This window comes from Stomoxys calcitrans, chromosome 5 (genome assembly GCF_963082655.1).
Source record: "Stomoxys calcitrans chromosome 5, idStoCalc2.1, whole genome shotgun sequence".
NCBI lineage: Eukaryota > Metazoa > Arthropoda > Insecta > Diptera > Muscidae > Stomoxys > Stomoxys calcitrans.
Genome location: NC_081556.1, coordinates 161,575,088 through 161,647,176, shown reverse-complemented (window position 1 = coordinate 161,647,176; position 72,089 = coordinate 161,575,088). Strand labels below are relative to the sequence as shown.

Sequence of the window (72,089 nt, the reverse complement as noted above, 5' to 3'; positions counted from 1 at the left end):
GCACGCGAACTTATGTTTGGATGATCTGCAACAGAATAATGAAAATCCCTACAACCTGGGCGTATATGCGTGCAGCAAAGAAATCTCCAAAACGCAATTCTTTTCGCTTACTAACAACAAGGTTTTGCGCAACGAACTGTCTTGCGCGACTGTCCAACATAGTGACTCGGCTCCATTCCAAATTGTAATGACAAGTTGTTTGGAAGGCGATGACTACAATGAAAAGTGGCAATATTTAGGCAATCGCCTGCGACACTTGCGAACCGGACTGTGTTTGGATCATCGAGGACTTCATCAAGGTGATTATGTCCAAGTGGCTCCCTGTGACCCGCTCAGCAAAACGCAGCGTTGGACTATAGATCACGGCGAAGATCCTTACTAGTCTTTAGCATTTAGCAGATGATCCCTTTAGATGCGTAGTGTAATCAAAAGAGAACTGGATATGATATATTTTGCAGTCAAATGTCCCGATTGCCATGTTTTATAGGGGAAAGAATCGCATATCCAAGAACTATACCTAAAACCTCCTCACCCAGGAGATCTTTTGCACTCCCTGCCAAGTAATAAGTGGAACAACAACGTCAATCCACATTCATTCCATGTATTTGCCTCTTTTTTTTTTGTTTTTGTAAATATTAGTGTTAATATTAATGATTAAAATGTATGTACATGTAAATACTGGTCGTTTCCTAATGACCCCGTTTTTTTTTATAAATCTTTCGAATAAGCTTTGACGGCATTTACTTGTAACAACACGTCGCACATGATTTCTGTTTTTTTTTTTTTTAATTTAAACATTATTTTAGATTTATGTTTGTGAAATTGCCGGCCATTTGGGGGGCTTTTTGAAATCCCAAAATTGACTCCATATGACTATTGTTTAAGTAAAGATTACGCCAGAGTATAAGTGAACTGTCAATAATATTTGCCATTCCATTGCAAACTGTGAACTACGGAAGGATCGCAACGCATCGCATCGCATATAAAAATGCTTCCTATACATAGTCATTAGATAGAATATTTTTAATGAGACACACAAACTTACAAGAATCGTAACACTAACGAATGAAACAAATTAAAGAAAGAAATAATTGTAAGCACATCACATGATAGATAAAACCTTATAGCAGATAATCAAATGCAAATCATACTATTTTTGTAAGCCGATGTACTGTCTGTCCCAAGCATACATGTATGGACTACTGCTCTATATACACAAATACATACATATATTTTAGTATGCTTTTATTTTTTTAAACGTATCCAAGATAACTAAACGTGCACCGAAATAAAATGCTGTTTACGGCAAATATTATATACATACATATACACATTTAAATAAGTATACATAGATGTACTATGCGACAAGTATATTAAGTCTCTACTATGCAAACCACCTATTGTGAATAGGTGTGAATCTTGAATCTCGATTATTTGTCAATTGTACCCCTAAATAGTAATGTAATTTTTATATACTCTCATATCATAAATAGAAAATAAGCTAAGCAACTTGATGACTAAATATTGAATAAATTAATTTATTTGCAAAACAAAACTATTTAATTTTAATGTTTTATCAGTCCGGTGCGACGAGCCGAAAGATACCGCACCAACTGAAAAAAACGATTTTACAAGTCGTAGCCTTAATGCTAACTGGGTGCAACTTGTGCCTTCAAAACACAAACCTTTAGAATCTATAAAAAATGTGACGTATCTGATTTAGTTTTCGAGCCGATTTGGTAGTGTGCGGCGGTCGTGGGTTTGATTCCCGGCGGTATGAAATGAGGCCCCAAAATTTTATACATTGGGAATGCAGAAAAATCCCAAACACACATTTTGGGGCTTAATTTCATTTGGATAAAATTTAAAAGAAAAATGGTAAAATTTCGAGCGATTTACCAGGCACTAGTCAACCGGGGTTTGTTATGCAATTAAAAGTCGCATAGGAAGTATAATGAGTTTTGAAGTTTTTGGGCAATTGCTTCTCACACATTTTCGAAATAAAAAAGAAAACTTTATATAAATATTCCACTGGAAACAACGCTTATAAAACAAAAATGTACGCGTGGTTTATAAAAACTTTTCGACTTTTTCTTTTTGATTATTTATTACTTTAAACTTACTATACTATTTAGAGATCATAAAATGTTATAAGAGCAAACGATGAACTAAAATAAATTAAGAAGAAGGTATTGAAATGTCTATAAAACAGATGAGGAATTAAAATAAAACAAAAAAATTTACCATCCCTTTAAATATTATTTTCTCTTGCAAATGTTTTTTTTTTTTTTTTTGCTTAAAATTCATCATTTGGTCTTACAAATATGAAACATCAAAGTAGTAAAATGACAAAAAAAAAAAAAAATTAGGTGAAGTATGCAAACAACTTTCACGAAATCACGCGCGCTATTTTGAGAAATTTTTCACTATTTTGACAATTCAGAAAATTCAAACATATTGATATTTATATGATTATTCTCAGCTTCGTTTTTACGAAAGCCTTAAAGCCCTCTTTTAGCAAATTTTGCCCATGAACATTCCACTAAGGAACAGGGAACAAACTCCTCACATATCAATGAGTGCAGTCCGATTCAAGTTTAAGCTCAATGATAAGGGGTCTCCTTTTTATAGCCGAGTCTGAACGGCGTGCCGCAGTGCGACACCTCTTTGGAGAGAAGTTTTACATGGCATGGTATCTCACCAATGTTGCCAGCATTAGGAAGGGAAAAGCAACGCGGAAGATTTTTTCTGGTGGCCTCGCCAGGATTCGAACCCACGCATTCAGCGTCATAGGCGGACATGCGCTACGATGGCCTCCTCATTTAGATGTCATCTTTTATTTTTTCCTTTATTTATTATTATTTTTTTATTCATTTCAATTTCAGTAATATTACGCCTTATTGTCCTTAAATACGTATTACACAGTAAGAAAAACCTATGTAGGCAATTAATTTAATAACAAAAGAAAAAATGTAGATTCTAGCAAAGAGTTGAATAAAAGGTTCAATATAATTTTAAGTGGCTCCCCAGCCACAATTAAATAAAATTTTATATATATTAAAAGAAAAGTCCCAATCAGCACAATAACGTAAAAAATATAACAATTCCAATAAAAACAATATATCCTATAAATTTTCAAAAGTCGTAAATGGCTACGAATTTTTAGGCGGAAAACATTGGTGGAATGGGAATATATTCGAAGTTTCGCGGGTAAGGCATTCCAACACCTAGCAACACGAACGACAAAGGATCTTTCAAACGCAGCTCTATGAATTCGAGGTATTATCTCCTGCGAGGAGAGGTATTCTCTCCTCGACCGTAAAAAGTGGAATAAAGTGCAAAGTGTCATTCCACTCCTGATGACTTTGTGAAATAAATATAAAACCTTGCAAACCAAAAATCTGTTGAAGGATGATCCCAAAAATATAACAACAAATTCAGATATATGTTCACGAATCCAAACATTATGCACAAATTGACCAATACTGTTTAAAATTCGACTGATCTTTAGTAAATTACATTCAAAGACATCAGAAACTGGAGTGTTTCCATACAATGTCTGTGGCATTAAAATTGCATGTGCAAGTCTGGTTTTAAATCAGGTTGGTAAATAAACACATACTAAATACAATTTACGCAAGGTCGCAAAGGTCTTAGAATGAACAGGGTCAATATGGGATCCAAAGCAAAGAGTTTTATCTAGATAAATGTCCAAACACTTGTGTTGCTTTGCAAAATCCACCCTAGATCCCCAATTCTGGCTCATAGCTTTGGTCTTCAGAGGATTGACCTTGAGGAAATTGTTATTCGACTACTGCAAAATATGATTCAAACTTAAGTTAATCTTGTCTTCCAAACGTCGTGTGCAATAATGATCAATCAGTATTAAAAAGAAGAAACACGTCATCAGGAAAAAGAAAAACACTGCACAAACTCGAATCAAAAATGTCAGATATATCATTTATTTACAAAATAAACGAAAGGGGACCCAGAACAGAGCCCTGGGGTACCCCGAGAAGTCAAAGGGAGAGAACCAGATATAGCTTGATTCATTTCAACAAACTGGGTTCCGCCGCTCATGTACGAAAATGCAAGTTTACAAGCGGAAACCAAAAATTTTAATCTGTCCCTGAGTTTCTCAACCAATGTCTCATGGCATATAGAGTAAAGTGCCTTGGACAAATCTAATGAGACAATCACACCAGACCTGATACAATTCAAATCATCTCTTATCAATTCTGTAAGATGAACCAGCAACGATTTAGTACTATTACCGACACGAAAAGCGTACTGTGAATCAAATATTCTATGCCTAGTACTAGCAAGAATCTGGTCTTTTACAATGTGTTCAAACATCTTAGACAGTGCAGTCTTCCACGTATAGAAAATATAGGCGTTGTATAGGGATATATTAGAGTGAGAAATCTTGACGAGATGCCATCAATGCCAACTGACTTTGATTTAATTCTACTCAAAGCAATAAGAACATCATCATTATTGCAAATTGTCATTGCCAATGCACACTGTGCATCTAAGAACCCGCCGAAATCCACGTGAGCCCAGATTACTAAAATACCGCGAAAAATGTCTATTTCTGCATTTCCGAATAGCTGATTTGACCTTATTCCGATATTTGCAAAAGGTGTGCCAATTCTCGAAAGTACCATTCAGCAGAAAAGTCTTATACAACAAATCCCTAAGAGATTTTGCATTGATTTTGACTCGATTTCTGCCAATCATCATTATGCATATAAACTCTTCTCCTAACAATGGGGGCAAAAGCATAAAGTTGCTCAAAAAGTACAGACACCATAGAACATTTTCTGTCAACATTAGATTAGAAGTAAATAAGAATTAATCAAAATATGCCAAACAGTTCAAAATTCCATCCTAATCAATGTTATTATAGTCGTTATATTCAATCCCTTCCTTAAGAAAATTTCATACAAATATCAAAAGACGTGTTTTTTTTTTGTAAGTGAATAAATATTTTTTTTCTTTTACCTATTATTTAAGTTGTTACGATCGGATTTCATAACCCTTTCTTCATAAATATTCTAGTGTGTTCTGTGTTTCACCTCACTTTCACTTTTCGAAAAGTTTTCACTTTCCCGCTGCCAAAGTTAGCTGTTTCGTGATAGTGGGGAAAGGCAATTTTTCGAATTCCCGTTCGAAAAATGAAAACATGATTTTTCTGCAAAGTCATATGACTTGCAGTCTGAAACGTAAAAAATTGATGTGTACGGCAGCAGAGGACATTTTTTCAAATAATAAAAAAAAATAAAAGGAAGTAATTACCAGCTGTTTAAACTAATTAGCGAAACATGAATAATAGAATTCCGACAGTAATGTATTTTGTTGTTTTAATTCATGAAATCTCTACAAACCATCATACAAAAGAACCTAAAAAGTGACTATTCTGGGAGGGAGTGAGAAAGTCACTTCAAAATGTTTGGAGGGGATGGCTGTTTTACATCCACCTTGGTACCGGCAACAAAAAAAAAAAAAAATACATTGCTTGCTTTGTTTTATTTTAGTGCTATCCAGTGCAAGTCAGATGTTCTGGATAAAATGTCAGTAAGTAAGTAAGTAAAAACTTTATTCGAGACTTATTCTTTTCTTTTCGGTTGCAATGAAGACAATGGCATCAAGAATTGTTAAAAATGCTCTTAGAACTATGGTTGTCTTGTTCTACTACACCGCGAATGTGTAGATATGCTTTATGCTTACTTTGGCATTGAGATTAGTAGGAGAGAAACTGAATATAAGGCTTGCTCCCGGCCGTTTTATTTTGCTCACAGAAGGTAAGACTTAAAAAACTAGATAACTACATAGGCTGTTAATATAATCGACAAACAGCGGTAAAGCGTAACGGCCACAAAATATGCTTAATATCATACATTGACTACATCGATTTGTAGAAAAGGAGATAAATATATCACATATGCATTTGCTTTAAAAATATACATATGGAGAAGGAATGCTCTTCAGGTACTTGGTAGAATGGTAGCAGAATAAGATGATCCGGTATCTAAAAAAAGTAATCATGAAAATTTTTTGCTAAAAGCGAATGTAGTACCATCCTTCAAAGCGAATTTTCTCGCTAGTTTTTGTATGAAGACAAATGCTTACTAAACGGCTTGGCTTATCCCAGCTTATTATCGCCGTTGACAGGATGCACTTGAAAACAGGGTCATTTGAACAGCTGGATCATTTTTTTATTCTTTTATTGCGTTTTGTTTTTGTGCTAATGATTCTAAACCCCCGTTTAGACTGCTCATTAAATCCGGATTTAAGGCTCTCGTCTGCTGATTTTATAAAGGGAAAACATATTCGAGCCATTAAATCCGTATTTAAAGAGCAGTGTAAACGGGGGTTTAGAGCAGTGTAAACAGGCCCACATGCCACTATGGACAAACACCTAAGCCAGTAATCGGTTTGTTAGGTTAGGAATTCCGTGCTACTTACAAAATCCTTGTTTTCCATTACACTCCCCTAAGTTGGTTCATTTGTGGTATAGTGTCCCAAACTAAGAGTTAGACGCGAAAGCCGGGCAATGACAAAGAAAATGCTCCAACGTCTCATCATCTTTCCTGCATGCCCTACACAAGCTATCACTTGCCGCACCGATTTTACATAAGTGAGCTTGTAGTCCTATGTGTCTCGTCATAATACCAATAGCTATACTGACCTCCTTATTACTTCCTTTCAGTAATAGCCTCGTCTTCTCACGATCTGGGTCCCCCCTTAGGAATTTCGTCGTCCTAACGACCGTTTCGCTGCTCCACAGGGTTGCAGCGCATTCGTAGCTCACGCACTTAACTCGGACTGCGTCGAACCGAAAGACTTTACCAAGTTTAACCAAGTGTATTGACAGTAGTCCTCTGCCCTTTCATTCCCCCTTACTCCGTTATGGCCCGGCAGCCAAACGATGCGGATTTTGCCATCCTCAGAGAAGACGTTAATTTCCTTCTAACACTGCAAGACTGTTTGTGACCTTACCGTCCTGGTTGTTATTGCCCTTATGGCTAGTTTACTGTCCGTAAAGATGTTCACAAGCGACGTCCTCTCGTTAGCACCACACGACATCACGCATTCCCTGGTCGCCCGAATCTCCGCCGATCGATCTCCCCGGTCATCCAGGGTTTTTCTTGGGCTGTTTCCTTTACTAAAGAGGACAACTTATTTCGAAGAACCACACCAGTGTAGTCGTAATGCTGTTGACGTTTTCGTCAATGTCTTCTATGCTTAGACAATCTAACTTATCTTGCCCAAGTCTTCTTCTGAGTAGCGAATTTTGTCCAGTTGGTTTTCAGCTTATTCCGAAAGCTTATCGGGTTCGGCGCTGGCCGAGCTAATCTAAACCTAATGTAGCGATGGTCAGAGAAAGATAGTTCCATGGAGGCCTTCCAATCCTCATCGATTAGATTTTCCGAACACATCGTCACATCTAATACCACCTCCATAATCCTACTAACAAAGGTAGCGGTGTTGCCAATATTAAATGATATTAGGTCGTTAGTACTCCAGGGGTTGGGCCCGCTTATTAGTGTTGGTACTACCCTACGAAATGTGCTGAGAGTTCGCTTCGCACCCTATTAGTAACTCGTTTCCTGTTTCTTTTGCTTTACGTCTCCCTGTCTCACCACTGTTGCATCCGACGTTGACAACTTTGGGGAAAATATATAATTCAAATTTGTATGACAAATAACGCAGGTCCCCGGTCGAGTACCAGTTTTAGCATAGAATAATTGGTAGTTGATATGGTTCAGTCCAGAAAAATTGTTCCGGGTCGTCCACAACTCCTGAATTAAGGCAATATGAATCTTGCCCTTGTTGATTTTTTCCATCAGTGCGTGTGTAGCTGTCTCGCTCCGGTGAAGGTTTATATGGATTCCCTCAATCATTGGTCCTCCAGTAGATGGGCATCTTGGGATTAGGTGATGATCTCATCGTCTGCTCCCTGTTCTTTAGACTGCATTGACTTTCCTCCGGGATGTGCCTCTCCCATGACGAAAAAAGACGAACACGTATACGGAGCGACAGCCCTTGCCCATGAAGGATTCCATCGGGTCAATCCGGTGCATACAACCGGCTGCTATGGGATTGTTATGATGTTGTTGTAGCCACAAGCAAGCTTGTTCCGTTCCAAAAGGCCATTGGTTATTTAAAGGCGCCAATTACTCGCCTTGTCATATCGAGCATCATAGGTGAGAATCTCCGCGACTGCCGTTGCAGCTACTCCGCATTGAGCATTCCACTATCCGCAACCTGTGTACGCGCCCGGTAGCTCGCAACTAAGCTTCTCGTGAGAACAATGAACACCCCACTGATTGGATCGCAGCCTGTGTGGTGCTCACAACTATTCGGTGCCGGGTTCATCCTCTGATGATGTTGTTGTTGTTGTAACCACATTTGCATCTTATGATGATTGTTATTAGTGAGCTAAACTAAAATAAGAAGAAAAACCACAGATGTGCTCGATTGTATAATTAATATTCCTTTATTTAATATTTTGTTTTTCTTTTTTTAAGTTTATTTTGTATTATGTTAATAATATTCATTACTTTGTTGTGTCTCTTTAACCTCTTCTTACATTAGATTTATTTTGTTAGTTGCAATGTCCTTCCTTTTATCGTTATTAGTTCCATTATTATTATATTTTTTTTTTTTGTTGTGTTTTTTGAATTTTTGTAAATATAACACATTTAAATGAAGGTATTCATTTTTTACAATACTTGTTTAGAATTGCGATCTCATTGGCTTGTGTAACAGATGGTAGGTAATTAAGTTGAATTCTTTAGATCAATTGAAAACATCTGTGCGACAACAAAAATCAATTATGCCAATGTGCAACTGAGAAAAGCAAAAGAACATCATACGAGTAAAACACCTTTCAAATGCATTCTGCTTTAGATATTTGGGAGGGTCGTCACCTATTCCGCATAACTTCTAGAGGAGAGGTGTCGCTCTGTCGCACTTTGTATGGACTGGGAAATATTACATTCAAATCGAACAGCAGCCTTAGACATGAGAGGGAATCTCCTACGCCGTGCCTTGAAACATTCGAGGCATAAAGCTTTTGCGCAAATGTATCGAGATCCTCCGGAAGCTGTTAATATATGAGAGGGTGGCCCATAAACGTCGTAACAAGTTTTGCGGATCGGATCACCTTGTGCGTGCAAAAGTTGAACGAATTTTATTATATAGGGAACGTACATGTGGCCTATTTCGTCTGTTATCTAAACAAAATACAGAATGCAACTCCCGAGCACATTATGGCAAAAGCAACATAAATTTCAGCGTTTACTAACGTGAGTGTATACAATTCGAACATGCAGTTTTATTATCCAGTCTTTTATTGCGAAATTTGAAAATACGCATACGCCGGTACCATGTTCACTTTTCGCAGCAATTTTTTCGCTACATACTATTTTCATTATGCAAATGTGCCTCTCAAACCCGCCAGTTTTAGAAAGGGAAAACGACCGCTGAAAAATGTAATTAAATTTTTCCATCAAGATTCGAACCCCTGCGTTCAGCGTCATAGACGGGCATACCAGCCTCTGCGTTACGGTATAACGATTCTATTTTAAAGATCTATGCCCAAATTCAAACTAAATGCTAAACGCAGCTTTAAAACTTAATGCAGTTTTTCTTTATAAATCTGTCGAATTAACCTATAGTACAGTCGGGATAGATGAAAACTCGAAGTCGAGTTAACGCCTCTTTCATATGAACACATTTTCTTCTTCTTCTACCTCCAGAGAAAGAATTAATCAATAAAAATTTAAAATTTTACTTAAATATTTTGAGGATGTGTGATCCTAAAAACCACATATGTACAAATATGTTACTCAAAAATTGTAAATTTCGTAAAAAAAATCAATGCTTTAAGCCTTATTTTCCCACCGCGGGTAAATTGAATTTTCCGATTAAACTGAACAGGCGTTGCAACTATCCTATACTGTTAAGCTGCATTAAGTTTTGTGAATTCTGGTATTAATGTATTCGATTTTTTTGTAGACACATTTGCCCAACAGGAAAATACAATTCTTTAAAAAAAATCACATTTTTCCTGGTTGCCGAAGTCGAAAATCGACAGCAGTCGTAGGCGAATTTCACATTTCCTGGTGTTCGGTAATTTATTTGCCTTCGACAGTTTAGTAGTAGCTTACAGTAAATAAAATAATGATCTTACACTTGTTACAAATATGTAAGCGCGATTTAAGAATGTCATTAACTTTTATACTAATCGTTTTGCCACATTTGTAAGTCGAATTCGACGGAGGTGATACCAAAAGTGAAACGAACAGAATTTTCGTCTTCGACAACCGTAATATCATTTTGTGAAAATATGGAAATTTGACTATGCCATCGACAATTGAAAAAAGATGATTAGTATGTTCAATTTTGATGTCCTTTTTAAAAGCAGAATTACGCTAGCGAAAAGTGAACATGCCGACAAATTATAATCACATGGTGGCCGAACCTCATGCGCATTGTAGGTGTGATCAACATGACAAACCAAATATCTATTTGGGTAGAGATACGAGTATGCCACGCTAAATGCAGAAAAGCATCAGAAGACAGGAGTCCATAAAAAAGGGCCATAGTCCATTGGATAACAGAAGGTAAGCCGTTGAAGCCACTGCAGCAGAGATGTACTCTGTGAACAATTTTTTTGCGGTATGTAGCAGGAAACGGAAAGGGTTTTCTGAAATAGTAGCCCATCATGTGCATTATTTAAGTAATTCATCAAAGAACTCGTCGCGTTGCCTTTTGTTTGCAAATATGTACATATACTCGTATTCAAGTTATATCTCTTCGAATGAATGCAACTAATTAAACCTGGAAAGGCATCCTTGTTTTGTTTACAATATAATAGCCGTCGCACGTCGTCGTTTTGACGAAGGATGGCTGCCCAGGGTTAAACATTTAAGCGTGTTTTTGCCAGTAGATGTCCTTAAACCTTTGTAATATGTTAATGGGGGTGGTGGCATGGTAGGGGAATTGTGAATTTGTGTTTTTTTTCGGAAACTCGAAGCGCTCTAATTTGAATGTGTTGGTTTTTGAATTTTGCTTATTGTATGTTGCTATAGCTCATAAAATTTGTGCTCAAGTGTGTTGAGTAAGAACATGTCATTGTGATTAATATCTTGGCTTGTGTCCAGCAGGGGCCGGGTCCGATCGGGCCGATTGGGCATCACACCGTGTTGGCGTTAGATTGGTGCTGGCCACAAAATAGTAAATCTCATGTACTCTGTTGCACAGGCGTGTCCTTATATTATTATTATAAAATATAATATTGTACATATGCATGTATGTAGCTACATATGTATGGGTATTGGAAATAGAAATTCGAAAAATTCGGATGTGGATGGAGGGCATGGCATTCAAATGCATTTGCATGTAAATATGTATATAGTTCGACTTTGCCGAATATACATTTTTGTTTTTGGGTTTCTTTAAGATGGTGTACTTAAGTATGGACAATTTTATTTGGGTTTCGTTTTTTGACGTTCCTCATCGAACTCTTAATGGACAATCTTGTTTAGTTTTGTTTTTGTTTTTGTGTTTTTTTTAGGAAACGCAACATTTGAATAAAAATATTCCTGTTATACATATGTATGTATGATTGCTTGTTGGATCTTACTTCCTGGGGTAAAGATAAAAAGAGAAGCGAAATTTGTAATTGGTTTGTGTGGATATACAACATATGATGAATAACAAATTAATTTGTCTTTCGATTCCAGAACGAGCTGACAGTTTGGCCTTTGTAGGTTTTGTTTGTTCAAAGATTAGCACGGTATTATGTATAAACGCGCGAGCGCGTGTCTGTGTTTGTGTGTGTGTGTGTATATATGTATGAATATATAAAAATATTAAGAAATTTCGTGTAAAACACTTTAATGTTTAAAAGAATAATAATAATAAAAAACATCTGGACGTTTTGTAAGATTTGTATGTTTTGCTTGCATTTGCATTTGCCTTTGGTATTATAGTGAGTTCAACACCCATTCGTAGTTCATTGGAATACGATAAATAGGTATATAATTATAATAAATGTTATTGTTGCAGTTATACTTTTGTTTGTTTCAAATCATCAACTCTTGTATGGATGGATACTTACGTAGAACAGTTTTGTTGTTTATTTGGTATTTCTTTTTTTCTTCTTTTGTTTCACATTACTTTCGCTTCGATTCGATTTTTTTCTTCATGCTGCGGAATACCTTAGCAGTGGGGAGTAACCGTTAGTTAGTGTTGTTGCTTGGTTTTGAAAGTTTTTGTTTTTTTTGTTTTCTTTTGTAAATCTTAAAATATGTCTGAAGTCTCTACTTGAAGATTTCTAAAGGGTCGGAAACTTATTTCGCTTCTTGTGTTCTAGATTGTTTTTCCTACACTATAGTCTATACGACGATCCTGATAAATGCTCTTTTAAGCTGCTGCGTTCTGCAATCAACGTTCTCTCCAGTGTCTACTAATGCGCTGCGCCACTACATCTCGTTTGGGGATAGGTTCTTGTTCTGGTTATTTAGATCTACTAAATACACTGATGGCTGCTGGCTTGTCCTAATGCAATCGATAAATCCAATAGCCATCGCCTCTTCTTGCCTAATTTATAGAGTGCTATTATTGCTTATCTAGATTATGTATCGTCGTAATAATAATAGTAATTTGTAATAATATGTAGTAATAATACAAGATAAATTTTTACTTTTCGTTTTTGTTTCTTTTGTTTCTCTTTTTACGGCTTAGTCATCAAATCTGCTCCGATCAATTTAAAATGACACAAACATTTTTGTGGTGTTATTGAATGAACATTGTACGTTCATTCTTCTTCTCTCTCTCTCTCTCTCTAAACCACACACGCACACACACACACCTCTTACTAAATCATCTCTTGAAGCAACGTTTGTTCAATAACACCCAACTATATTGCGATCTGGTGCTTTGGTATGTGGTGTGTGCGGATAATAATTAAAAATCCTTTTTTTGTTGTGAGATTTAATGCAACTTATTACTAAAGACTAAAGTTATGTTATTTTTTTTAAGAGTTTTAAAAAATATTGCACACATTGACTGACTTAAGCATACGTAAAGGGAAGGGGGAGAGACATATATGTATTAGATATGTGGATGGGAGGAGGGCGGGGAGGGCGCGGAGGAGTAGGGACGACACCAAAAATAAAACAACACAAGGTAATCAAATCAAATCAACACAAAACAAAACTAAATAAAAATAATAACAAAATTTCATATTGCACTTTGAAAATTAAAATTTTCATAGTTTTATTGCAAACAAAAAGAGGAATTTTTTCAAGTCGAAAACCTTGACGGCCTTGACTTTAGATCACATTAAAATCCATCATACATTGTAACTGTAATATACTCTAGAATAATTGTTGTATATATAAAAGAAATTACATATAAATATCTTATAATGCATAATAAATCGTTAAATTAGAACAACTTTCGTATGTATAATGAAAATAGAGAAAAAAATATTAAAACTTTACTTGCGCTGGTTTAATATTTGCGTTTGTATGAATTCCAAGTTGTAAAAGATTTCATCATTTGTCAACACTTAACACACTTACTATTCTTACAATATCCCAAGGGGAAGGGCACGTAAAAAAATTAAAAACTGACTGGCTAATTCGTTGCTTACTTCAAAAGAAAAAAAAAAACAGAACTATTAAAAATGGAATATAAAATAACACAAAATAAAAGCATCACAATGATCGTATGTAAGGTATAATTACATAAAGATTTTACAATATTCGGCATAAGAAATATGAAATACAAAAATTGTCTATAACTAAGAAATCGATTTTAAATTATGTTTTCTTTTTCTGCTATTGCTTGGTAGAAACACAAAAATGGAGGTATTTTTTTTTAACACACACATGTAAAAAATACATACAATAAAAATATGAAATATACAAATTTGGCTAATGTAAATGAAAAAAAAAAAATAAAAATGCACACTCGTAAATATTTTTACAATAAACGCGTGTTGGTGGGCATTGTAGGCCAACCAAAACGCCCAATTAAATGGAAACGAATAGTAAAACAAAAGGCTATTACACTATTAGGAGTACAAATAAGGGATTGGGTTAAATTGGACCTGGATATAGGTTGAGGACAGACAGGGGAGGGGGGGGGGGGGGGGGGGGGGGAGTTCACCTAGGCTAGCATAAACATATTTTACATACATCTGATTTAAAACCTAATACAAAACATAGATAAAAAGTCGATCTTTTCATTTGAAAGGAAGTAGATTTTAGATTTTGTTCTTTTTGAAAGCAAAACAATACTTAAAGATATATTGTTGTTGCTATTGTTGTTTTTGTTTATCGTTCACTTTTTGTTTTTTGTTTGTTTGTTTTATTTTTGTTTTTGCTCGTGCGCGCATAGCTCGTGTTTGCATCGAACGACATTTTTAAGTTGGCAAACAAGGCCTTCAAAATGCCGTTGAGCGTCGATTATATTTTTTCGTATTGGTAGTAATGTTCGCATCGTTTGTTGGCATACGCATTATAGAACAAGTGCGCTTGGTGGAAATTTGAGTTCTTTCCATTGCAGCTGCTGAATCAGACGTCATTAGAACAGACATAGTTCTCTGTGTGAGTGGGAGTTGCTTTTTATTTGGCACGGATAATCCATTTGGTGTTATTATTGACGCGGTCGTATTCTGCCTTGCATTTGTTGTTGTTGTAGTTGCCCACCTTTGCATTTGATGCGAACATTTCGGAAATAATCATTTGCGCCCGCCGGCTCCACTCAATGAACTCAAAGCCTCACCGCGGCTCTTAGAACGTGGTAGAGGATTCTCTACGGAGGCTATTAAATATACAACCAATAAAAAAGGATTCGCCACCATATGGTTCTTCTGACTTACCTTTGCTTGTCTTTTCTGCCTTATATGCTCTCATTGCTTTGCCACGCTTGTCCAATATCAGTTTGTCAAATCGGACAAAGATGCCATGCTTAGGTTTGCATTGGAAATACTGAATTCCCTGAACTGTGCCATCGTTTTTACCAGTCGGTGTGTCAAGTTCAACACCAATCCATGTGCCGGCCTGAAAATGTGTTGTACCAACATAACTTATCACGCCGCTGGTGTTATATGGTCTTATTAAGACTGATTCTCCCACTACAACCCAATCGGGTAGGGTAATATCGACATGTTTAGATTCGTCTGAAAGAGAGCAAAAGTTCAAATGCTTTTAAATGAATGCATATTTGCGATAAGGGCTATTTGAAATAAAGCTAAACTATGATCATAACGTAGACTTATAGCACCATCTGTCAAACAGATATGTAATGACATGCTAAACATCAACCCCCCTATAGCTTCGGCAAGAACCCTTTATGAACGAAACGGATTGCAAACTGTAATAGCCGAGTTCCCAAATGAAAATGCAGTAGTTGAGGTTCTGAAAAATACTAAAGCTTTAGCAGGGTCTGCAATCTCAATTGAAAGAGATCTGAACCCTAGAAGGCAGAGAAACAAGATAGCTATGCTGCTCATAAGAAAGTCAATTCTCGAAGAATCAAGAAAACATAAAATCGTAGTTAGAGATGATAAATTAAACATCAATAACAAGTGGTTCTATTGGAACAGCGAAAGAAAATTAATGTGTGGGCGAGAAGAGGGGGAGTCCGTATTAAAAGAATTATATGGGAATGAACTGACAACAGCATTCTACAATAATATTTTTGAAAAAATTGCGTCAAAAAACTAGATGATCTCCAAGGGAGACAAAGCTCAAAGAAAAAACAAAATAATATGGAAATTAAAATTATATCGTACAATGTAAACGGAGTATCAAATAAATATTTGTTCCCTAATTTTTTTAACTATCTAAAGGAGTTTGAAATCATTATCCTCATAGAAACACATATCACAGCACAAAAAAGATCTCAAACCGAAAAATACTTCCCCGAGTATGAAATATATTGGGTAGATGCCATAAAAATAAATAGATTTGGTCGTGCTATCGGCGGAGTATTCGTAGGAGTGAAAAAATCTTTAAATAAAGCAGGCATAAAGCATACATTTATTCTTAATCAGACACTCTGTGGATTACAGATTATAACAGAAAATTTTCAACTGTTGATAGTTCCACTCTATATAAGGGGCTCAGACTGGATACGAGAGTTTGCCCTAGCAAAATTGTTCATGGAAGAAATGAAATGCGAAAACCTTATAGTGCTAGGTGATATAAACGTTAGAATAGGCGAATCACAACAAGGCATTGTTGATCTATATAGAGATTCGTTCCACGCATGTACTGGGCCGAGAAAGTCTAAAGATAAAGAATTAAATACGAATGGACGAAGGTATATCGACTACTGCAATGAACATAACCTGGTAATTCTAAATGGCCAAACATTAGGAGATGAGGACGGTAATTTTACATATTTGAGCAACACCGGAACCTCAGTAAATGATATATGCTCAGTATCCATAAACATGCTTCAATATGTGGAAAGCTTCAAGGTGGTAGACAAAATCTGGTCAGATCATTTGCCAATAACTCTTAACCTAAAGCTAAACAACACAGTAGTCCCACAAAATAGGCTCAATTTACTACCGAAGCTGCATTGGAAAGATAGTCATAAATTGCAATACCAGGAAAACCTCACCGCTAATCTGAGCTTACAATTAATGTCCAACAATATAACATGTCTCAAGCACATGACAAATACAATTGTTGCATCGGCAGTTCAGCAAAACAAAGCGCAGCAGTACGTACCACAGAAAAAGTGGTTTAATGATAGATGCTACTGGGCAAGAAGGAAAACATTTGAAATCTTATCGAAATTTCGGAAATCATCGTCGGAAACAGATAGACAGGCATATTTGAGCGCAAAAAAAAGATATAAGGACATTTGCGAAGTATCTAAAAGAATGTACTACGCCAATATCTCTGAGAAACTAAATAATACATCGAATGCAAAAGAATGGTGGAGTTTAGTAAGAGAGTTAAATGGCCAGGACTTTCGTATCAGTCATACTTTATCCGCAGAGATACTTAGAACCCATTTTATGGAACTGCTCAGGCAGGAACAATCGTCTTTGAGAGTTCATTACGCACCTGCACTGATCGTAAACGACATTCTAGATAAAGACATAACATTAGAGGAAATTAAGTATACCCTTGCCAAAACAAAACCGAACAAGGCGCCAGGTGAAGACCGAATTCCCTATGAATTCTATTCAAATGCTACTGATGAATTCCTGACCCAGCTTGCAGCAATTTTCAACAAGATCTACACCGAGGGCAAAATTGAGGAAGAATTTCAGAAAACAGTTATATTCCCTATTCATAAAAAAGGCAGACTCGATGATGCATCGAATTATAGAGGTATATCCTTTATGAATTCCGTGGCTAAAATATTCATGGGTGTACTAAATGATAGACTGGGACAATGGGTTGAAGAAAACAATATATTGGTTGAATTCCAGGCAGGTTTTCGAAAAAACTATTCTACGGTGGACAATATATATAATTTAGCTTCGATGGTCAATATCAAGCTGGCGGAAAAGAAGAAGGTTTACGCGTTTTTTGTAGATTTTCGAGCGGCATTTGACAAAATTTCACGAAACTTACTTTTCTACAAATTAAATCAGATTGGCATCTCTTTCAAATTTATAAAGATGATAGAAGCTGTCTATCAAAACACTCAGTCAGCAGTGTGGACTGGAGAAGAGCTGTCTGGTTATTTTGATACAGAATCTGGTGTAAAACAAGGGTGCTTACTATCGCCATTATTATTTTCTCTTTATATAAACGACTTAAGCGATGCACTGGAAGGAGGTGTAGATATAGAAGGCATAAACATAAAAACCCTGCTGTATGCTGACGACATAGTAATTTTAGCGGAGGATTCAACTACCCTGCAACAAATGATAGCAAACTTGGAAGAATTTTGTAAAAAATGGAGCTTAATAGTCAACACTGAGAAGTCTAAAATCATGGTATTCCGAAACGGGGGAAGACTATCACAGCAGGATAAATGGTTCTTCCATGCAGAACCATTAGAAGTGGTATCAGAATATAAGTACTTAGGGGTGGTACTAACGCCCAAAATGAAGTTCTTGAAGCATATTCAGTCCCGGACAACACAAGCTAAAAGTGCTATAAAAGCAACATGGAAAAACTTCTTAAAGAAAGACGAAATACCCCTGCAAGATAAATGGAACTTGTACATGGCGGTTTGCAGATCGGTACAGTCGTATGCAGCGCAGGTCTGGGGCTATGAATATTTTGAAGAAGTTGACCAATTGCAGCGTTTTTTCTTAAAAACTGTTCTTAATTTGCCAGACTCTACACCAAATTATGCTCTCTATATGGAAACAGACTTACAAGAAAGTCATTTATACACACTGGGACTGCATTTGAAGTATATATCTAGTACGCTGTACAGATATAAAAGGGATAGACTGCCGCATAAACTTACACTTATAATGGTCCAGAAACAAATATTTTGGGTGAAAGCTTTAAACGACATTCTAAATGAGCTGGATATGCAACCATTGGTTGGAAATATAACGCAAGGTGAATGGAACAGTATGACTAATTCCATCATAGATTCACTATCGCAAGCTAACAAGCAAAGATTGCTGCAGAAAGCTTTACAAAGCAGGTCACGGTTTTATAAAAACCTGGATTTCACAAGAGGGTGTTTGTACCTAAATGGCGAATATAAAGTTAAGGACATTACGTGGATATTTAAAGCACGGGTCGATTTGATATACCTCAATGCTAATCAAAGAGGCTTAAATTTGGTTGACAACGATTTGTGCACGCTATGCAATTTGAGGGAGAGAGAGACAATATACCATTTTCTTGCCGTATGTCCCATACTAAGAAGCCAACGCATGCTTTTCTTTCACAGGCCGACGCTGACAGAACCTGAATTAATTAGCATCTTAGATGGAAGAGAGGTAGCAGACTGGGATAATCTTATAAAATATACCAAAAATGCCTTACAATACCGAAAGCTAATATTAACCGAGTACGCCTAATACTATTAAGCATAGACTAAAATGTCCCTTAAACACAGCTTTGAAAATGTTTCTTTAAATCCGGCTGACGACTTGAAGTCATAGCCGTAAATCTTTATTTTGATGGATTAACTCTGAAATACGCTAATATATTGCTTTTATTTTATTTTAAGTTTATTTAGACATTATTGTATTGAAAAAGAAAATAATGAAAATAAAGATTACTACTACTACTACTACTACTACTACCATCTGTCCTAATTGTAACAAAATCGGGTGAAAAACAAGTGACCATCTAACGCAAACCTGTACAGTCCATATTAACAAGGTTCAGTGGGGGCCTGTAAGCCGGGCCTATATCAAGAAACATAATCTAATAGGCACACTATTCGGTTCAACACTAGATGACTTATCGTTTAAGGGCGGTTTGATAAAGGTTGTAGGGCGGCTTGTTAAAGGTGACTACAAAGATGATGTCGTGTCGTTGAAGTTAAAAGTTAAAGTTTTAACTTAATATATGATAATATGATGGATTTATCATATGATGGTGGACTCCTTTGTAGTGTGTCTCATTCACACCAGAGAAAGTGTCTCATTCACACCAGAGAAAGTAGCATTTGAGAAAGTGAAGTAACATTTGCCAGAGCTTAAGAGAGTCCAAGCAATTAACTGACATTGTATGATGTGGCAGTGAACAGTGGGACCTCATTGTTTTCATTTATCCTAAAATTTTTTTACGAATGGCGTTTTAAAGAACATCCGGAAAACGTCGGATCAATTAAAAGGAGCGTCCATCAAGTTTAAGCTGATTAGGAATCTCCTTTTTATAACCGCGTCCGAATGACGTGACGCAGTACGACACCTCTGTGGAGAGAAGTTTTCACAAGGCACAGTACCTCACAAATGTCGCCTGCATTAGGAGGAGATAACAACCTCTGAAAAAATTTCTTTCCATGTTTTCGCGAATGGCATAGTATCTGGCATATGTAGCCAACTATTAGGAGGGGATAACTAGTTCTGAGAATTTTTTTCTGAAAAGTATCGTCAGGATTCGTTCAGCGTAATAGGCGGAAAAGCTAACCCCTACGGTGGCCTCCTTCAATAAAGTAAATATGAAGTAGAAATTAGACTCTGTTGTTGGTACATTGACTTACCATCGATTTCCATGCTGGCACTCATGGAAGTGACATTGAGATAATCATTGGTTGTATTGGCCAATCCTTCCATTTTGGCTATCGAAGTTCGGTGCAAAGTATTTGTGCGATTGTTGTTAAAAGTTGTAGCATTAGTTACCGTGTGGTGTGGTGCATCGTTCCCATTACTACCACCACCTTGTGGAGGGGTTTTTTTTCTACGCACAACTTTTCCAGCTGGAAATTGTGTTTTTACAACACCGGTTCCCTCAAAGGATTCATTTCCATTGTTACTATCGGCGTTGTAGGAAAAACTGCTCCCATTGTTGTTGTTATTGCTGTTGACTTCAGTTTGATTTGTAATGCAATTGTTATTCAACGTTTCTGCGGCATTTTCATTTTGGCAATCCCCTTTAGCATCCTGTTCCATTTCAATTGTTTCCAAATGGGGATATGATTGAGGCATTTCATTCTGTTTCAGGCTACTGCTGACACTTACTTCTTCTTTTTTTGGCATCTGGTTTGGGGCATGTGTATCGTCTATGGCCTGCTGCTTTGGTCTCAGCTGGTTGCTTGGCGATGTCGTATCAATTGATTTACTGCTACCAGTAGATTGATTTGGCATATCTTTTAAGAATGGATTGATTCGGTGTGTTGTAGCACGGTTGGGCGGCGAATTCGAATTAATGCGATCAAAATCTTTGACAAAAAACAAAGGTAAAGGTAAAGCTTACTATATTAGGCATTTTTTCATTTGGTACCTGTTGTCTCGTCAATGCTCATCGATCGCATTGACGCAATATCATCGTTGGTAAGATTTGTACATGATACGGCCTAAAAAGAAGAAGGAAAACATTTTTCCTCATATGCTAAAACGCTTATATTCGAAGGATTATCTCACCTGCGACCCATATCCACTTGACGTGGATGAACTCATGCTCGGTGTGGCCAAGCCGGTCAGGTGTTTCAGATTTGTGTTCACATTCGAGGTATAGCTCAAATAGCTATGGCTTGAATTTGAGCCAACGTCCATAAACGAGTCCATCGTCTTCGAGGATGTTAGGCGTGAACGGGGTGCCTGATAGCTATTGCTGCGACTTTTATCCAAATCATATTCGTTGTTGTACTCAGAGTCGCTGTAACTGTCTTCGGGCTCTTCGGCAAGCGAGCGATGACCTCCTAAAGGCTCCTCGTGCAGTGTTGTCATACGCATTCCCATCAACTTGCTTGTGGCTGGTGAAGCTAAAAAATTATATTTCAAAAAACAAATCGATTACATTCGTATCAATTCGTTCAGACGAATGACTATGAATTTCGAGAGATGTTCTGCTGCACCTACGTTTTGTTGGTTGTGTTCTTATCGAATTTGAATTTAAATTCAAATTTAAAAATGTTGGACGAGCTGCATTCCAAAATGGCCAGAATGAAACCATTGATGGTTTCAAGAACACGATTAGTATATATTGCTTATTTAGGATTATTTAAACAGTTACAGAATCTCAACTAAAAACTAAACGTAGGGGTGAATCTCTAAATAGTATGTAGTAAATTAATTTTACTCAGCATAAAAACTAAGAGCAAACATGTGCGCATTTGTTAAACAATCGTAATATGCTAAAAACTAATATGTGTGAATGTGGCTGTGTGCGTAGGAAGTCATGTTGGCAAATGGATGATACTAAAAGTCGCCCTGTGGTATCCATCGAGACTTTGAACAACTCCGTGTCATGTGGTTGATGAATCCATTAAAAAAAACTCGTCATGCATTACCTAGAAATGTTCAGTGTCTCCCAAAGCTGGCGATGAGTTTTAGTTGAGGCGATTTCAAAATTATCAACAAACACAACAAACATCTATGAACTAGAAAAGGAAAATACGATCGTGTCTAACTAGGATCTAAGATCTAGGCTTATGTACACAATAATACCAAAAAACAAGTAACAACACAGTGTAATCTTTTTAGATGTATGCAATTATGTAGCTCTAGAAGGCTATATGCTGAATGATGAGCAAATGAGCAGATGATAGATGGTGATAGTCGCTTGAATGGTGGATGGTTAAAGTTGAAGCATTGCCGATGAAGAATGGGACGAACTGAGATCTGATTTTTAGTTGTTTTATGAAACACAATAGTAACAACACAATACAAACATTGGGAACTAAATAAATGTAATAAGTTAACTAAATCCAAAGAAAGAGAGCGAGAGAGAGAGAGAGAGAGAGTGGAGGTGTTTTTCCCTTCGGACAGAACACAAGTATAGTACAACCAAACAAACTGAATATTAACAATATAATACTAGATATTTGTTAAGTGGGAGGGGGGGTGGACTATACTACGCCGCTGTTCCGATTTTTCCTTGAACACAAATTTGTGATTCCATAACATAACATTGTTGTTGACCGGTTGCCAAAGCGAAAAATCAGAACAGTTGCGATGCACGTACGAACAACGAGTATCTGAACTGCATTCGAAACCAAATCGCAGCGGGAACACTCGGGAGGCAGTGTCTCTCAAAACACAAAAAGAAACGGTTTCGTTTGTTAAGAGGTGTCAATTCTCCTTGTTTTTTTTTCTCTTTCGCAAATTGCAAGTCAAGTAAAAACAATTAAATCAAACTGTGTGGGTGTGTGTGTTTTCAAGAACAAATTACGAAACGAGCGTCTCTTAACACAAATGAACTAACGAAGAATGAAACCAAAATAGTCCAATAATTTACAATTCAGTGTTGTCAATAATAACTAATTTATCGATAATTTAGCATGTTTGTTGTTTTTTTAATATTTTGTTTTGCTTTGGAACATTTGCGTTTTTTTTTTTTCTAACAGTTGCATTTGTTTTAAAAGTCAAATCATCCTTTTTCTATTACCTGACAAATAGGAAGCTGTGACGATGGCGCATTGGTCGTGTTTTGAGAATTGAGAATATACAAAAATTATTCAAAAGACGATAACATTAAACAACAAAACACGCATACCAACAACAATGCCCTTAAAGTTTCAAGCATTCTTGTTGGATGGTGGTGTCGTTGTTGTACCGAGCCAAAGAAGTAGAAGAAAAAACAAACAATGGAAAAACGTCAACTAAATACGCGTAAACAGACAGACAGTTAAATCAGAATATAGAAAAAAAAAAAACAAAACTGCATTTATTATGTCAATGCACACGAGATGTGACAAAAATATGATGAATTTTATTGGTGATTGTTGATTGGAAAGTGTAGACTCATCATCGATATGCACTCCTCCACAATAAGACTTGAGAGATACAATGTTGGACCGCACCAGCCGGTTCCATGAAGAATGATGAAGAGGCAGAAAGATTAGAGATTTAAATGGTGAGGCTTAGGGTGTGTTGTGGCCGGCCTTACCGATGTGACCAAAAACTGATATAGTATTTGATGAGAACACAAGTTTGATGCATTAAGGAGTTGTTGTGGTGGTATGGTTGGGCTGGGGGTTGGGGGGTGGGTGATCTCTCGATAGACGATAGAGTGTGCAAATGTTCTATGATTGACTGTTGTTGTCGGTGACGCATGTGATACTTTGATTTCTTTGCCAAATTGTTTTTATAAAGAAATTACATTCAAATAAAGCTCAAAATTGCAACAAAGCGGAACGTTTCTCATTTCCCGAGCAATAGCTGTGGTGATATAAAAACACGGTTGCCTTCAGTTGTTGTTGTTGTTGTAAATAGGAAACAAAAGCTTAAGCATTTCTTATACGAAAATGTGTCTCATTGCTACTGCAATGAAACGTGTGGCAAAATGTGAAATGAATTAAAATAAAAAAGAGTAACTTAAAAAAAAAAACAGATTGCTCTCAGAGTGCATCAGGAGAAGAGAAAACTATTTCAGTTCAGGTTGCCAACTTCCTCATAGTTTTCAGAAGGAACTTCTATTCTAGGGAATATGTCAAACTAACTATGTTTACAATTCGAAATGAATTTAAGTAAAATAAAGATCAAATTTGTAGTTTGGTATCCAAAAGTTATGTACGTTCAAATCAAATCGGTTAGAATAGTGTTTAGGATTGTAATAAACGATTGATATAAATTTACACTTTGAGTCACGAATGTTCCATTTTTTCTTTGTTGCTAAATACGATTCTTTTAATGCTAGTGGAAGGTAAAATACCGCCCACGTTTTAGCAAAAAAAAGTTAAGACATTTTTCCAAAAAGGTTGGAAAGGAATATCCTAAAATTGTGAATGTGTGTGCGGATTGAGAGTACGGGAGTCAGAATGAAGTCGGGAAATTCTACCAAAGAATTTAACATCAAACCGATGGCTTTGGTCCAAGTACCAGTGACCCGACTAAAGAACAACAAGGCAGCAGGAGCCGACGGATTACCCGCTGAACTATTTAAGACCAGAGGCGACACGCTGATAAAGCATATGCATCAGCTGATCTCCGCAATCTGACTAGAAGAACGCATACCCGATGATTGGAACCTCTGCATACTATGTCCCGTACACAAGAAAGGAGATAAGGCGGAATGTGCCAACTACAGAGGAATCGTCTCCTCCCCATCGCATACAAGATAATCTCGAGCGTACTGTGTGAAATATTAAAACCTAAAGTCAATGAGATAATTGGGCCCCATCAATGCGGCTTTAGACCTGGTAAATCCACCCTGGACCAGATATTCACACTGCGCCAAATACTGAGAGAAAGATTCTTCGTAAAATATATGGACCAGTTAGCGATAATGGAGAATACAGGCGACGTATGAACCACGAGCTGTATGACGACGCTGGCATAGTTACACGCATCAAAATACAACGGCTGCGTTGGCTAGGTCATGTTGTCAGAATGGATGAAGAAGCTCCAGCAAAGAAGTCTTTTGAAAGCAAACACGGTGGTACACGAAAACCGGGAAGACCAAAAGCCCGACAGAAAGATCAAGATTTTGGAATCAGAGCAGATGATCGAGGCGCTACGTTCGGCTAGTGGAACAAATATTCTGTCATAGCCAATTAACATAAAAGTAAGTAATATATATATAGGTCTCCATATATGGCTGCTAAGGAAAGGGAATATTAAAATGCAGTGGATCCAGAAGAGTTCCAAACCGTGTGGTGCTCACACTCATCCCGGCACGGAAACCCGTTTTTTTCACGATTACTTTTTTGAAACACCATAAAAATCCCAATGAAATAATATCACCAAAATCGACTATTTAAAAAAGCAATGGTTAACATTTTTGATATTCATCGCAAAAAGGGAACATAGTACCCGCCTTTAACGAAAAGATGACTGAGGTGATTATTTAATGGTGTTTTCCAAATCCACTTAAACTTGGGACTACAAACTACATATGTATATGATGATACCATGGCACTCATATAACTTTTTTTATTTATTGGAAAACAAAAATTCAATTATTTATTTGAATTACATGCTTGCTTCAATTAGTATAATGCTAATGACGATGCCGCCGATGATGCTTCATCTTGCCATCGATACTTATCGACAATTTACGTTGAGAGAACACAATTATTTATTTTTCATATATTGTCTTCAGCCTATTTAACATTATTTGTCCTTGTTAACGTTATTTAACAAAGGTGGGATATCATTCGGGACTCAAAGGTTGATCAAAATATATATTTTTCTACGAAATTTGGTGTATAAAAGGTTATGGGTTGTCTTACTGCCTAAAAAATTCAACGCAATATGGAATGATGAATAAATCAAATACTCTATATGTTATGCTGGTGGTAACGGTTCGAAATATTGATGCAATTAAGTCAAAAGTTCTTATCAAAGAAAAAAAATGAAACAAATATGTAAATAATTTAAAGAAAACCAAAAAAGTTGTAAGAAAAGGAAAATGTACAGAACTCACCAATGCCAAAGGGTTTGCAAGGAGAATCGTCGTTGCTGCCCTTGCCGCCGAAACTGTGACGGGAACGTGTACTGAAATCTCGAATGCCAGAGGGCGTGGTTTGTGCTGCAAAGATTAGCAAGGAATTTACATATATTGGCTGAAACGGGGACATATGTACATCCACATTGTGTTGGACGCTTACCTTGAGGCATAAACTTCGAGCCCAATGATTGATTGAGGTCCACAAACGATTCGGATCGGCCTACATTTAACAAGGACTCCATTGAGGCGTCGAAGCCCATAATCTATTTGAAAACGAAACATGGGATGACTTAGTGAAATTTATTCTGGAACCTTGGACAAATGGTTGGGTTGTGAAAATGACACAAAAAGTAAACAATCCACATACACTTCCCCCAATTGGGGGAAATAAAAAGAGGAAATTAAAACGAAAACTCTAATTGATTGAAAGTAGATGAGCATATTTTCTACGTTACAATTGGAGTACTTACTGTTCCAGGATTGGGTGTTTCTTTAACCGCCTGATTGATCATTATTATACAAAGAATTTATAGTGCGGTGGTTTTTGGCAACGATATTAATGTGTATTAATAGTTTTGTTAATTTGGTCGATAGTAGTGGTGAGAGGTGGTGAATTTCAAAGATCGGATTAATGTTAATTTGGTTAATTGGTTGAGGCAGGTGGTGAATATTTTGTTTTGTTTTTTTTTTTTTTGCACCAATTGGACATATGCGTTTAAATACACACACACACACACACAACATACACATTGAATATTTTGGTCATGATTGAAGTGAAAGCACAAAAGAAGTGAGAGAAAGAATAATTTCAGAAAAATACAAAATTTAGAGTTTTAGTTTGTTCTTAAATATTCGACGGTACAAATTACAAAGAAGAAAAGCAAATGTAGATAGTATAGTGGTGAATACATTTCGATTTGATTGAATGTGTTCAAGCACAGATGGATGGCAGACGTATTTTCTCGCTCTAATCTGCGGCTACATTAAGACGACTCAGATATAATAAAGAATAACAAAAACCGTGTGGGCGTGAGGATATTGACGATACATTACCTGTGAGAAGTTGGGGACACTGACTGTCTTTCGGATCGACAGTGGCTGGCCATGGGCAGTCTCCAATTCCTTGACAGCAACGTTTTGTCGTAAGCGATCCAGAGTTAAAATACTCTCTACGGCTGACACTCCACGGGTATATTTCTCTGTAGTAGGGAAAAGAGAATAGGGGAAACACAAGAAAGTGTTACTATGCTGCGCACAAAGGGAGTACACATTTGGAAATTATACCTATATAGGTCTCGCCATCACTTGCCGAGCAATCATCGCCGCTTGCCGCAAGCTGTGCCAGTGACTCTCGATCTTCCAACTCTTCAGAGGCCTTTGGTATGTTGGAGACGACTTCGTATGTAACACCTGTGCTGGGAATGGCCGTGTCGATCCTCACAAGACGGAATTTCTTCAGACGATCCGTTATGCTGGGTCCCTTTTTAATGTTAATGCATAAACGCTTGCGTAATACCAAGTCCATGGGAGCGGGGTGAGAGAGACGAACAGTGGTTCGCAATATCAGATAGACTCTCTCATTTGCTTCAGTTACACGATTCAGTGCCGGGCTGTCGTGCATCGACGAGTCCCAACTCGAAATGGCACAAACGTCCTTGTCAAAATGCTGCAGAATCTGCAAGGTGTAAAACTTGTGTCCATGCTCCTTAGAGAGTATCGAGTTTATTCCGGCGATGGAGAACTCATCATTGGTGTTTTGGGCTGATAGATCGTCTGCGTTAAGATTGAGGAATAACACGGGCACATGGGGCTCCATTCCGGAGGGGGGGTCCCATGATGCCGGTGCCCCAGGTATACCAGAACCAGGCGCTGGTACTAATACTGCGTTACGTTCCTCCGTTAGCGACACCCACTGATGAACCAAACTCAACTCGCGGTCTCGCTCCTCGTCGGTTTTGTCTTCTTTTTTGATGAGTTTTTGGATTTGTTGATCTAAATATTGACGTCTTCTGCCTAAGGCTTCGCTCCATTTCTCTCGCAGTATAGTCAAGTCTTCCTCTTGATAGGAATCCAGAGCCCTCTGCAGGCGAGAGCGAACACTGACGCTTCCAATCGATATGTTTACAATAGACTGACAGATAATTGGTAGTGTTCCCGAGTTCTGTACTGGCTTAACTCGCACATGCACGCGTCTTTGTTGCCCCTGGCGTAGCTGATAAATACCGCCCGTGAGTACTTCGGTGCGATTGCTAACCTCAACCGGAGCATATTCGCCATTATCGTTCAGCTCGTGTATCTCCACCCACAATTCAATCTTCCGCGATAGTTCTGCCCAGCGGTCAACCAGGGATCTGGCTTTGGCCTGTTGTTGCTCAACTTCCCAACCTTTAGATTTGGAGAAGCCAGCACTTCTATGACCCCATACCTCGATGGAAAGAGCTCCTTCAATGCAATGCTCCAAGAATTCCTCGTTTATCGTAACCGTAAAATCTTTAGTGTGTTCGAATTTGAATACCATGTTTTGGTCCCTTGGTGTCGTTTCTGCATTGATCACCGGAACGACGGTTTCCTGGTGGCCCCAAAATGTGTACTGGCAAAAGACAAAGTTTGAGAGAGACAAAGGCAAGCCCGAGGCGCATTTGATAGTAACTCGGCAAGTAATTTGATTAGCCATAGGATCTGGGGCATCTTCGTAGTCATCCCGCGAATCGGACGACGATTCGGATATTGATTCACACATACGATCCTGTGGCATTTGCCCGGCAATGCGATGAATTTCGACTTGAAGTCGGCCAGCAACTTCACCTTGTTGACTTATGATGGGCGTGTGGTAGTCAAGCTTAACGTCATGAAACAGTACCTCCAGGAATATATTGGCTACCCCAATGAGGTTGTGGTTTTCTTGTGATTCATAGAATGGATCTAACGATTTTGAGTTTTCATTTTCCTACAAAAATACAATAAAATTTTTTGTGAACACCATGAAATACCAATTTGGGCTTCTTAATTCACACAGTGCAGTGCTTATATTCGCTATGTGTACAATTACCTCGTCGGAATCTTCCTCATCTGAGAGTGTCTCAATGAGAGGCTTATATTGGCAAGATAAGGTGAGCAATGATTGAAAGAAAATGATTATTGATAAAATGTTAGTTTTGAGGATTTGTTTTCTATTTACAACAGGACGTTATAAGAGCTTCATAAAACACACACACACACACACATCATTGGACTTTCTCTTGATTTTAATCTCCGACAAATACGTATGTACTCGTAGAAACAGTGGGTTTTTTTTTGGAAAATGTCGCTCAGTCACGAGTTTTTTCCTGCATTTCATTTGACATTTCTCAACATCAGACTTAGTCAATTTAAACCATGAAAGATCACAATCGAACAACGCGTTAAAGTTATTCAAAATCAACATTGGCCCTTCAATTCAAACATGCTTTATTTTGAAACATGCAATGAATTCACTCTCTAAGTATTTGCGAAAAAAAATCATGGTTTTTTGTTCGTTTCAGTGGGGGTTATTTTGAAGCTCGGGAAATTCGAAATGTGATTTGTAAAGCGGTTAGCATTGCTCTCAGCATCAACTTACCAAGCCATTGAGAACGCGCTCTTTATGTTCTTGGTACATCTCACGCATATCAATCAGTTTATTTTCCAACTTCTCCATACTCCAAATTTGGCTTCCGGAGTTTGTCCTTTTCACTAGGATAGCTGGTTCACTTACGAAAGCTCCACGCTGAAATGAATAGTCAAACAAAAGTGTTTATCATAAAATAGATAGCACAAGTAATCAACAGAGGAGAGAGAGAGAGAGAGCATACCCTACGGTTAGGGCTGAGATTGGCCGGCGGTATTTGTAGTGTCACCGAAAATTTTGTCTTCTTTTCCATTTCCTCGGCAAGGAAGTTGGCCTCTTGCACCAAAGCGTTCGCCCGCATTATGTCGTTTTTCAACTGCCCCAACGAACGTTTAAACATCTCATCGCGCTCTTGAGCCCACTTTTCCACTCGCATTTGCGACGTCGGTGTATTAGGAGTAATTTTACCCAAACGCAGGGGATCATAAGGCGTATAAGGAGCGTAAGGTGTGCTGGGCGACAGTATATTGCGTAGCTGTTGAAATTGGCGTTCGTACTCCTATGCAAAAAGAAGTCATTATTAGCGAAAATTATGAAAAAGCACCTGCCGCACAAGAGAAAGTCCGAACATACCTGTCGTTGTTTTTCCAACGCCACTTGTTTGTCCTCTTCGTGTTGCCGTTCCAATCTTGCTATAGCCGTTTGGATAGGATCATTGCTGAGTTCATTTTGCATGATTTCGTCGCGAGCAAAGTTATAATCGATTAGTTGCGCAGGTGTTTGTGGCTCTGAGCTCATACTTGCACTAGCAGATTTGGGACAATTTACACGGAAAAAATGATGGTTACCCCACAAAATTCGATCACCATTATGGAGCGGAACCTTGTCCACAGCCGCAGTGCCGTTTACAAAACAGCGGGCACCAGGGAAGGGCTCCAAGAACAAGCCGCCATCCACAATGGTAATGACACAATGTTCCGGTTGTATACCCAGACCGGACAACTGGATGTCTGGTTGTGGACCATTTATGGTATGACCACCAATGAGGGTTCTTTCTTTCAAATAGTAGACTAACAACTCGTTGAGGGACGGATCGGCATTTAAATTTACCAAATAGTATTTGTTTTTTTCGACCATAATACCACTGGCTTGTACACTAATACCCATTTTCTCCAAAGCTTGCTGTCGCTCATTTTGAATGCGCTCAGTTGTGACAAGCTTCTCCTCCCATGTTTGTGAGATTTGCTTCATTAGATTCTCACTCTCAGCCAGTTTGTCATTAATGTCGCCCACCGGAGAACCTGTGGCATGTTTTAGCATGTTACGCAGCGTTTCGACCTCGTGGCGTAGTTCGCGTATGATGCGTGCATTGGGATCCTCATTGACAACGGCATGGTTGACAATACGCTTAGCGCGGTCTGCATAGCGTAGTGTGGAGAGGGTTTCCTCGTAATTGTCGGCCGAAGGTGAAATGGTTGCCACCATTACAGTCTTCGAATTGCCGCCCAAATTGTCCTTCAAGAGCCAGGTGAGCACAGAATCTCGATAAGGAACAAACTTGTCATTGCCCCCTTTCTTGCCGTTCGATTGATCAGCCAGTTTGGATATGACCAAACCCAGTGTCGTCAACGACCTACAAAACACAAATAGAGTGTAGATTAAACATAAGCAACCTGTAGGGCGGACAGCCCTCTTTTCGACTTACTTGTTAATATTTGAGCCTTCTTTTAGGCGATCACCCACAGCACCCGTTTTAACAGCTCTTTCCGAACCTGCCAGATCGACCAAAGACATCCGTGACACCTTCTCACCCGTCACCCCGCTAGCTTGGTCTGTTAGAATTTGAGTTAACACCACTGAGAATACAGCATGCGACCTAGAAGATTCAGCGTTCATGTTGGTAGCTGCCACTGTACGAGATTTGTTTCCCTCTGTCATTAAATTGTCAATGTCCATGTACGATGCCACCGCCAGCTGCGACAAACCGTCCACATACGGACCCATCACATTATGCTCTCGAACCTTCAGCGATTGCTTGTTGGGCTTTGGATCCAGCAGATCGTGAACCTTCTCGTTATAGATTTCCATGTAGGAGACTTCAACTTTGTACATTAGGTCTTGCCTAGTCTTGTTGGCAATGGCGGAGAATAAGTTGTCGCACAGGCGTGGAATGATACCTTTGGATTCCTGCGAACCCATCATGGTATATGATTTACCAGAACCTAAACAATCAAATATTTTAGCCATCAACAACGACATGCAACATGCATTCACATTGTCACTCACCTGTCTGGCCGTAGGCAAATATGCAGGCGTTGTAGCCCTGGAATGCATTGTCCAGAATGTCTCTACCCAGGCAATCGAACACTGTTTCCTGGGACGCAAAGTGTTCATTGTCCGGGTTCAACGACAAAAAGCAATGGTCGAATGCAAAGGTCTTCGGTGGCTTTCGACTGTGTACATGAAGAGTTATTTTGGAAACCATTATTATATCTTATCTACGAAATGCGCATTATCACTTCAACTAGCTTACCTTTCAATTTTATCTATTGCCGGCGGATTATGTAAGATTGTCTGTTGTTTTTCCATTTCCACAATGCATTTTGTGCCCAGTTCAATTTCTGTAAGAGAAGGCAATTTTACAATTTACAAAAGTCGCATAGGGTGCATTTAAAAATTCACACGATTTTCTAATGTCTTATTGCTGTAGTCTCTTTCTCTAGCCCCACTCATTAACATCAGCAAAATCTCTGCTGTTTGCCAGCATACGTATTTCAATGAGCTATAAATCTTTCAATCTACCAGTAATTGAGTCGTATGAGAAATACTTAAATGTGTTGGGTCTCAACTCAAGAAAATTACTTTCTACCAAAATTCTAAAACCATCTGGTCGAAAGGTTAAGTGGACTGCAGCTTCTGGGCTTAGACAAGCTTATGAGCTTAGACAAAAATAGTCTAAATGTGAAAACTCATTTTTCCTCATTGCTCATAACATCGAAGGAAGCTGTCAGTAGTCATTTTGAAAAGATCACTACTTGCGGAGAGACTGTATTAGGTTTGCTGCTGTTGCTGCGCATATGCAAGCCAACATCGTCGTACGCCAGGTATTGTTGATCTGTTTTTCTTTTTCCTAGTTCCATTTTGTTGTCTATGCATTCAAGATCAGTTATTTATGGCTGGCATTTACCACTGGGGTAACTATTGTACCACACTAATAAATAAGTTGGACAACCATTGGTTTGGTAGTTACCCCTGTGGTAATTGCCAGCCAAAAATAACTGATCTTGAACGCATAACAACAACAAAACAAAAACCGATCAACAAAAAAAACAAAGATTTTAAAACAATACTACCAATATTGACCATAACCTACCAAATGCTCCATTTGTCCCCCGATTTCGTTGATATTTGGAACAAAGAATCGTATTAGGATAAAGCGGCCACATAGATCGATCTCCCGACTCAAACTACTTTGCAACTTTCAGTAATAATTTCGTGGTATATTTATTAAATCTAAATTGAAAGGGGCCGCAAATAAGAATATTCCCCAATGGAGACAACAAACACAAAAAGTGCAAATATTTATTGGGTTTTGTTCAAAGATATCCTCATGATCGGATTAATTAAACATTTATAGAAGCATTTTATGGAAACACTATGCATATACACTACCGCTCACCATCGCCACGCAATAGCTGTGCGCATCAAAGCGAATATTTTCAAATACTTCGTTAATTTCTGTTGTGCCAACCACTATAGAATGGGGAAATGTATTGAGGAAGAGAATGCACAAAGAATTTTGCACCCAAGTGTCTTGGGAGCAGCCCTACATCCAAAAGAACTCCAAACGACCATATAGTCCAAAGTGAGATTTAAACAAAAGGGAGTGGGTTTGTAAATTTGTTTGTTTTCAGTATAGACTCAAAAACGGCTAAACCGATTTTCTTGAAATTTTCACAGATTATGTAGGTTGATCTGAAAAGAGTAGGAGGTTATATACCTTGTTGATATCGGAGAGGGGCCGGACCCTCCGCCTTACCCCAAAAGCAACACCCAAAAATAGAAGTGGGCCGATCGGGACAATTTGGAACTCAAATGAAAGGTGTTTGGAAGTAGAATACTAATTCGATATTAAAAATTGGGTACAAGTAACTAGGCAGTCGCCCCGATCACAAACCCCCCTCAAATATTGGACGATCGTGACAGTAGTGACAGAATACGGTCTGGAAGGAGCAATAGGCCAAAAACCCCTTAAAAACAGGCCAACAGACCGTACATACAGACAGGGCATATAATAAAGGACTCAAATGAATGGTATTTGAAAGTAGAGCACGAAAGAAAGGGTTCGTCCCCTTCTAATTATAAAGCATATTGCTGCTTCTAGACCAACTTACACAATGCCCATATTGTCATGACTGGTCAGCTAACCTATTATTAGTGATTTAAGGAGTGAAAGTGCCAGGCAGATACTTGGACACAAATTTAAGTCTCATATTCGTAATCTACTCTCCTGGAAGGAAGGGAAGAGGTTTCCGATTGGATACCTGATGAGATGAACCTTAAGGTCGAATGCGAGACACTGCTGCCAGCGGCACACTCTTGGATTGACGGAACCCTAATATTGCCATCTGGAAGATCTTGTCTTTGATGGAACAAAGCTAGAGGACAGAGTGGGCCTGGGGGTCTACATTGAGAACCCAGGGACTGACATCTGTTTTAGACTGCTTGACCATAATACGGTCCTACAGGCGGACATCAGGAGGATCACGGAATGCGTAAAGTGGAGTGGTGCAAACGCGAGGACTTCGCTTGTGAACATCTTTACGGAAAGTAAAATTGCCATAAGGGCGATAACAGCCAGGACGATAAGGTCACGAACAGTCTTGCAGTGTATGAAGGAGATTAACGCCTTCTCTGAGGATGGCAAAATCCGCATCGTTTTGGTGCCGGGCCATAAGGAAGTAAGGGAGAACGAAAGGGTAGACGATTTGGCGGGGAAGGCCAGATGACTGCCGTCAATAAACTTGGTTAACCCAGAGCCTTTCGGGTAGACGCAGTCCGACTTAAGGTCGTGGACGATGAATGAGCATGCAACCCTGTGAAACGGGGAAACGGTCGGCAGGACGGCGAAAATATAACTGAAAGGAAGTAAGAAGGAGGTCAGTATAGTATTTTTTGTCATTGCCCGGCTTTGGTTTCTAACAGATACCGGCACTTAAGTGGGGACACAATACCAACTTAGGGGCCTGGCATGAAAAACAATTAAAGATTTTGTAAGTAGCACGGAATTCTTAACTTAGATTTTCTTTTTCGAGATTACTTGTTAGCACAACAAGCCGATTACCGACTTAGGTGTATGTCTGTAGTGGCATGCATCCTCTTTTCAGCCTAGCCTTACCTAACCCAACCTAATCTACTCTCAAATACCTGCCATTGGAACCCCATATAGTCATGATCAGCTAATATTACGATTTGGGGACTGTTTTAGGAGTTTGGGGCCAATATTCGAAGTATACTCCAAAATACTCCAATCAATTGGGTCCCATATTGGTATGATCGTCCAAAATGCCTACTTGGGGTAGTTTTGGACTTGGGCCGACTCCCTAGATACTTGGACACAATTTCTAATATAATATTCGTACTTTACTCTCAAATACCTTATATTTGAGTTCCATATTGTACGGATCGGTCTTCTTTCGATTTTGGACCGTGCTCTTGTCGCAAGGGAGTTTTAAATTTTTCTAATTTCAAACTCCATGTTTCACACCACACCAAATTGGCAACGAATACTGAACGAATACTGAGCGAATGCGAATCATTCCTCATTTTTAGTGTGTCAGCTTTCAGTTTGTTGCTTGTGGTGCAACGGATATATAAAAAAAATACATAAAAAGGCAATCTTCAAAAAATTAATGCATTTGAAAGCAACAGCATTACTTGCTATTGTGGAATGAAGGCAAGTCAAAAGCAACGAAAATATGAATGCGTTATAAAAGCGAATGGTAGCAATCTGTTCTGTGGTGCACGAGGGTTGCCATTTATATCTCGGGATTGGACAACCCTTGTGTTGCATTCTGCCAACTGACAGCTCTATCGTAAAGCTTGACATTTTTGAGGTTATACGTACTCAGAACGTTTTGACATACGAGCGCTATTTGTGTTGTTTACAGTGAATTAAAAGACTTCATCTCGCCCAAAAAATGGAATTAAATCGTGAACATTTTCGCGCGATTATTAACATTATTAACAGTGCATCGATGAACTTAATTCAATTTTTGGCGATGAAGCTCCATCAAGAACCAGTGTTTATCGATGGTATGGTGATTTCAACCGAGGTCATCGTTTATTCCAAGACGAATTCGAGTTGTTGCAAAAACCATTGATGCTGTGCGCCAACTGCTATTACAAGATCGTCATGTGACCTATCGTAGGATTGAGAAAACCTTAGGCATTCGTGGGTCCGTGGCATACATTCAATTCGATTGGTCAAAAGAAAACCTCAAAAAATACAAAACAACTGCATTTTTGAGCACTCAAAACACCGATTTGATGAGTCATCAGCTGTATAGTCATGACTTGGCACCGAATGACTTCTTTTTATTCCCGTACGAAAAAAAAAAATAAATGAGAGACCAACGTTTTTTCGACACTTGAAAGCGGTGGATGCGTTCAGAATGCATGTTTTGGAGACCCCTCAATCAGAGTGGCAAATTGGTTCAAACGCATGCAAAAGTGTATAGATCTCAATGGGGAATATTTTGAAACAAAATAACGCGAATTTCGATGATTAATCTTTGTATTTGTGTTCTCTAATCCCGAAATATAAAAAACAACTCTCGTACAACACACTGCTACAAACAACAACAACGGACATAGAGATCATAGGTACTCATAATACGTTAGTTGTATCAACCTTTGAATAAAAAAATAAATTCGACAAGTTTGCAAAACAGGAAAATCTCAGTTTACTTATATTAACTAATGTTATTCTAGCTAAATAAAATAAACCCCTTTCAGGGTATGAGAAAAACAAAAAAAAAAGTATAGTACAGTTCACTAGGATTGACTCAATAAAAAAAGGTTGAGAAAAAGTATCTAATTTAAAAGAAATCAAAAATGTGGCCAAAAGAAACTGGATAATCAATTTTATAGAAAAATAATGAATGATACAGAAGAAAAATCAAGACAAGCTTTAATCAAATATTGCAAAAAGATCCCAAGATGCAGCAATGTCGCTAAACCGAGAAATGGATTTCAACGGACCATCAGAACTCCGAAAAATATCGAAAGAGTGAGACAATCAGTTATCCGTTCCCCTGTATGTCCCGCTTGAGGGATGTTTTGGGAGTGGGCTGTCCCCAAACTGCTTGGGACCAGAAGTGGATTTCAGATTTGTTTTCTGCTCTCGATATCCTTTCATTAGGGTATCATGATTGGTCTATATGTCCAATTTTCTACCAATCGGTCTACATGTCGTTTTGGGTTTTTGGCGACCTTCTAGGCACTTGTGCCAAAATGAGACCCTTAAATAATGGGCTGAAATAAGTTCTCTACCCAAAAGATCCTTAAATTGAGTTCATTTTGTCCCGGTCCGCCTATATATCCAATTGAGAATGGGTGATCATGGAGGGACTTGTTCACTTATTTGAATATCACATTTATAGTCAAACGGTAAAGTTGTTTCATTTGAGTCTGATATTGTCTAGGTCGGCCTCGTTTGGGCGTTATTTGGGGGTGATAACTAGAGGCATCCGTATTTAATCTTCTCCATTTTTTCATAGTAATTTTTTTAAGTTTTCCGTATGATGGATTACTAACTCCACGCCGCAACCCATCTTTTAATCGTTCCACAAGTGAACTCGTGACACGTGCACCCACCCAGGTGTCACCAATTTCTGGTGGGTGCATGGTAACACCCCGCCTTTGATGGAAGGGAGGGACGACCTCTCAGATAACCGTATAGCTATATCAAATTTGTACTCTACCCCGTAGGTTTGATCCCTACCTATTTGTACGAGAAACAACACTATCTATATGGGACTCAAAGGACAACTTTTCATCAATTGAAATACAATTCATACAGTTAACAAATTTAATAATGGCTCCATAACACGATAAATGAAGTCATGAAAATTCCGAGTGGAAAACTTTGATGCCTAAGTCTTTGAAACTTTCAAGACAATGTAGATTCTAAACCAGATCAATTTTAGACTACAAAACATTAATATGACCATAATCTCCTTTCAAAAGAAGTTGAACATCATCTGCATATGCATTGTGCACACATCAATCAATGGAGGTTAACATGTCCGCCTTTGACGCTGAACGCCTGGGTTTGAGTCCTGGCGAGAACCTCAGAAAAAATTATTTTCAGAGGTAGTTATCCCCCTCCCTCTAATGTTGGTGACGTTTACTAGGAACTATGTCATTTGAAAAAAATGGTACGGCGGTCATGAAAAACTTCTCCCCAAAGAGGTGTCGCACTGCGGTACACCGTTCGGACTCGTCAATAAAAAAAGGCCCTTATCATTGAGCTTAAAATCGAATCGGACAGCACCCATTTGTCTCTGGTTCAAATACCAATAAACATTATTTTTCTAACTACCTCTGCTTTATTTATGCTTTTTGGCGTTAACTTTTATTTGTTATAAAATAGCAGTTTCCTTCTGGCAAAAATTCCCTGCCGAAATTTGCAGGTTCTCGATTTTAAAACTATCAATATCAAAATTTCTCTCTCGCGCTTTCTTCGGAGACAAATAAAGTACGCGAACGACTTCCAAATTTGGACGCATTTAATGCATTAAAATCCAAAATTAGGGTTTCACCAAATCCAATCAGAAGTTTTGGTGTTTGAATAGAATTCGATTTGGCTATTTATACAGAGGGGATTTAAAAATTTAGCTTAGCACTGATCACATTGTATTGGGTTGCCCAAAAAGTAATTGCGGATTTTTTAAAAGAAAGTAAATGCATTTTTAATAAAACTTAGAATGGACTATAATCAAATATACTTTTTTTACACTTTTTTTCTAAAGCAAGCTAAAAGTAACAGCTGATAACTGACAGAAGAAAGAATGCAATTACAGAGTCACAAGCTGTGAAAAAATTTGTCAACGCCGACTATATGAAAAATCCGCAATTACTTTTTGGGCAACCCAATACATAAAAATTTCATTAATGGGCTTGGGCGTATGCAAAATACTTATTATACAGTGGAAGGAAATACTCTCTGTATGTCCACTTTGCAAATGTCCGTGTAGAATAATGCCCCATTCAATCGTTCAAGTTCCCCGAAGACTTGAATCATAGTGCAAAAGTGACAACAAATCGTGTGTCACAGGATCCGATAGTTAATTTGGCTATAATTTATTGTCCTATTAGTATAAAAAGGATGGAATTGATTACCACCAAACACAATGGCAAACATGAAACGACTGATTTGGTGCGAAGATTAGAATTGCCACTAATTGGTGCTTACTTGACGACGGGGGGAGAGGCTTTGTGCAACTAATGCTCATATGGACAATGTCACTATTGTTTCGTTGATTACTAATTATTACAGGTAAGTTGAGTGAAGCATATCCCGCTTAACTCAACGTTCTCGTCAGCAAGTGACAAGGACCAGCGATACATGCTTAACATGTCGTGCCAACATTTATAGACTCAACTGTCAATACTGCCGCGAAATGGGCCGTAAACCAAAATTGATGCAATCGGCCAATGTCTATCGAACGAAAGATAGCCAGGGGGCCTGCCTCCACCTCCACCCACTCAAAACTATTATCGGCGTTCAAGTGAAATTCAAATGAAATGAAAGCGACGGACAACGCAATAAGAGACCCTTTCAGTGAAGTAGAATTTTTTGTTTATGCTCTGTTGCTGTCCAGTGTAACATTGGGAAATAGAAAGTGTTTGCCTTTGTTGAAGATTGTGTGGTCATTGTGTGTGTGTTTTTTTTTCATTTGAAGTTTCTTCTTTTTTGATGCGCACCCAAAAAGCTTAGCAACATGCCCCGCAACGACATTTGCTTCTTAGAGACGGCTATTGCCGAGGAAAATGAAAATGAAAAGCAGTGGTTAATGTATTTCGAAAGAAAATCTACATCACAAAATCTTGGTTATGGCAAACAAACATCACAATGAACTCGAATGTGTGTGGTGGCCACAATAAAATGGACATGATGCATAATGAAATCGGCCAACAAGAAAAACCTGTAGTTTCCTCTTCCACAGAAGAACTTACACAGATACACACACGCACACACAAAGCGACGGGACAAAAGAACAAACGCCAAGCTAGGCGGAAGAAAACTAATCATTTGTTTGGCATTAAAACAAGTTCATTTGGGCGGGCGTGCGTCTGTGTGGAAATATGTGCCTGTGGACGACGAAAGAAGGGGTTGTGTATGGGTAGTGACAAAAGAAAACACGCCAAGTACGACGTCATGTGTCCATGTGGCTGACTGAACTGATTGACAAACTGACCGATTTACTGAGCGTCACAAGGCTGCCTAACGGAACGTCACCGGCTGTCGTCATACTCAAAACAATTGCAGAGCTTTTCACCGATTGTCAAATGGTTAAGTACACACTCGGCACTTGTTATCTATACAGAGGGGAATTTTGCAGAGCTATTACAAAATCCTGGCGAAATGAATGGGCCGTATTTTTAATTACAGTTCCATCCGCAGGCCATTTGGCTGTGATTCCTCCTACCAGATCTCGCCCATCCCAAGAATTTTCCATCATCATAATGGGTACAATTTTTACCATTTCATGTGCAAATGCGGCGTGGTCTTGTGTGTGCTTGCGTTTCTTATAACACAATAGCATTGGACACAAGTTGATTATAAGTGGATGGTTAATGGTCCCACCGCATTAGATAGTGAAATAACCAAACGACTAACCCCCTTTCTTGGTTGGTGGTTGCCACTGACTATTTCCATTAATTTCTACATTTAAAACTCTAGAATTAAAGCAGCTTTCCGAAAAAAGATAATTAAAGTGTTGAACCTTGCGATTTGCAAACAAAAATAAATCCCTTTGAAATTTTGTTATATCTTTCTTTCTCTTTTTTATATGAATGATACCATGGACAAAGTCTTTTTTTATTAAAAAGAATTGTGCTGTTTCAATTCCTATTAACATTTCTAAGGAAATTTTGAACGTCATACCATGAAAAGAAAATGTATGACTTGTCCAACTCAGAAATCTTATCAAAGGAAAATGGCATTGCAACATCTATATTTCGTATCAATCACAGCTATATTTAGTCACAAATGTAGTATTTATTCGTTATAGCGTCACACGACACTGGCGCAAGAATATTTGGTTTAAAAAATATATACACACTGGGGTGCAGAACAAAGATAATAAACGACAACATATTTGTAAATGTATAGTTAACTGGCAAGCAAGTAATGACAGTCTATTTTACCTACTCACCAAGATAATTTGTGAGAGACTAAAGCATCGAACCAACGACTTGTAGTAGGTAGGACAGTTATCCAACGGGATTAAATGGAAAGTAATTACCATCAAGAAATCAAGTGTCACACACATGTCTCCCGTTAGGAGAGTGACATTAATGGCATAGAACTCTTAGTTGCGGATCTCAGATTGGCTATATTCAATCTAAAATTTACGGTTAATTGCGTAAATGAAACTCTTTAGACGGAAAACGCAAAAAATCGTGCATCGGCTTACTAAAAGTTTACGTCGTGAAGTGACCTAAAAAAGAGGTGGAAAACTCTTATTAAGGTTCCTGGATGCGCCAAACCCCAAACATGGATTAAACGCCGGAATTGGTAACAATTGAAAACACATTTTTAGGGTTAAAATCATACGTTTTTATGTTAGTGCCAAATTCGCAAAAAATACTCCTTGAAGGCAAAGAGGACACAATCATATTACTAATCAATCTAACAAAAGTTGTGCATGTGGTTTTCCGTTATGATCTTCTACAGCATCTACGCCAAGCATCAAGTATTGTTTACAAACACATATTGCACAAGTACTATTGTTCCTTTCTACCACACCTTTACGATGTTAAATTCAAAAATAATTTTTTAAAATTTAGAATATTTCCATAATAGATTTTTATGGTAGGTGCTACTCCTGATAAAATCATATCGAATACGTGGATAAGAGATTATAGCTAGTGAGGAGGTTTACACGATTATACCTAGCTCGGTTTACCTATTCAAATAGAAAATCTGTAAAATTTGGAATATTTCCTTAATAGATTTTTTGGTGGGAGCTAAAATCATATCTAATAAGCGGATAACAGTTTATACCTAGTTAGGTTTACCCATCGTATTCTAGTCCAGCGCAGGGAGGAGCCATCAGCTTATTTAATGCAAGGTATGTAGCACATATCGATGCATTTGCGAACGAGGCATAACGTCATGCCTATCGCAACTTTTATAGAGACCAAAAAGTTAAGTGGAAATCCATTGTGTGTTGATACTTACGCCAGTCAGTGTAAAATTTGTCTTACCCCTTTGTAACCCCACAGCAAACCGTGGCAAAACTTCACAAGTTAAGTCATAGCCTTTTTCGTAACAATCAGCGAAAACGGAGATACGAAAAACGCCATAACGAGTAAATTCAGTTTGTAAAAATATGAACAATGATAAATAAATTTTCATTACCATCGCACAATGCATTCATCATTCATTTGTATACACACTTTCTGTGTGTGTGTGTGTGGGTTGAGTATAATTCAAACAGTATGCTGGACACACACAACCAACGTAGCCAACAACGATTAGAGTTGAATAACAAAAAAAAAAAAAAAGTAATAATAATAAAACCAAGCCGTAGAGTGAGTGCGATCACTTCAACGGGAGCTCCATCATACTCGTACACCTATGAGTCATTGTGATAAGCAAAGTTTGAACTCGTTTTGCTTAAGTTTTCCATTACCAGCGTAGACACTTATCTCTGCTTTGGCTTTCGGCGTAGACCGACCGAAATAGACCACAAAAAAACAGCGACAGCCAAAACAATCGTCCACATAAGGTGAGATGAAATCCAACCGTAATTACCATGGGATCATAAAGCGAAACCAACTTCAATGTTACACCAATTTCTTAAGACTTGTTCGCTAGTGTGATTGCCAAAAATATGTATAAACATCATAAATAATCAACTCTAAAAAATACATTTGAAAACTTGCGGCTACTTTGTGATTGCCACCAAGAGAAAAGAGAGTGCTGCTCACATATTTGCGAATGCGGAAGTGCAGAACGGCACAGTTAAGAAGTCGATTAAGTGTTTTGTTTAACTGGCGTTTAGCCAAACAAAAAAGACATATTTAATACAAAAAAAAGGAAAGTAAGAAAAACGTTATAATTCGAATCTGTGTTCCCATTATAAAATATTGTCAGCTTCACATGTTGCGTATGCAAAGGGGTTTCCAACAAAAGGTTTTATTTTGGTATTTGGCTTCGTTTAATGTTTGAATAAATAAATCTGTATATAAAAGAGAGGAAGGTATGCCGTTAATAATGAAAAAGACCATCAGCCAAATGGCCACCAAGACCACGTTAAAAAATTCCTTATACTTTTCATGAAATTTTGCATAAACAAATCCTAAAATGGCTGCCCCATTTCCTCGATAACTTCACGAATTTTATATTTGTTGTCTTGAATCAACGCTGGGCTGTTGGCACCTTATCTTTCACTTGACCCCAAAGATCCAGATCAATACAATCCTATAACAAGTAAAAGCGTGCTAAGTTCGGTCGGGCCGAGTCTTATATACCCTCCACCATGGATCGCATTTGTCGAGTTCTTTTCCCGACATCTCTTCTTAGGCAAAACAAGAAGTCAAGTCCCCAGATCTGTTTATATGACAGCTATATCAGGTTATGAACCGATTTGGACCATATTTGGCACAGTTGTTGGATATCAGAACAAAATACTACGTGCCAAAATTCATTAAAATCGGATAGGAATTGCGCCCTCTAGAGGCTCAAGAAGTCAAGACCCAAGAACGGTTTATATGACAGCTATATGAGGTTATGGACCGATTTGAACCATACTTGGCACAGTTGTTGGATATCGTAACAAAACACGTCGTGCAAAATTTCATTCCAATCGGATAAGAATTGCGCACTCTAGAGGCTCAAGAAGTCAAGACCCCAGATCGGTTTATATGGCAGCTATATCAGGTTATGGACCGATTTGAACCATACTTGGCACAGTGGTTGGATATCATAACAAAACACGTCGTGCAAAATTTCATCCCAATCGGATAAGAAATGCGCACTATAGAGGCTCAAGAAGTCAAGACCCAAGATCGGTTTATATGGCAGCTATATCAAAACATGGACCGATATGGCCCATTTACAATACCAACCGACCTACACTAATAAGAAATATTTGTGCAAAATTTCAAGCGGCTAGCTTTACTCCTTCGGAAGTTAGCGTGCTTTCGACAGACAGACGGACGGACGGACGGACATGGCTAGATCGACATAAAATTTCACCACGATCAAGAATATATATACTTTATGGGGTCTCAGACGAATATTTCGAGTAGTTACAATCACAATGACGAAATTAGTATACCCCCATCTTATGGTGGAGGGTATAAAAAGCGATACCAACTAAAAAAAGTCATTAATCTTGTCTCGATAGCGCAATATATTCATCGTAACTGTTGATCCAACCTCATTTTCGAAAAATGAAGGTCCCAAGACAACGACGAGCCATAAAATGCGCCAAACAGTCACACGTTGAGGATCGGGAACCTTCTCAACAATAACTGTTTTTCCAGGCCCCAGATTTTTTTTTTCACGTATCCAACACGCAGTGGATATATGCAGTGCATAGGAAAGTTAAGGGTTGGAGGCGGGAAAGAGAGTGTAGTGTCGCTGGGTAAGACATTAGCCGGAAGTCGATTCCACATACGAATGGTTCGGGTAAAAAATTAATTTTCTCGGTAATGGATGGTTCGGTCGAGTGGCCAATTAATTACAAACAAGTGTGAGTTTCTGGGATAAGAAGGCGAATATCCCTGGAACACACGCTATGAAAATAATGGTAGAGCATTACAACGCTACCCACATTCTGATAATGTTCAAGAGAAGCATTAAAATTGAATACTCTACTGTCACCAATCAACACCATCGCTCTCCTTCAAACCCGGTCAAGAAGCTTTAAGGATGATTTTGAAGCTCCTGCCCATATATGAGTTATATTCCATCATCGGCCTGATGTAGGTACTATAGATATTGAGAAGATCAGAAGAGGTGATATACTTCCTGCACCGCTTAAGAAGCACTTGAATGCTTCTTTCGACACTTCGAACACGTGCTTCGACCAACGGACATCACATTGTATCTTCATGACCAGAACATCAAGATCATCTGACTGCTCAATATCTATACCGTCGATAGATATCGACGATTGTAGTGGATTAGTGAATGCGACAATTTTGCTGTATTGCGGTCCGTCGAAGTATATTTCTATCCGTTTGGGCGGCACCAAATGATTGGTACTTTCAAGTCATTTTTGCAGAAATAATCCTGGCTCAATTTCGTTACGTAATCCCAACTTCTTTGGGCATCGTACAATTTGTTATTTCCGCAATTTTGTGAACAAATTTTTTTCTCTTTAAATAGCATATGCCATTAAAAAAGTAGTTTTCTTGACCAAAGTTCAATTTATGCAACAATGGCACCGACTCAAATTTCTGTTAGGAAAAATCTAGATCAGGATAAAGTCCAATATTGCCGTCTTTATTAAGACGGAATGAGTTTTAGAAAGTTGAAGCTTAGGTAAATAACTAAAAAACGTTTTAAAATGTTGTAACGGCTTAATAAATGTTTTTACATTTAGGAACCACACAACACCTTAGCACGATCATGTTTCGAAATGTCTGGGCAAATGACCTGCCCTGAAAATTTAACATTATAGGGATGCGTTACAAGAAATTAAGGCCCCGATCGCCTCCCATTGCACCTGAAGAAATTAACCTCCCCCGGCAAACCAGAGTAGTTCTGGCTCAATTACGTTCCGGCAGATGCAGCCGTCTCAACTCCTACAAAGCAAGAATTGATGTCGACGTGCAAGATGAATGTCCCGATTGTAACCCAGCCAGACCCAGACCCCTATGGACGCACTCAATCTTTGTGGCAGTTCCTGGGTTTTGACACTCAACAGAATCAAACGGACGAAAGATAGAACACAACAACTACAACAACCAATAAGGTCCAAAGAACTGTTTTCAACTATATTTCTAATTTCTGCCAACATGGAAGACGTAGGACAATTATTAAAACTTTGAACATTAAAATGCATAATATTAAAATTGTCACAAAACCAGACAATTGAGAGCGGATAAAAGTATTATTATGAATGATTAATTTTGAAAAAATAAACAAATAATTAAATCAAAAAAAAAGAACGAAGATTATATTAAAATTAAAAATAAATTTTGCTCATGAACATTCCACTCAGGAACAGGGGCAAACTTCTCACATATCCATGAGTGCAGTCCGATTCAAGTTTTAAGCCGAGTCCGAACGGCGTGCCGCAGTGCGGCACCTTTTTGGAGAGAAGTTTTACATGGCATAGTACCTCACAAATATTGTCAGCATTAGGAAGGAAAACCACCGCCCAAAATTTTTTCTGATGGTATCGCCAGGATTCGAACCCAGGCGTTCAGCGTCATAGGTGGACATCCTAAACTCTGCGCTGGGGTGGCCGAAGATGATTATATTAGTAACAATAAAACAGATTATCATAGCAATATAGCAAATATGTCATAAAAAAAAGTTAAATACGAAATAGTTATAAACGAAAATAACCTTCACTTATATACCTACTCCCGAAAGTCTACTTGAGGTCCTTGAACTTGGACATTGAAGTCAGTGCAAGCATTATCAAGAAGAGGCGCACAATCTTGAAAATCCATTACAGCCCGTGTACCATTCGCACGGTCCAATATTACTTTGGGGTTATCAACGTTAATAAGCTTGTACTTTGAAAAAAAAATTTGACTTTTTTGTTTTCGACATAAGAATAATAGGCTAGAAGGTTTCTGGTGTTTACATTCGATGAGCTAAAGAGCTGCTATCACACTAAACATATGTTGGATGTTTTATGACATGTAATTTTTGTAATACATCAATCTATGTCAAAATTGCCAATTTACACACGATTCATTATTTTTGCTATCACATTCGTATTTTATTTTCTTATAACAAAACTTAAAAAATCTAAACAAAATCAGATTTTTTACAACGTTCAAATTGTCAAATTTGTGAAAAAGCTGTTTAAATGATAAAGTTGGGAAAATAATTTAATTTGGGGTTGCAAAAACAGCCGATTTCTTTATGTTCTTGTCAGAAGAAATATAGCACTCTCTAAGGCAGAGTATTCTGTTCTGCTTTCGAAATTGTTGCGAAAAAAATATTCTAATTTTTCAAAGATTGATTGTTTGTAAGTGCTCTTTTTAAGCAATTAGCGTAAAAAATGCATCTATTTATTTCGTTGTTTTATATGGAGTTTGACAGTTGTTCACGTGAAAAGCCGAATAGAGAACCAACCCCAATCAAACAAATACATTTGTTATTTTAAAATGTGATTGTCATATGTTAGTTTCATTAGTATCACCATAGGTTAGGTTGAAAAGAGGGTGCGCCCTATGTCACTATGGGCATACACTTAAGCCAGTATTCGGCTTGTTGTGCGCTATAAATACTGTAAAGTAACCTCGAAAAAGAAAATCGAAGTTAGGAATCCCTTGCTACTTACAAAATCCTTAATTGTTTTCCATAACACGCCCCACAGTTGGTTAATGTCTGGCATTGTGTCCCCACCTAAATACCGGTGTCTGTTAGACGCGAAAGCCGAGCAGTGCCATAGGAAATGCTTCTACGTCTCATCATCTTCCCCACATGCCCTACACATGCTATCACTTGCCGCACCGATTTTGCATAAGTGTGCTCGTAGTCCTATGTGTCCCCTTATGATACCGAAAGCTGTACTGACCTTCTTATCACACTATGTGTGCAACTTTAACCTTTTCAAAATTCGGCTTGTATGAAGACAAACACATTTATATAAATATAATGAAATACATTTTTTTGTTGAAGTTGTCATTAAGCAAATTCTTGAGTTAGAGAAAGTTCGACTTCGAGATCGACATTTCGTTATAATTATTGGTATGAAAAGTATATCTTTCGAAGACAATTCCACAACATAACAAAAAGGATAACTGAAAATAATAAAAAACATTTTCAAGTCAATTTGTTCTATGCTACCTAATAATTCTTTGGGTGTTGTGGTCAAAGGGCGAATAGAAACATGTCAAAGGTATGTAAAATAGGCAATGGGAAAGGACAAAACAATAACTTACCACGACGGTTGAAGGGTCGCACCCTGACAGCTACTTTGATCTTATCCGTTGACATTGTGACTGAGTGACAGGCAGACTGGCTGAAGGGGGAAGTGAATTCGCGGCAAATCAACAGCAGTGGCAGCAAGTAGTGACGACACAGTTAGAAGTAGTTGCTGAATAGCTCTACGACGAGAGGCAAGGAAGCAAGTTAAGGCAGGGAATGTTTAGTGGTAGTGTGCGAAAGGCATGGAGAAAATCTGCTAAAGCAGGCTCCCTCTCCGCTTTAGATTTTCCTTCTTGTTTGGATGTGGGTGGCCAACAGAGACGCCACTCTAGCAAAAGCTTGAACACGAACACGCCAAAGACTGGGGTGTGCAGCTCCCTCGTCGCCTTCGCCTTTCCTATTGCCGTAGGACCTGTCAAGCGAAAGCGGCGTTGTTTAAATCGTCTTTTTTGCTTTTCTTCGATTTTCCACTATCGTTATTAGTAGCTGAAAAGTAGGCCGTTGTTTGTTTCGTGCTGGGTTTGTTTGTGTGTGTATATATATCGTTTTGTTGGGTAGGTTTTTGGCTTCCTTGCTCGGTTGAATGGATTGTGTTGGCTTTTTGCCTGATTTAGATATATTCCAAAATTGTTGTTCGTGTCAAAGAGGACAGAGAAGAAAGAAGAATGAAATAACAGCAGCGACAATACCCAGCAGCAGCAGTAGTTGTTGCCATCAAGTACTTCGACAGAAACTTGAGAGCTGTATTGCAGCACAGGAAGTTGTAAAGCCGTAAAACTGGGGGCCAAGTGAGTGCTTCCACAATGAAAACACCACACGCACCTGACCGAATGACTGTGCGTTTCTTTTTATGATGTCTGTTGTCGATGTCTGCAAAAATGACTCAGTCTATAGATTTTCTGATTTTCCTGTGGCTATTGCCATTAATTATTATTATTGTTGTTGTTGTTTCAGTTGCGGTACGCCGAAATGTATACCCCGTGCGTGTCCTTTAACTTATTAAATTAGAATATGATTTTTCATAGTTGTTTATTTGTTGTTACCACTGTTTGTTTTAATAATTATTACTATTATTTACAAATCACACATACACATATCCACGCTACAATAAAACCTGTACAAATAAAAAAAAAACAAATAATACGTTAAAGTCCGCTAAGCACATACATACACGCAAATGTGAAAATCACACACACACACACTCCTACTCATACATAGAAATTCTTCAAACAAATTCTTCGCACAATTTTTTGCTGTTTGTGGGCTCTGGACATTATTCTCTTCGCCATTGGTTGTTTTTGTTGTTGGTCATTGTATGAAAAATCCAAAGGAAGAGAGCGGGGACCTTGGTTTTTACTTGTAAGGACAATCAATGAACGGATTCGTTTCCATTTATTTACCTAAATTTTGATTAAATATTTGATTTTAGCTCAATTTGAAATCTCTTTCAATTGCGGAACACACCAATTTTTTGTTGCCATTTAATTTCAGAAGTGACTGAGATTTTTCTACATACACAACTAATTTATAACTCACATACACACTATACACTCACACAATCGAGCATAAACTCCGTCGTTATTTCTTTGTTTTTTAATTTATTCTCTCGGGCATTTCGCGTTTGTTCTGGCTATTAGAGCTTCAATTAACAATATTATTCCCTCAATTTGATGTCATATTCTGTACATTTTCACTTTTTTACAATTTTAGTAACATCTTCAGCTTTTTCACTGCTCAAATACATAACCAACTTCGTCGCGCACATACAATATAACGACTGAACGAGAAGCGACGACGACTGCTTTTTAGATATCTTCGTGTGTATGTGCGATTTTCTGGAAATCGATTGAATTTGTCGCATGTTATGAGATATAGGGATTGCGACTTTCAATTATTATTCACATTAATATAATAATGGTAGTACTTAAACTTAAAATAGTCGTTTGTTTTGCAAATATATTTTTTATTTATTTTTTTCCAGTCAGCACTCCATATCTGGCCTCACACAAAATAGGGATCCCAAAGTCGCAAAGTCGACTAATACATTAATCGAATTTTTGTGTAAAGGGTCGAAGTCGATTTTCACTGAATAAAAAGTCGAATAATCGATTTTGAAGTAGAAAAGAAAGCTGCACCGAGAAAAAAAACAGCTTCACAGTGATACCAGGGGCCTCATGGCCAGTTTAAACGGCACATCATGATACGTGGTCATTGTAATAGTTTCTATGTTTTATTTATCAGTCTATCAGATTTGCTTAATGCTTTGTTCTTCAACAAATCGGAAATAATCAAATATCAATACAACAAATTTTGGCATTCCAGAGTGTTTATTCATTGAATAAATATGTTGCGTTTTTCCTCTTTTAGTTTTGTCATTCAAATTGAATGATGACACAATATCTTTGAATAAATGACGATAGCAAGGCGTGGTCCCACGCGAACAGCTGTTAACAGCCTGCTTCGGGATTCACTGAAAAAGGTTAAACCAAGTGATCAGCTCACATACATTTTTTTTAATTTTTGGCAGTATTTGGCATTGAGGATGTCAACTTGTTCATTATTTACATTCATATTTTGTTTACGTTTTCTCCTATTTGTTGACATTTTCAATTGGAAGATTCGACATCATCTTCATGGGGCCTATCCACTTTATGCTTTCGCAAATGACTAAAAAGAGAATAAATTGACATATTCAATTCTAAGGTAAGGTAAGGTAAGATAAGGTTTAAGTGGCAGTTTGCCATCAGACTCACTTAGACGTTTTCGTCCATTGTGATACCACAGGAACAGAAGAAGGAATATGCCTTCCTACCGTTGAACCATCCAAATCTCTTTAAAAAGCCCAACAACTTGCGAATGTTCACATCCGCTAAATCAGACAGGTTCTCAAAGAAATTAAAACCTAAAGTGGAACTCCTTCTGACTGCCAGTGCGGGACACACGCAGAAGGTGTTCTATAGTCTTTTCATCTTTGATGTTCTCACAGCTTCTGCTCGTTACTGGCAATCTTCAGTCTGTCAGAATGTTTTTCGATCAGACAGTAACCAATCATGTTGGACTCAATGACTGAGACGTCAGTTTGTGCCAGTGACAGCAAAGCGGTAGACCTCTTCAAGTCTAGATTAGGCCACATAGTTTTGGAATGCTCACAGCCCCCTCTTTGTGACCATCTATCATTCGTTGCTCTTCGGAACTGGTCCTAAATACTTAGCTTGCATGTCAAGAGCGATTTTTGTGTTCAGAAATATGTTCTCCAGGGATTTAATGGCTGCCTAGCTGTCTAAGAAGATAATCTCTGTGATATATCTAAGCCATTCCAACACTTCCTTAATTGCAAGGATTTATGCTTGATACACACTGCAGTGGTCGGGTAACCTTTTCGATATGACCAGTTCTGATCTTTAGAGTACTCCCCAAAGCCCACCTGGTCGTCTAGTTTGGAACCATCCGTATAGAAGTCAATGTAACTTCTATTACCAGGAATATCATAGTTCCAATCGGTTCTATCAGTGATGCAGTACTTTTTATCAAAAAGCAGATCAGGAAGGGTGTTATCCGCACTGCCTGGATTACACCTTTTTCTTCCAGAGACAATAATATATTGTTAATGGCTATAGAGGGGACTATACACCTCCTTGAGGAGATCCATCTTTTAGATCCCAAGCCTGCCGTAACGATTCTCTTAGTAAGTAGTAAGTTATTAATAAACTTTCTTACGGTAGAGTTGATGCCTAGAAACTGTTGCCACTTCCTTTTCTGGTCTAGAAGGGATAGACGTGCAGAATTTTTCAAAATTTATCCCAATTCGCCATTCTTCTGTTTAGACGAGGGACCACTTCTGCGGTATTTTTTGCAAGTCCAAAACTAATATAACAATGATCAGAGAAGCTGTCGTCCCAGTCGTATATTCTTGCGCTTATATCTTCCGATACAAAGGTAGTATCTAGAACATCCTGCCTTTCCTGGTGCCATCCGGCCTCTCAATGAGACTCTCCCCCCTCGATACCGCTGATTTTCCACGACTGCCGTTGCAGCTACTTCGTATGAAGCATGCCACTATCCGCATGCTGCGGACGCGCCCGGTATCTCGAGGCTAAGTCCTGTGGTTCCTGGGCAAGAACCACGTCAAATCCCCCTGTCATCAGCAAGACCTTTAGTGGGAGAGATTTATCTGCAGAAACTGGACCATAGTCTGGATTCAGAAGTTCTACCACTTTTGCATTAGTCTCGACGTCGGGTTCCGCCAGGAGTTCATTCTCACAAGATTTGTTAGATCTTGTGATGATGAGCTTCCGTACGCACCTAGGGTCAGATTGTTAACAGCTGTTCGTGTGAGACCACCTTTTTAAATCCGCCTTAATTCCTCATCCTGGATGGTACAATTCCTCATCTCGGATGGTATAATTCCTCATCCTGGATGGTATGAAGTGGCAACTCTACACGGTGATGTTGTCAAAATGACAGTTTGTTTTTGTGTTGCGTGGCTGAACGAGGGGAACTGGGCACTGCATTTAACTTATTGATTGGATTTTTAATTGTAAACTATAAAACAAAACCAAGCTATGGATAAAGCACAAAAACGGCTCCACCGTGGAGAGCCTATCAAGTTGACCGAATTGAACATGACACCTATTTTGGTGGCTTTGTTTGTGGGCTTCATAGCTGTTGGTATGCAAAAACAAAAACAATTTATTCTTGGTGCCTAATAATTTGCAATCTCTGCACATTCCTATAGCCCTCTTTGTGATTTTTAGAAAGAAATCTTCTGCCAGGCGTGACATCCTCCTAAGCGGCATCAGTGAGGCTGGTAAAAGTGCTCTTTTTATGCAAGTGCTGTATGACAAATTCCCGGAGACGTTCACTTCAATGTCGGAAAACGTTGGCATCTACACGAAAGGAAATTTGTCCGCCCGATTAATTGATATTCCTGGCCACTACAGAGTTAGGGATAAAAGCTTCGAGAAGTTCAAACGGACGGCCAAGGGCATTGCGTTTGTCGTGGATTCGGTAACCATTCAGAAGGAAATACGTGATGTTGCCGAGTAGGTATAAACTAAAACAAACAATCTTTCAATTATGTCAACTATATCATTTTTAGTGCTTTGTATTCAGTACTAACTGATGCGGCCACTGTTACTTGTAAGGTGTGCATATTTTGTAATAAGCAGGATTCGACAACGGCCAAAGGTGTCGAAGTCATAAAGTCTTCTTTGGAAAAGGAACTGTAAGTACGGCGTACTACTTTGTGGCATTGTACTTTTGCACAAGCATCCTAATATTCGTTTTTCTCCTGTCAGAAATTTAGTCCGTGATACTCGTAGTCGTAAATTGCAGTCGACGTCGGACGAAGAAGGCAACAAGCCCATGTATCTAGGCAAAGCCGGTAGGGACTTTGAGTGGTCCCATCTGCAGCAGAATATACAATTCTATGAAGGCTCAGCAAAGGATGGGGAGTTCAGCGAATTCACAGAATGGATCGACAAATTGTTGTAAATTATTGACTAAGAATAGCATAAATGCTAGTCGAACAGCATTTCCTACTTCCCTATTCCATTTGCAATCGAATTCATACCTCAATAACAAGAGGTGCATTTTTATTAAAGAAATCAAAATCATGCGTTGATGTATCATTAGATTTGTAGCAAAGTGGTGTTTCTTTTTTTTTTTTTTTTTTTGTTGGTTGTCATTTTAGCATGGTATTGTTATAAAACAATTTTCAAACTTCCGTAATTAAACAATTTTTTGTTGAATAAAATTATAAGATTTTTATAACTGCTGTTGCGTACTGCTTTTTTGCGAGTCATCCGAAAAGAAATATACCGACGTTCGGACCTTGAATATACACTTCTTGTTCCTTGGAATGACAGTGTTCCAATTACGTTTCATCTTCAAATCTACTAACATGTTCGTTAACGATTCGTTCACCATTTTATTGATATTAGCTCATTTAATAGAGAAAAAACGCATGTGAATTGCCCGCTGGCTGCGATTAATTGGAAAAAAACATCTGCGTGAATTATTGGTTACGGCCTCTGAATCAGATGTCACACATAATTCAATGTTGACCAACCGAAATCATCCGTTAAAATAATTTCCCGGATCCTCCCCAAGGAATGGAAATGGCAGTATGCGAAGTCCACCATGAACATACCGTTTAGAAACAGCGAGGATCCTTATCTCATATCAATGACATCACTTAGTAAAGAAATTTGTACGACTTATAACTAACAAGAGTTGGTTACATAGAATGGGTTCAATGATATTAATGATTTTGTCATAATATCTATGAAAAATTATTTAAATACGTCCCAATGAAACTTTTCATAGCATTTATGAAATACTTTTCAAAAATCGCAATTCAATGAAACATGTCATAATAATTACGAAAATCAAACATTTAGGTTATGAAAGCCGATCATTACATTTATGAAAGAAAATTCTCTCTGTGTAGTTCCGGATGGAACTAGTTCACTGAACGAACCCCAATAAAGAACTTCGGGAACTTCTTTTTTATATATTTCCCTATATGAATATTGACGTAAATGTCTATTGAAATGAACAAACTATTACCAGCATTATTTTCCCTAAATCCTTTTGTTGTTGTAACCACATTTGTATGTGGAGGTGGCGATCCTCGTCAAGCTCCATATGTCCGCAGGAGGAACGTTATGCCCATTGGTTAGTCAGTGACTCGCCGCCGCATCGAGTATCATAGAAACGCAGTATTTAAGCAAGAGCCGGTGGCGGCCGGGCTCTTTAGTTGTCCGCGACTGCAGTTGCAGTTACTCCGTATATGGGGCAAATAGTACACAAAGATTGACGAGGATCGCCACCTCCACATGAAAATGTGGCTATAACAACAACAACCACACAAATCAGAACTTTGAGATGACTTAGGCAGCACGCCTTTCAGACTAGGTTATGAAAATGAGGTCCCTGATCATACTGAAACTTGAGTCAGACATAGGTTAGGTGAGAGTGGCAGTCTATTTCCAAACAGACTCACTTAGACAATTTAAGTCCATTGTAATACCACAATAGCGGTGGGTTTGATTCCCACCAGGCCCTGGTTGGAAACGGACACGCTACCAACTCAGCTACCGGGGCGACCCTGAATCAGACATAACTCATTGATATTGTGGGTGTTTAAAGTATATTTGTGGATTTTTTCAGAAAGGGCTACTATAATGGCTTCTTTTCAACTAGATGTTGAAATGAATATTCAGCGCGGATGTTGGAAGTTAAAATTTCAGATAAACCAGTTGAAAATTAGGGGTCGGTTTATATAGGGGTTGTATCCAAATCTGAACCGATATGACCCATTTGCAATCCCCAACGACATACATATCTGGGCATAATTTTACTAAAAGCAGAAGTACAAAGCTAATCGAGGGTTATATGTATAGTGTTGTGACCGTTTTCAGTACCAGTGCATGGACTTGGCGTTGTTTTTGGAAGATATTGAGCTGGGCACCAATCTATTTGATTTAAATTTAACCTTTCAGACTAGGTAATAAAAAGGAGATCCCTGATTATACTAAAACTTGAATCGCACAGAGCTCATTGATATGATGTCTGTTTAACGTAGAGATAGGGCTTAAACGAATAAGTGATTGAAACGCCTCCCATATTTGTGGATCATTGCAGACAGGCCCATTATACTGAAGAATAGAAACGTTAACGTTTGTCTTTCGAAATGCAAAACAAAGTATTATAATAAATCACCATTAAAAATGGAAACAGTTTCAAACACTACTAGCGACCTCTGGCAATAAATTAGAGATTGGTTGGTGTCCATGATGTTGGTGGTCATTTCATTTCTATTTGGAAAACATTGACCACAGATATCGTTAGAGAGTATTTCTCCTAATTAAAGCGCAGTATGAAACGCTGGCGAAATTTTCATTACAATAAGAAACGCATTAACATAACCTAAACGAAAATTTCGCTTGCAGGTAAGCAGCTCAAATGAAATTTTCTTTGCGTAACAGGGTGGCAATAGACATTTATGCATTTTTTTCTTGCAACTTGAACAAATCGATGTTTGTCGCCATCTTGTATCCTACACAACTTTTTTCAGTGGCGACATAAATATCTTGGCTGCAACTGAAAATTTCGCTAGAGGTGCATACTCAGTCTTAACTTAAAGGGTAGTGCCAGAGAGCTGCAACGAGTATGATTATGTAGGCTTGATTATCTGTTTTGGAAAACGAGTGATTTTTCTGTCTGTTGTATTTGATTTGATTCGTTCAAAATGCAAATGGGCAAGTCTGATTGATAGGTAGGAGCAGTTGACCAAAAACAACATTTTTCGCTGTTTGTGTGTGTATAGCTCTTAACTATAATACACACACAAACACATTCTGGGGCTGGTTTGAGGCTCTCATCAGCTGATTTTATAAAGGGAAAACAGATGATCAGGCCATTAAATCCGGATTTAAAGAGCAGTGTAAACGGGGTTTAATAAAATTAAAACGATTCAAATGCACATCAATAGGAATGTACTAAAAAAATTTGGACACGTACTTAAATTTTCTTTTAACCGACGAAGGTAATTTGATTAAAGTTCCCCTTTAATCCTTAATTTCGTTTCCACTGTGAAACTAGAACGTATACTATGTTCAGACCAAGCTGTTTTCGTCAAACGTTTCGTTGTCCCTTTAAGCACAGTATGCACCTCCTGCGAAATTTTCGTTACCATTAGAAATATTCTAAACGAATTTTTCGTTACCGGTACCGCTACTGAAAATTTTGCTTGCAGGTACGCAACTCAAATTAAATTTTCTTTGCGCAACAGAGTGACAAAATAGGCATTGGTGAATCTTTAAATAGTTCCATGCTACACGAAAAAGAGTTATTTGCAAATTAAAACGATTATTACAGCACATATGTACTTTATTAGCCATAAATGATTAAAATTCGGCCAAAATTATAAATCGACGTTTGTCGCCATCTTGTATTCTACACAACCATTTTTCAATAGCGACATTAATATTGTGGCTGTAATCGAAAATTTCGGAAGAGGTGCATACCTAGCTTTACAATTCATTGAAATCGACTCGTTTTGCCATGAACTGAACATACCCCTCTGCAAAAACGTCAAATCAAAAATTAAAAAATTACGATAATAATAATAAAATGGGAAACAAAACTTTCTTAAAACTTGCCGTCATCTTCAGAAATCATCGAACAAACAATTATTTTGAAATAATTAACAAATTTCAAACGAGATTTCAAAATAACTGAACCTGTGTAAACCCCGTTTACACTGGTCTTTAAATTCGGATTTAATGGCTCGATCATCTCTTTTCCCTTTATATAATCAGCTGGCGAGAGTCTTAAATCCGGATTTAATAAGCAGTGTAAGTGTGGTTTTAGTATCAACAACCGCATTTTAAACATTTGTAACAGAAAATACAAACTAAAGCTGAGAATTCTGTTCGGCTTTTCAGACGGACTGCTGTCAAACTCCTTATAAAAAACGTCGGTGAAACGCTGGAGGAAAATAGGCGGAAAATGGGGAAAAGAAATTTTAGGGGCAACGCTTGACATCATTTTTATTTTATTGGTTTCAATGATTCGTTTTTTGTTTGTTTCTCTTTCGAGACGAGCTCAATGATCGGAGGTTTTCTTTGCAAATGAAAAAGGAAAGCCAGAGATAGCAACACACACCAACCACTATGGGACGCGTTTCGTCTTTGGTTAGAAGACTTTTCAACCATATTAGGTGTGATGGCTTCAATGGCCGTGCGAAGGTATGTCGTATTTGAATCATATTAATTGTGAAAACATCTCTATGATACAATTATCACATTAACCACGCACGAAAACCCGGTCTATTAGCTGTACTTTTTCCGAATGCATGTGTATTTGTGTAATCACAGACTTTTTTTCTGTGACAATTACACTCCTTCCGTAGTACACATGATTCTGTGCATCTGTTGGAAGTTGTATAAATGGCTTCGAACGCTAGACAACGAAAAAGGCTTTCGCTGTTGCTCCGTGTGCTCATGTTCGAATTCCGGCCGGGCTCTGCCGAATTATTTTTATTATCAAGATTTTTGCCTGTTACTGCGAAGATCATTAAATGTTACAAGTTTTGTTTGTTTCTCTTTCGAGACGAGCTCAATGATCGGAGATTTGCTTTGCAAATTGAAAAGAAAAGGCAGATATAGCAACACACACTAACCCTGTGGGACGCGTTTCGTCTTTGCTTAGACGACTTTTCTGTTGGAAGTTGTATTGATGGCTTCGAACGCGTTTTTTCTTCTTGTTATTTTATTTATTTGCGAAAAATATAACAAAACCATAAGTGCAGATAAAAAACGTCTTTTGGCATCAAAATAGAAACAAAACATAACTGTCAAATTGCACTTGCGGAACAATTAAAGATTTCCGCGTCTATTCCGAAAGCAGAATAGAATTCCAACACTAAAGCTGAATATTCCGTTCAGCTTTTCTAGCGAACGCTATCAAACTCCATATAAAAAAAAACATCGGCTAAAAAAATTATATAACTATCAGGTAGTGTACCGCAAACAGCTGAGTACAATTTGTTCTTGCGAACTGCACAATCTGTCAACGATTTTTGGTTGTGTGTGTTATAGCCAAGAACTGTAAAACACACAAACAATGAAAAATGGTGTGAACTAGTAACTTATTCAAAACCAGAGTTTCACTGATTTTGACAAATAGTGGACTCAGTTGGGCATCTGCCACTACCTGTAAATTAATATATATTGACTAAAAATAGGCGAAAAAGTAGCACTCTACTTATAGTGAGGGAAATGAAAAAAAATCAATATCATATTGTTTTTGTTTTTTTTATTGATTTAAATGGTTAGATTTTCTTAATTTTTTGCGATAAATAAATTAAATGGAGAAAACAATAAGTGCAGATAAGAAGAACGTCTATTGGCATGGAAACAAAAACATTTGATTCCTGTAAAATTCCACCCGCGGAACAATTAAAACTTTAAGCGACTATTCTGAAAGCAGAATAGAATACTGTTACAATTATGTTTTACTAGTCTGAAGGTCCGTTATTTTAAATTTCAAATTTCCATTTTCCTACTACGCCATCACCCATTGCTTCTAGTATTCCCTAGAATTTCTTTATTGTTCTTTGTTGTTATTCTCTAATGCGTAGTAATGTCTATTTTGTTGCTTTCTTTTGGCTCCCTTCCATGTATGTGTATGTGTGTTGCCTGTCAAGTATCATGTTATGTATGTGTGTTTATGTTTGTCGACAATGGTCAGCTAAAGCAGTAGAGCTTGCAAAATATCGATATTTTATTTTTTGTCTGAATTGATACTTTGCCTATGGATACTATTGGTAAAGTTATTTTTTTTTGCAAAATTTAGCAAAAATAAGCGATCCGACTAGAGCTGGCAAAATATCGACGGCACTATCGATATTTAATTTTTTGACTGAATATCGATATTTTTCGGATGGATACTATCTGAAAGTTTTTTTTTTGTAAACTTAAACAAAAACAAGCCGTGTGACCCTAAATGCTTCCTTTAAGATACATTGCGCCTATAAAGAGGTCGATTTTCATCCGATAAGGTCAACATTTTGTACAATGATTTCTCTCATGACTTCCAATTGACTTTATTAATCTTGGTTTTAATTGGTCTGTGCATTGATATCTTGTAAAGTATTCAATAAATTAATATGGGAAATAAAACAAACTTGAAACTTGCAATAAACGTATTGCAATAATATACGTTTATTATATTGTAAACGTATCAGCAAACAGCAGTTAACGAGTTGTAAAGCGAACAAGTAGATCAATAATTCATTGTTAAGTAAAGTAATTGTAAACGAACTGTGTTTTAATTGAAAGTTAAACGTCTACAGTAAGAACGTAACAATACCAACCCTAACTAATGCTGTGTTTTATTTTAGTACATTATTTTAGTACAGTGCAATTGAAGTGTATGAAAATTACTATTATTTTTATGTTTTTCGTGTTTCGTATTTTGTGGCAGTTGATGTGAAGATGCCATATCGAAAGGTAGGACAGGGTACTATGTAAACGGCTTGGGTATGGCAAATGATGTAGCTCAAATACAAACCGGTCGCCCGATTTGACTTCTTGAGTCTCAAGGAAGCGCAGTTATTTTGCAGAAATTCTCGTCATTCCGTTTGTAACACTTCGAAATATTGATCTCAAGACCCAACAAAGTGTAAATATTCCTGATCTCTTTGACATTCCAAGTCGATTTAGCCATGTCCGTCCGTCTGTCCGTCGAAGGAGTAAAGCTTGGCGCTTGAAATTTTGCAGAAATACTTCCTATTAGTGTAAGTCGGGTCGGCTGGGGTATATTCGATTTGGCCCGGTAGAACTTAACGCTCTTTTACTTGTTTTTAATTGCCTCCCAGTAAAGCCTTTGATACTGGTGATCGTAATATCATTGTCTCGAAGCTAGAAAAACTCTTTTTTTCGAACCGGCTTATAAGTTAATTCTGTCATACTTAAGGGAACGTCGCCAATCTGTATCTATTGGAAATAAACAATCAACAGTCGTCGAAGTAAGCAGCGGTGTTCCGCAAGGTTCCATCCTTGGGCCTTTGCTATTCTATGTATACATAAATGGATGCTCCCACACAGTGCAGTCTACGGATGTAAATGACAAATAAATGGCAAATAAATGACAATTTCAAAATGTTCAGTTGCTGAAATTCCTCCAGTCGGAGGTATTCTAAATAACACTGTCATTCATCCCGTAACTTTGGTCTAATATTTAATTCCAAACTGACTTGGACAAATCACATCAATAGCGCCGTTGGCAAAGTTCAAGGAATGTTGCAAATTGTGATGGGCCGTGAGAACTTCTACCCCCTTCCAAGTTCGTATATATTCTGGCTAAATCATATCTTATACCAACATTTCTTTATGGATGTGAAGTCTTCGCAAACTATGAGCAGCAGTTGGACAATTGCGTTTTGCTGAAATCTAAGGAGTAGAGTTTGTTTTCTTTCTCACTGCGCTACAAAAAGAAAATACTCTTAAGAGCATAGTTTCAGCATAGAAGACATACCTTTTTGAATGATCCTACCGGTGAGTTTGGAGTGGTGCCAAACGAAATCGCGATCTGGGAAACCAGTCTAATTCTATTACAGCAACAAACACATTGTCTTGCCTAACTTTAAAAATAATTTTTTTTTGTATTTATACGCACCACCATAGTGTGGGGGGTATACTAACCTAAGTCGATCTAGCCATTTCGAAATCACGATAGCAGTCGAAGTTCCCATATAAAAAAATCCCTGATTTGACATCTTGAACTCCTGGAAGCCGCAACTTTTGTCCGATTTGACCAAAATTTCGCACTCAGTGTTTTGTTATGACTTTCAACAAATGCGCTAAGTACGATCTATGTCGATTTGGCTAAAATTTTGCATTGAGTGTCTGGTTACGACTTCCGACAACTGTGCTAGGTACGGCCCAAATCGGTCAATAACCTGATATAGCTTTTATATAAACCAATCTCTCGGTTTGACTTCTTGAATCCGCAATTGTCACCCGATTTGGTTGAAATATTGCACACAGTATTTTGTTATGACTTTCAACAACTGTGCCAAGTACGGTCGAAATAGATCAATAACCAGATATAGCTCCCATACAAACCGATTTCCCGAATTGCTCCTGGGAGCTTCAATTGTTATCCAATTTGGATGAATTTTTGCAGCATTAACTTATAATAGCTGGTTCATGATTACTTGATCTATTTAAATAATTACTACTGAAACGCCTTACTATATTTTCTACATAAGGAACATGAATGGCTTTGTGTACATTGCCATTAATTACGAAGGAACGAAGCGATTCGATTGATATTTTCTCAAAATTTCAACATTTGATGACAATTGGCGACGCTACCAATATCCTTATAACGATTTATTTCGTTTACAATTTATTGTATTTCTTTACAATTAATTAGGGCAAAAAGACTCGTTTGTCGCAAAAACGAGTCATTCAAAGCATGTGAACTCAAATAAATGCCTAAATGGTGCTAAATAAACACAGCCCTGAATAATGTAAAAAAATAAAAATCTATTTTTTTCAAAAAATATTTAAAAAATATACAAAATCTTGAAGATAAAGTAGGAAAAAAAAATTTGAACAATAGTGCATCATAAAATTTATGTTGGAGTGTGAAAAAGTGCAATTTCCAAAACATCTCAACTAGTGTGAACGGTTGAGATGTTTTTCAAAACGACAAATGCGAAACAAGTCAATGTAGACATGGCATTAGGGTGCGATACACAAACATTTTGTTCACTTTGAGGTATTTGAGTTCGCCAACAATAGCCGGTTGTGATTTTCCAGTCAAATACAACGTAACTTCATCACGAATAATTTTCTTTTTAAAACAATGCTTTTGGTGGCTGTTAAGATGTCATGTCATTTCTAGTTTGACAGATAACCAGTGTGAACTTGGTAAGACTTTGTTCCAGCTACCCTATGCCAGGTAATTGACAACCTGTATTCGAGTTCAGAATTAGTCGCCATAAAGTACTTTTTATAATTTTAAACGCGAAATTTTGATTTAAAATAATCCCTGATTTTGATTTTGAGTTGTTTGAAAAATTAAAATTAACTTTTCAAATATGGGGACAATTGTTTGATGATATCTATTTAGGGCTTTATTTATTTATTCTATAAAGGAAATCTGTCAAATAAACCTATTTCAAAACTACATTTAGTTTTGTGAATACCGGTGTTAAAGTTTAGCTCCACTTGCTGAATCCGAACCACTTAAACTAAAACAAATAGATCTCAGTGATATTCCACAAACGAAATCTCTTCGATAATTGTATTTGGGGTGGCGGAGCTTACCTTTACAATTCTCACTTTATTTAGGCGCTGCTCGCCTCACCTCAATTCTGCTCCACAACTCAGAGTAGCAGAGGATGGCTGGCGACACCAAGTCATGGACCGAAATTAACTTTTGAGTTGATAAAAACTCTACACTTCAGTGCAGTTGGTCACATTTGCTCAAAAGACGTCGTGTCGTGAAGTTAAGAAGTCGAAGCCGGCATCGAACTCGAAGGCAAATCAAAGCGCATGTGCAGGCCCCTCAATGCGGGAATGGACATTAACGAATAAACAAATAAGAAAAGCGGCAACATTTAACAAAAGCCCCTACCTACCTCGTCGGACATAAACAAAAGCGAAAACAAAAACAAAAACACAAACAAAAAAACACTTACAAATCCATCCTCCTCCAGTGGAACATCGTTCGTTCGTCCGTCGTCACGAAAACCCCAAGAAAAAATTCAACGGGTAAACGTGAATATTTGTTCCCTGAACTCGCAGATTCGGTAATACCAGACCCAACGTCAGCCAGCAGTAATAAAAGGTGTGTGTGTGTGTGTGTGTGTGCGTGTGTGTGGTTTCGAAAATTTCCCAAAGCACGCGTTTAAGTTCTCTTTGTAGCTCTTTTAAACTTAGCCATTATCCGATTGCTTAAATATCAAACCTTGTGAAAATAAACCTTTTATTGGTCTTTTGGCGAGATTCAGCCCCATAGCAATTGACAAGAGCCTAAACCCCTTACCAAAGCGAAAAACGTAAATAGTTCAGCACAAAATAAAGTAAAAGTGTCCTTGAAACAAAATTAAAAACAAAAATTCGTAAACACAATAACCCACACTCTTGCCAAACATACAAACATTTCGAAAGTGAACCGAGCACCTGAGATACGTGTTTAGTTTAAAGCGTAGAAAGAAACTCTTGGAGATGGCAGCAGATACAGTGCAGTGCAGTGATTCAAAATAATACGAAACGAATGACAAGTCCTCTAACCTCCTTAGTGAAGATATTTCAAAAACTATTCAGGATGCACTCTATGGTCCAGGGTCTAAAGAAAAAAAAAATGGGGAAAAATCGTTAGAATTCGCCAAAAAAAGTGTCTGATGATGTGCAAGTCCAATCGCTTACAGAGCACATTTGCATTTATTGCGGGGGCAAAAGGACCATCACGCCTATTTCTGAGCTACTATTAAACGAGTTCCGAATGAAAATATTTACAACAATACCTTACGGTTTGTAGTTGAACTTTTTAACAGTGGGGGAACAGCAACACCAACAGGGTTTCTGCGTTTGAAGCGGAATTTTCCCTTTTGGATGTGGAACATGCATAAGCTGGGAGATAACAAATTAATTGGATTGAATTGTAACCTACATTTGGGTTTGATTCAATGCTAAAAACCAAGAAGATTGAAGCTGACCTGTTCCGAGACCAGTTTTGGAATAACAACAAACCTGACCTGATTTTGAGTTTGTTTTTTTTTTTTTGATCGTCAATTCAGAGATTTTTCTTTAAATCAAACAAAAGAAAACCATGCGAGCCTACCGACATGGGTTTTTGTGTTTTCTTAAAAACGAGATTGCAAATTTTTACTCATCTATAGCGACATTGACACTGGTTCCCATTTACATGATCACATTTTAATTTGCCCACATCTAACACCATGTCCAACTGGCCATAAGGGCAATAACACCTAGGACGGTTAAGTCACGAACAGTCTTGGAGTGTAAGAAGGAGATGATTATCGCCTTCTCTGAGGATGGATGAGGATCCGCACCGTTTGAGTTCCGGGCCATAGCGGAGTAAGGGGGAATGAAAAATCATACGATTTGGCAATGAAGGCCAGAGGACTGCCATCAAGAAACTTGGTTAATCCGAAGCCTTTCGGGTCGACGCAGTCCGAGTTAAGGGCGTGGGCTATCTCCTATAGGGTGATCCGGATTTTGAGAAGACGAGACTATTACTGAAAGGAAGCTGGCCAGTACAGCTTTCGGTATCTAAACAGGACACATAGGACTACAAGCTCACTTATGCAAAATCGGCACTTAGGTGGGGACACAAGACCAGACATAAACCGACTAAGGGGCATGGTATGGAAAACCATTAGGGATGTTTTTTTTTTTATCCAATTTGCTCATTTATTAGGCAAGTCGTTAGACCATATATGACTAAAACACTACAAAATTAACAATTCATTAAAGTTTTCTTAAAAATAAATCAGGAACAGCACGGAATTCCTGACTTAAATTTTTTTTGTCGAGGTTACTTTTTAGTATTTAGAGGGCACAATTAGCAGATTACCGCCTCTAGGTGTATGTCCATAGTGGGATGGAGCGGATGAATATGCGCACCCACTTTTCAACCTAACCTAACGCAATCATCAAGAATACTATAACTTTGTTGAAAGAAAAAGTTTACGTGTGATATATGTCTACCGATATAAATGGTTCTGCCAAAGAAAAAAAACCGAACATATCAGTCAAGATATTGTAGTGTTTGCACTGGTCTTTAAATAGCTTTCGTATTAGCCGATCATTCGGTTTCACTTTTTATTTGGGTGAAATATAGAATGTCATACTAAGTACGTTATGGCACCTCTACCAACTGAACAACAAAATATTGAATGCGCTTTCTGTCAAAATGAGTGATTAGTGCAACTCTGATTTTGTGCATGTGCTAGTTCACGCCATTTTTCATTGTTTTTGTATGTCATGGTTCTTAACTATAATACACATACACAACCAAAGCTCGTTGACAAATAGTGCACTTTGCGAGAAAAAATTGTACTCAGCTGTTTATGGTTCACTACCTGTTAATTATGTCATGGTTGAAATGTTATATTTTTGTGAGGACGATTCTTCTTCATTTTGGAATTCCGTTTTCTGTTGTTGGCGTATTGTCGCATCAAAAAACGAACATGAAAGACGTTTCTTAGTAAAACAATTACTAAAAATTGCACTTTTCATCTATAATTGTCATATAGACCGATCTCTCGAATAATTTCTTGCCTCGTAAAAAGTTAATTTTTCTTTTTCATTGCCCGGCTTTCGCGTCTAACAGATACCGGCACTTATGTGGGGACACAATACCAGACATGAACCAACTTAGGGGAGTGGTATTGAAAACAATTAAGGATTTTGTAAGAAGAACGGAATTCCTAAATTAAAAGTTTCTTTTTAGAGCGCACAACAAGCCGATTACTGGCTTAGGTGTATGTCCATATTGGCATGGGGCGGATTAATATCTGCACTCTCTTTTCAACCTAACCTAATAGGGCAATTGAATCTCTCTATGGAAGAGAAAAAAACAAAAGAATATTGATCAGTTGAAATGTGTTTTTTATAAACTAAGAGCCCAAAACAACTATTTCAAATATTAGCAAAATAGGATAGTAAATACGATTTCTATGAACCTAAAACCTTAAATCGGCCGCTTTAGCTAAAAATAGCTCGATGTAAAATACGTCAATAAAAAATGCGGCTGTGGAGGGCGCCTTTTATGAGACCAAAATGTTTAATCGGATTACGAGTATATTCGACAACTTTATTCAAATATGGATGAATAGCTACCGTATACACCCATAGAAAACGTCATGCACGGCGTTGTCAAATTGACCCCATTGGTTCATACAAGTGAATCAACACACAGTTGTTATCAACTTACATACAACAAATTGTATCACAAAGCATCAGCAGCTTTTTTGTGAACAAAACATTCACAGCCGTTCACATTATAACAACGACTAGTGCAAAGTTTTTCATAGATTGAAAAAAAGTCTTTGTGTTTTGCTGAGAATCGAACCTGTGTTTCATCCATCCCCTGATTGAGTGTTTACTTAACACAATGCACCACAGCCGCCTATGTATAGACAATGTTTTAAAGAGCCATTTAAACTTAAGGTTGGTTTACATATACATTATGTAGGGATGATGTTCACAACGGTCGGTGCATGAAATCAACAACGCACGCTGAAAAAAACTCTCCCACGCATGTTGTCAATATTTTTAATAACGCCTGCTCATGATATCGACACCATGGATGCATATGATAATGACACCATGGTAAACAAGCAAAAGCATGCTAAGTTCGGACGGGCCGAGTCTTATATACCCTGCACCATGGATCGCATTTGTCAAGTTCTTTGAATTACTTTTCAAATATATATGAGCTATATGAAGTTATTGACCGATATAGACCGTATGGACCGTTTGTCATGCCGTACAACTCATAGAAAAATATCACTTTGAAAATTTCAGGCAAATTGAATAATTGCGCGCTCAAGAGGCTTAGAAATAAAAATTAGGGGATCGGTTTATATGGCAGCGTTATCAGGCTGTGAACCGATTTAGATCATACTTAGCACAATTGTTGGACATATACCGAATTTCAGTTAAATTGAATAAAAATTGCGCCGTCTCGGACTCAAGAAGCCAAATCAGGAGATCTGTTTATATGGTGGCTATATCAGGAAATGGACTGATTTCGACCATACTTAACACCGTTGTTGAAATTAAACCAAAACGATATATGCAAAATTTCAGCTAAATCGAATAGGAATTGGGGATCGGTTGATATGACTGCTATACCGGGTTATGGACTGGTTTATACCCTACTTAGCACAGTTGTTGGAAGTTATAACAAAACACCTCATGCTAAATTTCAGCCAAATCGGTTAAGAATTGCTCCCCCTAGAAGCTCAAGAAGTCAAGACCCAAGATCGGTTTATATGACAGCTATATCAAAACATGCACCGATTTGGCCCATTTGCACTCCCAACCGACCTACACTAATAAAAAGTATTTGTGCAAAATTTCAAGCGCCTTGCATTACTACTTCGAAAGTTAGCGTTGTCTAGAGGGTCTAAGACGAATATTTCGAGGTGTTACAAGCGGAATGACGAAATTAGTATACCCCCATCCTATGGTGGAAGGTGTACAAATTTTATGTTTCAAGTTATAATTCTTCATTTTTATACCCACCACCATAGGTTGATGGTATACTAATCTCGTCATTCCGTTTGCAACACCTCGAAATATTGATCTATATATATTCCTGATAGCCGCTTGAAATTTTGCACAGATACTTAATATTGATGTAGGTCTTTGGGGATTGCAAATGGGTTATATAGGTTCAGATTTGGATATAGCTCCCATATAAACCGATCTCCCTATTTTATTTATTGAGCCCCTGGAAGCCTCAATTTTAATCCGATTTGGCTGTGCCAAATACGGTTTAAATCGGCCAAGAACCAGATATAGCTCCTATATAAAACGATCTTCCGATTTGACTTCTTGAGCCCCTGGAAGCGTCAATTTTCATCCGATTTTGCTGAAATTTTACACATAGTGTTCTGTCCATAACCTGATATAGCTCCCATATTTTAGCAGGATCCATGGCGGTGTGTTCCCAAGATTCGGCCCGGCCGAACTTAGCGCGCTTTTACTTGTTAACATTGTGGCGGTATAACAAATGACAGTCAGGCGGTTGGCTGTTAAAATTTAACAGCGATCAAGAGTAGGATCACAAATGGATATTTTAACGCTGTTTTAGAGGGAATGACATAGTGAATATTCCACCATCCTCGATGGAGGTTACAAAAACTAGAACAAATTTTGAAAATTTTCCAAAAACTGTAAAGTTTTGTTTTAATATTGTCATCTCTTGACAATAGCTTTTTTTGCAAAAATCAAAGCCAGAACTATTAAAGGGTGATTTTTTTGAGGTTAGGATTTTCATGCATTAGTATTTGACAGATCACGTGGGATTTCAGACATGGTGTCAAAGAGAAAGATGCTCAGTATGCTTTGACATTTCATCATGAATAGACTTACTAAAGAGCAACGCAAATCATTGAATTTTATTACCAAAATCAGTGTTCGGTTCGAAATGTGTTCATTCACCGTAACGTTGCGTCCAACAGCATCTTTAAAAAAATACGGTCCAATGATTCCACCAGCGTACAAACCACACCAAACAGTGCATTTTTCGGGATGCATGGGCAGTTCTTGAACGGCTTCTGGTTGCTCTTCACTCCAAATGCGGCAATTTTGCTTATTTACGTAGCCATTCAACCAGAAATGAGCCTCATCGCTGAAAAAAATTTGTCAAAATTTGAACACATTTCGAACCGAACACTGATTTTGGTAATAAAATTCAATGATTTGCAAGCGTTGCTCGTTAGTAAGTCTATTCATGATGAAATGTCAAAGCATACTGAGCATCTTTCTCTTTGACACCATGTCTGAAATCCCACGTGATCTGTCAAATACTAATGCATGAAAATCCTAACCTCAAAAAAATCACCCTTTATTATTATATTATCTGAAGATTGCCCCCTGTCGTAGCGATCGGAGGCAATGAACGAAACCCTGATGAGATTTGATTTGCATTTCTCAATTTTTAAACAAACTGCAATCAAATGAGGTCAAAATTGCAATCGTTCGACGAAATCAAGAAAAATGTCAAGGTTTCCACACACATACGAACACCGCGATCTATAAAGGCATAATTATAGGGGCTCTAAGTGTATCAGCGTGCTTGTGTGAGTGTGTTTATAGATTTTGGCAATTAACAAAGTAGTTTTTCGACTAATACAAAATTGGGTCTCGCACTCCACAGCCACAGCCAAAGTCATAGCCAAAGTCAGAGCATCAGCTTCAGCTCAAGTCGGCAGCAGCAGCAGCATCAGTATCAGCAGCGGCCAACAGTAACTCCTTCAATGATGTGATGCAAACTCATAAAATAAATGAATTTGAATAGCACAATAACAGATTAAACATAAATTTCCACATAAATCAAAAAAAGTGCGAAAAGAAAGATACAAGCAAAGGCAAAGTCAAAGCAGTCAGCCGTCAGTGATCGCTCATCAGCGACGGCGCTTGATTTATGAAATAAATTCCCCATTCACATTTCAAACCAATTTCGGATAGACCGATTTAAGAGCTCACCAGTCGGTCAGCGGAGCAGCATTGACAACGCGGGTCAATATGTGAGTCTCGGCCAATAAATTAACGTCCAGGCGACAAACAAGCCACATGCATCCATACCCACGAGTATGTATGTAAATGCATTAATGAGTCGTCGTCCCATACTTATGCTAAATGTAAAATTAATATTAATCAGCATTTTTATTAATTAATAATGATAAATAAAAAGTCCAATACTCGCATTCGATCTAAAATTGACAGTTTCGATGATCATTGAAGAATGTAGTGCAATTTGTTTACATGAAGTGAAATCCGGCTCACCAATTGGTTTATATGCACCACAACACTTGGGTTGATCAAAAACCATATGTACATGTTCAGTGTTGCCGTCCAAGACGATAAGGGTTTCGTAGGAAAACCCACCAAATGTTCTACAAACACAAACACAAAGACGAATACTTTTGGTTTTGAAAAAATCTGATCAGATTTCGATGTGGGTCCCATATATATCTTTCATCCGATATGGACTTTGAAGGGCGTAGTGGCCACAATAGGTGATTTGTTTGACGACCCAATACGTGTACGAAATGTCACATAAATCGGTTTAGATTTAGTTATAACTCCCGTATATACCTTTCATCCGATATGACCTTTTAAGGCTATAGAAGGGACAATTTGATTTGATCTTTGTAAAATTTAGCGTGAGGTGTTTTATTTAACGTTTTAGTACGAGTACTAAATTTCATCAAAGTCGGTGCAGATTTAGATACAGCTCCCATATGTATATATCTTTAATCTGATATGGTCCTTAAGGCTGTAGTCGCCACAATTGAGGTATTATCGTAAGAAAATCTTACAAGGTTATATTCAATATATCAATAGGTATGGAAAATTAAAGTCTGACTTCAACAGTCTGATATTTCAACATATGTTCCATGATTGTAAATTGGCTATATCGGTCCATGTTTTGATATTGCTGCCATATAAACAGGTCATGGATCTTGACTTATTGAGCTTATAGAGGGTGCAATTATTCCGATTTGGTTGAACAAAAACTGTGCCAAGTATGGTTCAAATCGGTTCGCACTAGCCACACAGCACGCGTAACAATGGACTTATTGAGAGGCGAGTTCGGTTAACATTTTATTTCACGTTCGGGACCGGTCAATTGGCCGCCTAGATCGTGCAATTTAACGCCTTCAGACTACTTTTGGACTAAGCGGATAGATCATTTGATGTGCATGACCGTTATATTATCATTAAATTATATGGACCGTACTATCGATTCAAATAAAAACTTCATTAATTTTTCTGAATTTTCTGTGTTTGTTTTTTTTTTTTTTTTGAAAAACTTCCCTATAGCTCTTTATAAGTCACTGTTCAATTTTGTAGAACAAAATATTAGTCTTTTTGGCAGCTATGTCCAAATATAAACCGATCTGAACCATATAGGACAGGGATGTCGAAAAGCCTAACATAAGTCACTGCGTCAAATTTCAACAAAATCGGACAATGATTAACCAAAAAGGAGGTCAAAGGGCTTAACACTATTCACTGTCCCAACTTTCAATGAAATCACATTATAAATGTGTCATTTATTGGCCTAAGACTTTAAATCGGCAGATCGGTATATATCGCAGCTATATCCAAATCTGGACCGATCTGAACCAAATTAAAGAAGTATGTCGAATGGTCTAACGTAACTCACTGTCCCAAATTTCGGACAGTAAATGCGCCTGTTATAGGCCCAAGACCGATCGAGAGATCGGTCTTTATGGCAGCTATATCCAAATTTGGACTGATCTGAACCAAATTGAAAGAGGATGTCGGAGGGCCCAACACAACTCACTGTCCCAAATTTCGGCGAAATCGGACAGTATATGCTCCTTTTAAGGGCCCAAGACCTTGGAGACAAATCCAAGAAAACCTTGAAGACAAATCCAAGAGAGTTGGATTTGTCTTCAAGGTTTTAACTATACCCTTAAGAGTGTTTTCCTTTTGTAACGCAGCAAGAAAGAAAATTACTCCGCTTCATACATTTCTACCAGATTAAGAAAGACATCCAACTATTACAACAAAACACACTTGCTCAACTTAAGAGTATAGTTTCAACGTAGAAGATATATCCTTATTGACAAATCCTTCTGGCCAGTCTAAAGCAGCGATGCCCGAAATGAAAATATGACTGTATGTGTGAAATACTCTCTTTAAGTATATTTGATTCTCTCAATATGTAAAAAATAATTTTTTGGACTGAATGATTGGTGTTTTACAAAAGAAAACTTTAGGAATTTTTTTATACCTTACAAGCGTTTAATTAATAAAAATGATTATTTTTAAAATAAAAACAGACCAAACGATGCGTATACCCC

At 37.8% G+C, this 72,089-nt stretch overlaps 3 protein-coding genes and 1 long non-coding RNA gene across 17 annotated transcripts in view; 2 read left to right on the top strand and 2 right to left on the bottom strand.

Moving 5' to 3' along the window:
* LOC106084593 (polypeptide N-acetylgalactosaminyltransferase 1) overlaps positions 1-1,555 on the top strand; it is a 6,398-nt gene extending 4,843 nt beyond the window's left edge. The window contains exon 5 of the mRNA XM_013248407.2: positions 1-1,555. This exon is cut by the window's left edge and continues 12 nt beyond it. Coding sequence (XP_013103861.2) covers positions 1-382 — 382 coding nt within the window. The 3' untranslated portion in view covers positions 383-1,555.
* Positions 1,556-14,368: 12,813 nt separating this feature from the next.
* LOC106084576 (kinesin-like protein KIF13B) lies at positions 14,369-49,980 on the bottom strand. 14 transcript variants are annotated; one of them, XM_059370326.1, is made up of 21 exons: positions 49,433-49,511; positions 49,183-49,368; positions 47,983-49,082; positions 32,144-32,231; positions 31,897-32,063; positions 31,316-31,832; positions 30,244-31,243; positions 29,855-30,169; positions 29,623-29,769; positions 29,074-29,115; positions 27,309-28,971; positions 27,078-27,223; positions 26,495-26,524; positions 26,185-26,287; positions 26,001-26,105; positions 21,494-21,556; positions 21,056-21,396; positions 20,916-20,988; positions 20,176-20,853; positions 14,906-15,205; positions 14,369-14,847 (listed from the first exon to the last, which is right to left on the bottom strand). In XM_059370326.1, the coding sequence occupies exons 3-21, from the start codon at positions 48,035-48,037 to the stop codon at positions 14,765-14,767; spliced, it is 5,916 nt and encodes a 1,971-aa protein (XP_059226309.1). In that variant the 5' UTR covers positions 48,038-49,082; positions 49,183-49,368; positions 49,433-49,511; the 3' UTR covers positions 14,369-14,764. The 14 variants fall into 14 exon arrangements, with proteins under 14 accessions (XP_059226309.1, XP_059226311.1, XP_059226307.1 ...); XM_059370328.1 differs by lacking the exons at positions 49,183-49,368; positions 49,433-49,511 and adding an exon at positions 49,893-49,980; XM_059370324.1 differs by lacking the exon at positions 49,183-49,368 and having other exon boundaries at positions 49,485-49,864.
* Positions 49,981-52,426: 2,446 nt separating this feature from the next.
* On the top strand, positions 52,427-53,740 carry LOC106084570 (signal recognition particle receptor subunit beta). Its single transcript, XM_013248353.2, has 4 exons — positions 52,427-52,636; positions 52,704-53,010; positions 53,067-53,192; positions 53,266-53,740. Exons 1-4 carry the CDS (start codon positions 52,531-52,533, stop codon positions 53,459-53,461), a joined length of 735 nt encoding a protein of 244 aa, XP_013103807.1. The 5' UTR covers positions 52,427-52,530; the 3' UTR covers positions 53,462-53,740.
* Positions 53,598-54,233, bottom strand: LOC131997776 (uncharacterized). Its single transcript, XR_009398410.1, has 2 exons — positions 54,039-54,233; positions 53,598-53,951 (listed from the first exon to the last, which is right to left on the bottom strand). It is a non-coding gene; the product is annotated as an uncharacterized LOC131997776 (long non-coding RNA).
* Positions 54,234-72,089: the final 17,856 nt, after the last annotated feature.

Coding starts and splice junctions, on each gene's coding strand:
- LOC106084576 (XM_059370328.1), bottom strand. CDS start 48,037: ATGTCAACGGATAAGATCAAAGTAGCTGTCAGGGTGCGACCCTTCAAC. Junction 31,244..31,315: donor GAAGGCTCAAATATTAACAA/GTAAGTCGAAAA, acceptor TGTGTTTTGTAG/GTCGTTGACGACACTGGGTT. Junction 29,770..29,854: donor ATCTCAGCCCTAACCGTAGG/GTATGCTCTCTC, acceptor TATTCATTTCAG/CGTGGAGCTTTCGTAAGTGA.
- LOC106084570 (XM_013248353.2), top strand. CDS start 52,531: ATGGATAAAGCACAAAAACGGCTCCACCGTGGAGAGCCTATCAAGTTG. Junction 52,637..52,703: donor TGTGGGCTTCATAGCTGTTG/GTATGCAAAAAC, acceptor ACATTCCTATAG/CCCTCTTTGTGATTTTTAGA. Junction 53,193..53,265: donor TCTTCTTTGGAAAAGGAACT/GTAAGTACGGCG, acceptor TTCTCCTGTCAG/AAATTTAGTCCGTGATACTC.